The sequence below is a fragment of the Hyaena hyaena genome, unplaced genomic scaffold (genome assembly GCF_003009895.1).
Source record: "Hyaena hyaena isolate Hyena2069 unplaced genomic scaffold, ASM300989v1 scaffold_217, whole genome shotgun sequence".
In the NCBI taxonomy this organism is placed as follows: domain Eukaryota; kingdom Metazoa; phylum Chordata; class Mammalia; order Carnivora; family Hyaenidae; genus Hyaena; species Hyaena hyaena.
In genome coordinates, this window is record NW_024080849.1 from 731701 (window position 1) to 792489 (window position 60789).

At 47.3% G+C, this 60789-nt stretch overlaps 1 protein-coding gene across 5 annotated transcripts; it reads left to right on the forward strand.

The window, feature by feature from the left end:
• Nucleotides 1-4075: 4075 nt before the first annotated feature.
• VTCN1 (V-set domain containing T cell activation inhibitor 1) lies at nucleotides 4076-57139 on the forward strand. 5 transcript variants are annotated; one of them, XM_039242771.1, is made up of 6 exons: nucleotides 4076-4166; nucleotides 37134-37198; nucleotides 48310-48657; nucleotides 51479-51757; nucleotides 54402-54571; nucleotides 56975-57139. In XM_039242771.1, exons 1-5 carry the CDS (start codon nucleotides 4135-4137, stop codon nucleotides 54524-54526), a joined length of 849 nt encoding a protein of 282 aa, XP_039098702.1. In that variant the 5' UTR covers nucleotides 4076-4134; the 3' UTR covers nucleotides 54527-54571; nucleotides 56975-57139. The 5 variants fall into 5 exon arrangements, with proteins under 5 accessions (XP_039098702.1, XP_039098703.1, XP_039098705.1 ...); XM_039242772.1 differs by having other exon boundaries at nucleotides 56978-57139; XM_039242774.1 differs by having other exon boundaries at nucleotides 48423-48657.
• Nucleotides 57140-60789: the final 3650 nt, after the last annotated feature.

Genomic DNA, 60789 nt, shown 5'->3' on the forward strand with positions numbered 1-60789 from the left:
TTTTCAAAAACATTCATGAGAAGACCTCTTGGTTCGAGAGACATTAAGTTATTCTCGGTCTCTGTGTCTCTCTCCCCAGGACTGACCAGGAGAAAACAGATGTGGTCTTTGTTCCACACATGTGCTTTCCTTTTGCGCTAATTCTGAATCGTCCCTCTCTCTCAGATGCAATGTGTTCTCCCTCTCCTGCTCCGAATAGCTTTGATCCAGCTCACAAGACATCTTTTCCGGAAAGTGTTTGATGGATCGCACCCCAAGCTGATCCCTGCCCAGCCATCCATCAAATATTACCACGTCCTTTTTAGGCGTCTGGCCCAGTGCGAGGACCTGGTGACACAAAGATGAATGAGGCATAGTTTTCATCCTCTAGCTGCTCACAGGCTGCTGATGAGATAGCTGCATAAACAGGAAGTAGCACTATCATTGTGTGCTGTGAAAGAAAAACGTAGTTTTTTCAAGACGCCCAATGATCCTTTACCCTACGCATACCTTCTACGGGTGTGAAATCCGAAATGAATAAGATGCCTCTTCTCTTTTTAAGGGGCGTCTCGTGCAGGTGTCAGACAAGTCAGCAGTCGCAATCCAGGACCACAGAAGCAAGCGTGAGGTTCACATGGGAGCCCAGATTGAAGCGTTCAGGGAAAGTTTCCCATAGAATTTATCTCAAACAAGAAAAAGCAGGGGTGGATGCCAGGGAGACAAAGCCGCATGTACAAAGGCAGACTGGCTTGGGGGAGGTGGCATTTTGGAGGAGCCCAAAGCCACTCAGCATGCCTGGTATGAAGAGAAGGGGGGAGGGGGGAGCCAAGTAGCCAAGTCTGGAGGCCAGACCACAGGCATTGGGGAACCGTTGATCATCTCAACCTGCGAGGTGGTTTGGTTGCATTTTAGAAAGATCACTGTAGCAGAGGGCAGTAGGTCAGCACATATACGGGCAGTCTGGGGGCAGGACGGTGAGACAAGAGACTGTTTAAAATTCTCTTCAAATGGGAAATTATGAAGGATTGAATTTAGGTAATACTACTAAAGAGAGTAGAGAGAAGGGGGTGAACTGGGAGGCAGAAAGGAAGCATGTTATGGGCTGAATTGTGTCCTCCCCTGAAACAATTCATGTGTGAAGTCCCTGGGACCTCAGAATGTGACCATGTTTAGAGAGATCTTTTTTTTTTTTTTTTTTTTTTTTTTTTTTAGAGAGTGTGATCCCACATGTGCAAACAGGGAGGGGCAGAGAGGGAGAGAAGGAGAGAATCTTAAGAAGCTCGATAGGGTTCGATCATTGGAACCATGAGATCATGACTTGAGCCAAAATCAAGAGTCAGACACTCAACCGACCGAGGCACCCAGGCGTCCCGAGAAGGTCTTTAAAGATATGATTGAGTTAAAGGCCATTAGGATGATCTCTAATCCTATATGATTGTTGTGCTTATAAGACTGGGATGGAGACACACAGAAGCCAGACCACGCGAAGACACCGGGAGAAGCCAGCCATCTACAGACCAAGGCGAGAAGCCTCAGAAGAAACCAATCCTGCTGATAGAGCATCGTGGACTTCCAACGTCCAGGATAAGGTGAAAATAAATCCTTGTTGTTTAAGCCACCTTGTTGTAGTACTTTGCTACGGCATCCTGAGCAAACACCAAAAGGAAGAATCAGGAGATCTGGGGGCAACATGGATGGAGGGGCTGAAGGAAGAGAGTAGAGGGTGACTTCCAGGTTTCTTAATTGGCCCTCTGGCATGTGGCGCCGCCACTTTCCAAGAGGTAGAACTCAGGAGCCGTGGGGGTGGAGAGAGGAGATGGTGCGTTCCATCTTGGACATGTTCACAGTCGCTGTGAACAGAGAGCCCCATCGCTCATGGGAGAAGTGAAGAAGGATGGCCTGGGCGCGGGACAGAGCAAGAGGCGTTTCTCAGGGAAGAAAATGTCTAGAGAGGCTTTTAAACCCACGATCAATGTCTCAAAGCCTCCGTGTCTCTCTCTCTCTCTCCCTCTCTCTCTCACGCACGCGCACATACACACAAGCTTAGGTCGTTCTACCATTTTGCAATCTTGGTCTGTCGCTCGGCAATGATTTTTCCATTGTTTTATGTGCGTCGCTCTTCGGCTTTAGAGTCAGAACAAGAGCAATGTCTGTCTACTTCTCCGAAGGCCGCAGAGCGCTCTTAGCTCTGGGTCCCCCCTGCCCTCCTGGCGGGTGCCCTGCCCTCACCCCCCCAGCCAAGCCCCCAACGGAAGCTGCCCATTGGTCGCTCGCTGTCTCCCTCCGCGGGTCGGCCTGGGTTTTCCTCCAAGGCCTTCGTCGCGCCTCCGGTAGCGATCACCTGAGCGAAGGACACAGGCTCAGTGGCCCTGCTCCAGCGTGTTTGAGGTGAGAGCGCTCTTTTTTACACTTTTTGAGGAGTTGGGCAGAGACCCTGTAGGTCTGGAAACCAGCGCCCCCACTTAGCCCCGCCTCCCAGGCCCGGAAGGAACCCAGTCAGCAGCGACGCGTCCTTGGTTTAGGTAGTCTGGGGGCGGGCAGGCGTGGACCCCCTCTCACGGACTCCCCACTCCAGTCCAGCGACAGGTGCCTTCCAGAAAGGCACTTTGCCCAGAGGTGCGTGACTTATTAAGAACCCGGGACATGGGGGGACCTGGCTGGCTCAGTCCGAAGAGCACGCGTCTCCTCGTCTCCGGGTGGTGAGTTCAAACCCCACGTTGGGTGTAGAGATTACTAAAAATAAATAAACTTAAAAAAGAAAAGGAAAAGAACCCAGGACTTGGCTCTGGATGACTTTGAAGCTCTCTCCACTGTTGAGTGACGCCCGCCGTTGTCTTTCCCCCGCCCCCGGTCTCCCTCCCTTTCGGGGCTTACTCCCGCACACCACCAAGGCTGGAATCCGCTGCTGAAATCCCGGGGCGCTTTACCCTGGAATACGCGCCGCCGTGGGCCAGGCAGTAGCCGGCGAACCAGTTTGCCAGTCAGTGGATGTTTACTCTTCAGGGCGCTCCTCCGGGGCGTGGCCCGCACAATAGGAAGAGAGCAAGGGAAAGAGCTTTGTGCCTTAAGAACTCGCCGTCTCCTTGGAAATCTGAGTGCTGGATACAATGTCAAGGATCGGATTTTCTTTCTTTCTTCTTTTTTTTTTTTTTTTAAATGTTTTATTTATTTCTGAGAAAGAGAGACAGACAGAGCATGAGCAGGGGAGAGGCAGAGAGAGAGGGAGACACAGAATCAGAAGCAGGCTCCAGGCTCTGAACTGTCAGCACAGAGCCCGACGCGGGGCTGGAACCCACGAACCGCGAGATCATGACCTGAGCCGAAGTCGGACGCTTAACCGACTGAGCCACCCTGGGCCCCCCACCCCCGGCGCCCCAGGGATCGGATTTTTGACCCAGTAGCCAATAGCTTCGCTGCAATGCCAGTCAGTGTCTTCTGGGAGTCTGGAGACCATTGGGAGGTGGACCGGCCGGCCCTTGAACCTGAAGAGGTCTGCCCGCCCAGCTGGGCCGTCCTCCGGGGATCAGGGGAGCTCAGTCCTCAGCAACAAGCCGGGTGCCCTTGTCCTCCCTGCTCACGGCCTTGCTGGGGTCACCCCCTCCCCCCCCCGCATGACTCTCCGTCCAGAGACCCCAGCAGTGGTGGCCAGCCTCTGCCGGAGCATCGGCTGCCCCCAGGGATAAAGACTCCAGCCTCCCAGCTTCCTTGGCCGAGCCCGCTGCTTGGGGCTGTTCAGAGCCCTTTCTCATTTGGAGGTTAAATCTCCCTCTGCCCCCCCACCCCCCCTTCCTGCATCAGGAGGAACAGACCTGTGCTGAGCACAAGCCCTGCAGCAGGGGGCCTGGGAAGCTTTGCCCTGTCACGCTCTCTCCCCCCAGGTCAAGGCTGGGAGAGGCGCCCTGTGTGCCTGGCCTCCCTGGTTGGCGGTTGGCGGGAAGCAGGCAGCCTCAGTGCCTGCGGGGCCTCCTGCCCAGCGGCCGGTTTCCTCATACCTGAGCCGTCCAGGGCCGCACGCACCCCTCCCGGCCCAGCTCGCTATTTAAGGCCAGCGCGCTGGCGCTGGCTGTGAGTCACGGCCAGGGAGGACAGCGGCAGCTCCAGGCACCCCAGCACCCAGCACCCAGCGCGCCGCGGGAAGGGGTGCATGCCCTCGCCATGGCTTCCCCGGGGCAGGTCATCTTCTGGAGGTAGTGTGCCCTTCTCTCCCTCCCGGTGAAGGGACCGGGGCTGAGGTGTTCGGGGAGTGCTGAGGACAAGTGGGCTGTCCCCTAGGACTCCACCCAGACCCTTATCTGATCCAGCGCACGGCTGGCAAGAGGCCTTGCCCAGGCCAGAGCCTCACTGGGCTTGCCTTCAAATCACCCCCCAGCCACTCAGGGCATCTCTTTTTGGGGTGAGTCTGGCTTTCTGCCCTGGAGGGCTGGCCCCTGTCCGGAACGCTCTGGGTCAAAGCTTGTGTGCGTCAGGCTGAGAGCCCCACGGAGACATCAAGGCTCTGGGGCTCCCTGAAGATGGATGGGATGCAGGGGATGGGGGGTGGGGGGCGGGGGGGGGGCGTGCGCTATATGCACTATAAAGTCCCCAGGATGAAGCAGGCGAGTTCTCTGAGCCTTCTTTGTGGGCTCTGACCCTTCCCAGTACTGCTGAGTAAATCATACCAACACCCTCCTCCACCCCCAGCTCCAGGATGGGGTCCCTAGCTGTCCTGGGGGCTCCCTGGAGACGAGACCCCAGTGCTGCTGCTGAGAAAGCAGGCCTTTGCTAAGGCCTGGATCTGGTCTGCCCATCCCAGGGGATGGGGCAGAGTAGGGAACGATAGAGAAAGAAAGAGAGAGCAGCGGAGGGGCACCTGGGTGGCTCAGTCAGTTAAGCCTCCGACTTGAGCTCAGGTCATGAAGTCAGTTAAGTGTCCAACTCCAGTTCAGGTCATGATCTCATGGCTCATGAGTTCGAGTCCCGAGTCGGGCTTTCTGCTGACAGCTCAGAGCCCGGAGCCTGCTTCGGATTCTGTGGCTCCCTCTCTCTCTGACCCTCCTGCACTCATACTCTGTCTCTGTCGTCTTACTCTCCCACTCAAAAATAAACATTAAAAAAAATTTTTTAAATGAAAGAAAGAGCAAGGGAGGCACTAGAGGAACGTATAAAATGCAGCAGGCACGTAGAGCAGACAGGAAGGAGGGCCCCGGGCTGAGAGGAGGAGCAGGGTTCACAAAGAAAGAAGAAAGTCCACTCCTTGCATTTTGCTCCTCTCACTTAGCTACCTCTAGGTGCCTCTTTTTCCCTCAGGACGTCACTTCCCTTTCTGGAAAGAGAGAGATGGAAAGTGAAGGAAGCTTTTTCCTGAAAGGGCTGGTGGTTCAATGTCCCTCACAACTCAGGGTGGTGTTTGGTACGTGAGGGCTCTAGGGGCTGATGGAGAGGCCGGTCCTCTAATTTCTAGGTGTCTTTTCTAGAGAAAGGAAAAGGAGGGAAGGGGGGAGGAAAGGAAAGCTCCGATTAACAAGGATGTTTATGAAGAGGCTGCGAGAACGTTACTTCCCAGCGGCAGCCTAGAAAATTCTTTCCTTTAGGGGCGCTTGGGTGGCTCAGTCGGTGGCGCAGTTGAGCGTCTGACTTTGGCTCAGGTCTTGATCTCACGGTTCGTGGGTTCGAACCCCAAGTGGGGCTCTGTGCTGACAGCTTGAGCCTGGAGCCTGCTTCACATTCTGTCTCCCACTCTCTCTGCCCTTCCCTTGCTTGTGCTGTCTCTCTCAAAATGAAACAAGCATTTAAAAAATTTTTTTTAAGAAAATTCTTCCCTTTTAAGAAAAATGACAGCTCCTTCACTTGGGTCCCTTTGGAATAGCCAGTCCTGCAGGGGGGCGTTGAGGGCGAGCTGTGTGTGGTCAGCAAGGCTGACACCTCCCTGTGCCCCCCAAGGACACCCTGCTCCCAGGGGAAGGAGCAGGTAGTGGAGAGCTTCCCTTCAGGCTTTCTGTCCTACAGGAATGTCCCAGGAAGCACCCACGTCAGAAGAGCTGGTGTTTTGCCAGCACCTTCTATCCCCACGCCCCAGGCTAGGAGCCTTACAGAATCTCCTTTAATCCTCAGCAGAGCCTGTGAGAGTTCATTATCACCTCAGAGAAGTTAAGCCTGGCGGTCAAGGCCACACGGCCTGCAGGGGGTGGGGCGGCATTTAAATCCTCTCTCCCTAACTCTGAAACCCCAGCCGTCCCCTCTGGGCCACGATGGCTCCCCTCCCTGCCTTGCCTGCCCCAGCTCTCCCCCGCCCCCGCCCCCATCCCTCCATTCTGGTTCGTAGATGCGAAAAGCTCCGCTTGCAACAAGTAGGTCTGTTGTTCCAAGGATGGATGTGTGGGCTTTCTAATAATGCATTACAACCAGCCTGACTGGTTTTGCTGGCGGATTAGCAGGAGGTGGGTGTTCAGAACGCGCATTCCCCCACCCTTTAGAGACCCAATGGGATCAACAGAGGCTCCTCTTGCCTGCCCCAGCATGCCTCATTAGCTATTCATACTCTGCAGTTGCAAAGGCCACAAGTCACAAGGGCAGATCTTTTGTGCAAAGAGGCCACCAGGAAGAGGGTCGGTGGGCAGGCTCAGGGGGAAGCAGGATCTGGAGAATTCATCCCAGGGAAGCCTGGGAGCCCACCTGGGGGAAGCCAGTATCCACGCGTGGCCCCAACAAACCCTCTCTCTTTGCCGTAATTTTCTTCATTCATACTAATTCCTTTCATTGCAGTGATCATGACCGGGGTTGATGTGGGGGAGCCTAAGAGAGGGCCTGCTGCCCTCCACAGACCCAGTGGATTTGTCTCTTAAGTAATTACCAGAGAGCTTAATACCTTCAAATCTCGTGCTCAGAAATGCATGCCACTCAGGGATGGAATGCCAACGGCAGTTTCTGCTGAGCCTGACCTCCTTGGTATATTTAAGTGCTGTGTGATCAGAATTTTCCTCCCCTCTTCCCATTGTAGCTGTAAGTGGGAACAGCATTTGCCCACGGAACATTTGTGCAGTACCCACTAGGAGTTCAAGGATAGAAAGGTCATGACCCCTGCTCAAAGGGGTTATGTTATGGTCAACAACGTTAATGCAATACCGTCTATGTGCATCGGACTAAGCACTGGGGCAAAGGCGGCTAAAGCACTGATGAGATTATAGCCTAATGGAGAAGGAAGATTCTGAAACAGATAATTCCAGTATGCTGTTGTTAAGTTATGAGATAATAAGGCAGAATGCAAGAGCAGCATTTCCCTAACCTGAGGCTTTGGGGAAGGTTTCCTGAGCCAGGTGATGGCCGGGCCAAGTCTTGAAGGATGAGTTAGTGAGATCCAGGTGAAGAAGGGGAGGATGGACATTCTGTGCAGAGGAAAGAATAGAATAGAATAGAATAGAATAGAATAGAATAGAATAGACTAGACTAGACTAGACTAGAACACAACACAACACAACGCATGAACCAGCTACTCTCCTCTCATCATTAGAGTGTGAAGCATGAGGCAGGGGTGCTGGGATGAAGTGGGAGAGGCAGAAACAGGTCATGATGGACCTTATCTGTCAGGCTCAAAGTTTGTTGTTGGGACGAGGAGCCAATGAAGGCTCTCAAGCAGGGGAATCACAGTGGTTTTCATCTTGCGCGGGTTAGTCCAGAGGTAGCGTGGAGGATGGATATGAGGCCAGTGGGCCCGGAGGCCAGGAGAAACCACTGCTGTCAGCAGAATAAGGAGTAGTGAAGACCTGAAGTGGAATGATGGCTGGGATCTAGAGGGGAAAATCCATTCCAGAAACAGTTAGAACTTAAAATCGGTTAATATATGAAAAATGAATAGAGGGGCAGATAGATGGAGCAGGAATAGATGAGGCGAAGGGCGGAGCCTGGAATGAGCCCCATGTTTCTGGATTGGACAGAGTGCGTTGGAGAAGAGCCAGGAGAGTTGAGAGTTGGTTCAGTCTGGTACGGGTTGAATTTGAGGGTCCCCTGGGACTTCCCGTTGGAGATGTGCAGCAGGCAGCAGAAGGCAGGAGACGGGAGAAGTCAGGGCTGGAGACAGCAGTTAGAGAGCAGTTGAGGGGAGGGAATGGTTGCCTGGGTTTCATCTAAAGAGAACACACAGAAAGAGAGGGCAAGGAGCCAGCTGAAGAAATGAGCTAAAGAAAACTAACTTTTACAGGTGGGCAAAGGAAGATGGGTTAAAGAAAGAGCTGGGAGTAAATGGTGGAAGAAGCAGGAAGAGACCAGCGTAGATAAGTCTCAGGAATGTCACCAGAGCAAAGTTGCCTAGTGGTTCCTGGGCTGAAAGGGTGTCATTCAGGCTCAGTAAGGTCTGGGGCTGACTGAGAGATCCAGTCCAGATAAGAATATGGCCTACGCAGCATTTCAGCAGAACTCACATGGCTTTGCCCAGAACATGAAGAGGGCAGACTTCCAAGTAGACCCGGCACCAAGATGAGGCCAAGTAGGGCAGGGACCCTCTGAGTCTAGCCTGAAGAAGGTCTCATGGGCATGCTGACTGTGCACTGTCAGCAGAGAACATCAGAGCGCTGTAACATCTGGTAGCTCTCCTTCCAGAAAGCAGACACACAACTGTAGAAGTGAGGCCCAGTTGGCACAGATTTCAAATTGTTATTCCACTTCCCTGCCCTCCATCTTTCTGTCCCTCCCTTCTTTCTTTCCTTCCTTTCTTTACCCTAGATTCTTCATCTGTCTATTCTGACTCTTCTACATGAAGTGAGCTGTTTGGAGCCTTTAAGACCAGGGGAAATCACCAGCAACAATGACATTGATGAAGATATGTCCAAGGAGGGAAGGTACTTGGTGGAGAAGGAGCAGGAATCTTTTTACCAGAAGAAGGCACATCAAACAGAAAATAAGGGAAACTAGAACAAAAGCAGCTCACGGGGCTTTCAAGCTTGGTTTCCCACTGCCCCTGAGTGTTCAAGCTGGTGTCTGGCTCCAACCTGCCGGACCCTAGTGGCCAGAGAAAACAGTGCTTGGCACCACAATGACAGTTTGCCTGATGAGAAAATCATCACGGTCTGGCTTGGAGATGTGCCCAACTTTCAAACACTCTGAGTCTATAAAATCTAAGGCTTCAGGGCCTTCAGGACCCACCCCCGTGCACAGGACAGGAAGTTAGAAAATGAGATAAACTGCACATCGGAAGAAAGACTTAAACAGGTGGCACCTGTGTGGCTGCCCCTCTCCAAGGGGCATTATCTTCTGAGCCTGGCACTCTTTCCTCACTTCCACCTGCTTCAATGCTGCCCCTCTCTTTCCATTCAGCTCACGAGGCATTTCCACTTTGAAGTCTTCCTGGATCTTTCTAGTTGCCGTTAACTGCCCCCTTTATGTTTGTGGTTGTCCATGTTGGTGAATTTCTGTTCCTGGCACCCATCTGTTTCCCTCAGTAGGGTTTTAGCCCTGGGGGTCTGGCCTCCATCTTGCTCACTGTTGTGTGGAGGCAGTGTGACTCCGTGGCTACACAGTTGGGCTCTGGGATCAGACTGCCTGGATTCAAATCCTCCTGCTGCCTTGAACACTTACACTCTGTGAGCCTCAAGTCCCCTTCCCCTCGCTCTAAAAGGGGGTGGCAATAGTACCTAGCTCCTAGGGCCGTGTGAATGACATGTGATGATTATGTGCCTGGCGCATCCGAAGAACTCTATAAATGTTAGCTATTGCTACAGCCGTGGGTTGCCTGGTACATGACTGGCTCACCATGAGAACTTGTTAACCTCACCTCCGTGCCCCCACTGGCTCTCCCAGGCCTTAAACAGGTGTTCCGGTGGGACTACACTTGGGTAAATTGCCACTGAGGCCTCTTAAAAACAGTGAACTCTAACAACAGTCTGGGAACAGTTTTCTAGATTCTTGTTTTGAAAAACAGACTCCAGTCCGCCTCACCTTTCTCGTCTGTGAGTCTGACACATAATCCTTTTCTCAACCTGAGGATGACTAGGGTTTAGAATACACGTCTGGCTTTCCCCGTATCAAGCATGAAAGCAGACCAGGTGAGTCTGGGAGATCCTTGTGCACACAAGCTCAGCATCTAGAAAGATCTTCCTGATGGGGCGTTGCTGACGTCAGGAGCCACAACCTTCAGGGAGCAGTTGGAGCTGTGGCGATCTGACCAAGCACTCAGTAATGGTTAATTGGCTAACCCACCCCACAGTCTTAATTATCTCCATTTCACAGATGCCAGTGTTGAGGCAGGACGACTTGATCAGTGGCTCCCAGCCAGCCAATGGCAAGAGCCAACTGGTTTCTCCCGAGACCTCTGTCCTGACTGTTATTAGAAAAGTGTCTTTCTACTCAGCTCTGCCTCATCTCCTGCCACTCAAAAAGGCCCAGCTCCCCACTGGCAAAACTCACCTCCTCCGGGGTGACTTCCAGTGTTCTTAACCGCCAAGGAAGGAGCTTCCTTCAAACGGGGCTGTAGCCTGTGGATATTTGGCCCCTGGTTTTCGTGGTTTCAAGTAGCCGCTCTAGATGAGTGAGCTCAGGAGGAAGCAACTGAAACTCAGCGAGAATTACATACTCTCAGAGCTTGAACATGCAGACGGTACACCCCCTCGTTCTATTGCTCAGACAATAAGCTGTGCCACTTGCCCAAGGGTCGTGCAGTTTTTCAAAGATGGGTACAACGGAGCTCTTTCAAGAATCCTATATTGCCCAGTGTCCCTAGCTGAAAATGGTGTGGGACCCCAGCCAACCAAGGCTGACCAAACAGCAAGGTCCCTAGATCCGAGCAGCCAAATCTTCCTCCATATTTACCTTTGACATATGAAGAAGTAGAGATAATGTTGGTACCAGAACTCATCTGACCTGCGTTCCTGTTCCACCTCTCCACTGACTCTCCACTGAAGTGACCTCAAGTATGTTACTTAGCCTCTCTGTGTCTTCAGTTCCTCCTTAGTACATTGGGATTCATAGCAGAACCTACCTCAGAGAGTTGTGATCAAGACCAAATGAGTTGGTGCATGTGACAGTTTCCGAGCGGCACCTTGCTGGGGTCAACGCTTTGTGTATAAGGGACTCTCGGTCACTCAGCCCCTCCCATTGTTTCCACAGAATAACAAAGTGATTTGGAGGGAGGGAGGGGAATGGCGAGCCCAACAGTGGCAGCTGGGCTTAAGGGATCTCAGTGTCTGAACTGTTCTAGGATTTCAGTCAACTGGAAATACTTTCTTTTCTAGTCCCTGTTCTGTGAGATCTGGGGAAAATCTATGGCTGCCTGAGTGGCAACAAACTCCATATGCTCAGAGTTCAGTCTCCTAATAGCGTGGCCTGGGCCTGTTAGAAATGCAAATTATCACATACAACCCTCCTTACCAATCCCCCAGACTTACTGAATCACTACCCAGGGGTGGGGCCCAGATATGTGGTTTTTTAAAATTTTCTTTAATGTTTGTTTATTTTTGAGAGAGAAGTGGGGGAGGGGCAGAGAGAGGGAGACACAGAACCCAAAGCAGCTCCAGGCTCTGAGCTGTCACCACAGAGCCCAGCACGGGGCTTGAACTCAGGAACCGCGAGGTCATGCCCTGAGCCACAGTCGGGCGCTTAACTGACTAAACCACCCAGGCGCCCCCACAATGGGTTTTAATAAGCCGTCCAGCTGATGCCCACGTGAGCTCAAGGTCCAGAAGCTCTGTATGAGCGTCCTCTCTGGACCCTTGATTCCTCAGGGAAAGCACAAGGATTTAATCTGGACAGAGATAACTTTCACCTGGCATCATTTATCATTCCACATTTCTCCTTAAGAAGTGTCCTAAAGAGGGACAGATGGGCCTTGATGAAAACAAAGGGGAAAACATGAAGTTTCTGCAGGTAAGAAGCCCATGTTATATTTCTCTTTATATTAGCTTTCCGCAATCCCAAACCATCTGCCCGGAACGGTCCAGATTTACTAGCCCATCACTTCCAAATGTATTCCTACTACTCCCAGCACAGCAGTAATGGGAGAAGGGGCAGACAGCTTCCCCTCTTTCTTTTTTCCGCAGCTTTAGAATGAGAAATTTCATACACTAAAAACCACGAAAGATTGGAGAAAGAGAGAGAGCATCTATAAAATTTAAGGTATTGAAATGTCTCTTGTGGCTTCCTATGGCCCCCTCATCGTGCTCTCTCCCACCCCCACCCCAAATGGCCATTTCTTCCCTCTCTTCTCTTCAACCCTCTTGCAAGCCGCCCCCCACCCTCCACCCTGCCTCAGTCTCAGATGATGATCGCTCTGTATCTTTCACTGAGAAAACAGGAGCCAGCAGACAGGTATCCTTCATCTTGTCACTTCCAAAACGACCTGCTATGGTCATCCGTGCCCTTTTTCTCTGCTTCCCTTCCTGGACTGAAGGATGAGTCCAGCTCCTATCACAGGGTGACCCCTGGGTACCCGGGATCCACGAGATCTGTCCCCTCTCACCTGCTCAAGAGCACCTCCACCAGCCAGCACCCTCAGCCTCCCCCATGCTCCTCGATTATTCCTGTTCTCATCAATCCATTTCTGTCTTAAAGGGGAATCCCTTTCTCACCCCACAGCCTCTCCAGCTCTCACCCCATTGTCTCTTTTCCCTTCTCAGCAAACTTGTCTGGAGTCGCTGATTAGATTTGCGGCATCATAGGGAGAGAATGATGTGGTTGCTAGCACAGACTGCAGCCAGGCTTTCTGGCCACTGCCACTTTCCAGCCATGTGGCCTTGGGCAGGTTCTTTGTCCTCCCTGTGCCTGGGCCCCTCATCTGTAAGATGAGGATGATACTAGAATCCGCATAATAAGACTGTGAGAATGACGTGAATGAAATCATATAGAGCACTTAGCAGACCCTTTCTACAAACCACAGTTCTGTCCCCACTATACCGAGGCATTGCTCCTGTCTGTGCCAAACCTGACATTGACCTCTCCGTACTTACCTAATTTTCACAGCAGCACTTGACACAGATGTCCACTACCTACTTCGTGATTTCTTCTCTTGGTTTCCATGATACTACACTCTCCTGCTTCCCCACCCCCCCCTTCCCATCCTCCTTCCCCTGTGGCACTGGTATGGTCTCCTGGGGTTTATCTCTGCTTCTCCATGCCTGGGGCTTGTCAGGGAGCAGCCACTCCCTCTGCTGCCCCCACATAACTGGAAACTACCGGGATCTTCCTCTAGGGAACCTGCATCTGGTATGAAGACTTTCATTCATCTCCTATATTTGATGATTGGCTCTACTCTGCTAAGAAGCCTTGGGGTCCAGGACCAAAATATAACGGCATGGGGACAATTATCCTTTAAAAGGGCTGGCATCAGCTTCAGGGTTGGGATAAAGTCCCATAGGGGATGGTAGGGTAAGTCGTGTACCAGCAAGTGCTATATAGGAGGATGGCCATATTGGGCCACCCTTCCCGGAAACAGCCCCAGTGCCTGTCAGAATTCCCCCATCTGCCTGCTTCTCATTCTGCTCAGCCATTATCCAGTCACATCAGAGCATCATGGGATCCAAGCAACATGCTTGATTCAAGCCCCTAACAATCTCTGTATTTAAGTACCTAAGACCGTGGTTCCCAAAGTGAGTCCAAAAGGCACTGACACCGCAACAAAACTGTCCCCAGGAGAGTTCTGCAGTCAAGTGAGTTCACAAGTGCTGAATATTATTAGGTTGGACCATATGAAATTGCCAATGTTCAATTGCTGTTGACCTACAGAAATGGCAATTTCAAACAGTTCAACCTCATATGTATTCCTCTGGGCCATTCACTTAGGCATATTAGCATCTTAAAGTCGTAAAGGTGGAGAAATCTGTTTGATTGTGATGGACCCAATGTTATGAAAATATTTATTGGGGTGCCTGAGGGGCTCAGTCGGTTAAGCATCCGACTTCTGCTCAGGTCATGATCTCACGGTTCGTGGTTCGAACCCCGCATTGGGCTCTGTGCTGACAGCTCAGAGCCTAGAGCCTGCTTCGGATTCTGTGTGTGTGTGTGTCTCTCTCTGTCCCTTTCCCACTCACACTCTGTCTCTGTCTCTCTCAAAAATAAATAAACATCTTTTAAATAAAATAAAATAATACTAATTAATAGACATCAGGACACACTTTGGGAAACTAGGGGCCAGGGTAATTAAGAAAGACCGGCAGTCATGAATAGGAAAAAGCGCAAGAATGTTGGAATGTGCCAGCAGCATCCAGGGTTGAGCAAACTCACAGGAGGAAAAGAGCAGATGGGGATTTTCCGTCCTGGGAATTCCCACCCATTTTTGATAGCCAAAGTCATATTTTTCAGACTTTCCCCTTCGACAGTAGTTCTTCCTTGATTAACCATCTTCCAAGTAGGCTTTTTTTGGTAACTGACTTCTGGCCTTCTCTCCCTCCTGAAGGTTAGGGAGGATTCATGAGGTGACATCAATGGCTCACGCCATATTCCTCAAATGACAGATACTAAATAAGGATGGGCATTATGTTGACTGCCCTCTCATTATCATAATTATTAATTAGTTCATCTTTTCCGGGTATTATCATCATCCCAGCTCATAGGTGTCGTCGAATCTGCTTACACCTGTGAGGTGAGTGAAGTTCGTCAGGATTCAGGGAGGAGACTCAGCCCTGACTGCTGGTGCCTCTGGGAGCATCTCACACATGCTCTGTAAAGACCGTGGGCACAGAGCCAGATGTGAGTTTGTTGCCCTCCAGGCACCAGAGCCAAATGTCCATGACAGAGAATGAAACTGTCAGACGGGATGGATTCAGGTAGAGTAGGGTGAGACTAGAGCTTGGCCGGGACTAGATCCCCGGGGTTTCCACTGCCCCCATCCCATCCCGCTGTCTGGAACTCTTCCCACGAGAGAGCCCCTAACAGGCGTCTCTGTCATCCATATGCTACCTAACAGCTGTCCCTGTGACTGACCCTCTGTGGAGGCACTAGGCGTTTTGACATCGGTCAGCCCCTCTGGTTGCCTAGCAGGTGTTAGGCGTGGGTAGGCATTATCTAAGACTCTGGGGGAAGTGGAGGATGTGAGTTGAAAGGTAGGGTGTTAATCACCCTAGGACAGCACAGTATTAATCAGAATTGTGGTCTGTGGCTTCTGGGGACTCATGACATTGAATGGCACCCTGACAGTTTTATGTCCTGCAGTGGAAGAGAACTGTCTAGAGTAAGCATCCTTACATGGGAAATTCCTAGCCCTTCAGGGGCATGGCTACAAACATTCCATTGCCGGGAAGGGTAACAACAAGCCTTTTTGATTTCTCATGATGTGAGTGAAAACAAAGCCTTTGACTTTGGCACGCTGAAAGAGCAAACACGGATAAGCCTTGAACAGGCAGATACTCATATCTCTTTTGTCTTCTCCCCATAAAAGTCAAATAGTTTTACTAGTATTGGGAGAGCTCTGAGAGCTGCCAGAAGGGGCATGAACATTGCTACTTCTCTCCCACTTCATGATAGATGGGAAGAGGGTGGGATTTGGAACCCAGGGGGCCTGACTTGACTTCCCTTTCCACATGTATATTGGGTCATCTTACACCAATCACTTAATTTCTCCTGTTAAGTAATGACAATAAATGGACCTCCTAAAATGGCCCTGTGATCAAAGGTGATAAGGCACGTTGGGTGATCAAGACAGAGGCGTTGAGAAGCTGTCTCACCCATTTGAAGAAGATAACTTTTAAAAAACACAAGACCCATACACCGTGGACACTAAAACAGGCAGAAGGACAGGGACGCCTGGGTGGCTCAGTCAGTTAAGCCCGCGACTTCAGCTCAGATCATGATCTCACGGTTCTTGAGTTCAAGCCCCACATTGGGCTCTGCACTGACAGCACAGAGCCTGCTTGGGGTTCTTTCTCTCCTCTCTTTCTGCCCCTCTCCCACTTGCACTCTCTTTCTCACATAAATAATTAAGCTTTTAAAAAAACAGGATTAAAAGCAATGGTCCTACATGTCCTATTGTCCATTTCCCTTTGGGTCCAGCTTTCAAGGAGTCTCGGCATATCAGGGATGTAGCCCCACATTTTGATCTCTCAGACAAGAACTTATGTCAATTCTAGCGTTGGCCCTCTGGGATCACCTTACAGAGCCATAACTTTGTAGTCGTGGCCTCCAATGTTGGGTTCTTCCTGTGTATCAACACATTTCCACAAGTTCCACATACGTTCTTGATTAATTTAACAAATAGTTATTGATCATCTACTTTGTACTTGGCACCAGAGACCCTAGGATTATAGGCGTGTACCAGGAGACGGAGAAGTGAACACGCAGTTACAAGAGACTAAGCTAAGTGCCTCTGAAGACCACTTTCAGAATGCTTTGGACTCAACTTCTTATCCAGTGTTGCTCATAGTGATCATGGTGCGTGGTTAGAGAGACCTTTTGAAGGAGGTGGCTCCTGAGTGGGAATCAGTGAAGCTAGAAGTGGAAAAACATTCCAGGCAAAGCACCAGGCTTATGAGGTAGTGCAAGATGGGAAGACAAGGGGGAAGGTAGAGCAGGGACCCAAGTGGCATCTGGAGAGAGCAGCAAGATCTGGGTTTCACCTCAACAACTGAAGACGTTGGGTTTTGTCCTCCCACTTCGCAGCTGAGTAAAGTAAGGCTGAGAGTGCTCAGACAAAGTGAAGGGGGATGCTTGGGGAAAGATGAGAAGATGGGCGAAACCAGCGGACAAGACCAAGTCACTTTTGAGAATGGTTTTCAAATGCATGTGGAGAGACGAGGAGGTCAGGAAGCCGTTGGTTAATGGCAGGACTCTGTGAGGCCCATTACCTATACTTTCTGCAAGGGATCATAAATGTCCCTGCTTATCCATTGTCACAACTGTTGAATATAATATATACAAAGGGAATTGAAAATCGAGTCTAGATCTATCTGCCTGCAAAGTCTACATACTTTCCTGGTTCAGGAAGAATTGTATTTTATTTTAATACTAAGATTAGGTGGTTGGAGGAGGTGGGGAGGTTGGGGTGGCTGGCTGGTGGCAAGGTGGACATTATGAGGCCAATCCCTTGAGGTCCAAGGGCTGGATGGCTACACTGTGTCAAGAGCTCTGGAGCCCAGCTCACCGGGAGCCTCTGTGCCAAAACCCTAAATGCCACTGCCTTTCTTTAAAAGCCCTTAGAAATAAAACTCTGTCAGCAAAGAGGGACATCGGAATGAGAAGGAGGTGTTTTGATATTGCAAACCTATCAGCTTCTTGGCTCTTTTGAGGCACCGGGAAGGACTTTTTTCCTTAAAGAGGTGCCCCCAAACCTCTTAGCAGTGCTTAAACTGTAAGAGAAGACTAAAATTTTGAAAGCGTTGGGGTGCCTAGCTGGCTCAGTCAGTGGAGCATGGGACTCTTGATCTTAGGGTTGTGGGTTCGAGCCTCACATTGGATGTAGAGATGACTTAAAAATAAAATCTTTAAAAGGAGAAACAAAAAAACAAAACAAAACAAAAAAAACTTTGAATGCTTTTGACCATGAGCAAAACTGAAGGGGAAAAAAAGTCTGGCTGTTTTCTTATATTTCCGGGTTCACATTTTCTCATAGGCAAATTCCTAGATTCACAAAATACTCAACTTTTATAGATTTAAGTAATTATATGTTCCCTAATGCTGACCCCAACATATTCCATTTATTCTAATAAAGGCATTATCTGAATGTAGATTCCAATTTTCAGAGGCAGAAAATATGGGGCTTGCAGAGAATCTGTTTAATATGCATAAAGGAGCCTGCTGGCTTCCCAGTTAAGGCGAGTACAATTGTAGAGAAGTGAGTTGCAAGATGGTGGGCTGTCATTGGCATCCCCCAAAAGGTGGCAAGCTGTGAAGGAAGTGTTTATCATTTTTCTGAAAATTCTGGGGGCTCCTGGTGCTGCCCAGCTGGGCTTCCTGCAGCTGAGGCTGTTCTTGAGCCATCACGTAGGGCAGCCGTGGGCAGCCCGTGGTGTTATGAAACACATGTCTGCTCACTTAAAGGAAGGCAGGCCAGTTCTGCGTAGCTTCTAGCACATGGTCTCTGGGTGGGTCCTGGCTCTGCCTCTGAAGGTGCAAACAGCTGCTGACCCAGGAAACTGTTGGAACTGCTTCCAGGGAGCATCACTGTGAAAGATGCCCATTCGCCCGCCATCTAAGGGACAGGTCAGACCTAAAGGAATTAGTGTTTCCTCTTGTAAAATGTGTTTCCCTTATTCTTTTTACAAATGTAATGTGGCATTCGTGTGGGGACTTTGGAAAATGCAGAAAAGCACAAAAGAAAAAAAGTATCAAGATCCGTATTGTCCCTAACAGGGATAACCATCGTTGTGTCTTTCCAGTCTTTTCTTCTCAATATTTATATCTAATAATGATATCCTACAGTGCATATTACTTTAGAAGCTACTTTCTACTTACTGGTATTGTGAATATTTTTCATACAGATAAATATTCTTGGGTGATGTGATTCTTTACTACTGCACAGCACTGCCTCTATAATGAACCTAGTTCTCTCACTCAGTTCTCTGTTCTTGGACATGTAGGTGCTTTCAGTGATTTACCCACGATTACTACGCTAATTTTAACCAAGCCTATAGTTACTATCCTTGGAAATCCATTCCCATTGGTTTAATTTTTTTTAATGGTTATTTATTTTTGAGAGAGAGAGCATGCAAGCAGGAAAGGAGCAGAGAGGGAGACACAGAACCTAAAGCAGGTTTCAGTCTCTGAGCTGTCAGTGTAGAGCCCAGTGTGGGGCTCAAACTCACGAACTGTGAGATCATGACCTGAGCTGAAGTTAGACACTTAACCAACTGAGCCACCCAGGAGCCCCTAACCAACCATAGAGTTAATATCCTTGGAAATGCATCTAAAGAACCTGTTGGTTCTTTAGAATGAGTTCTTAGAAAGAATTACAGGATGGAAACTCACAATGTACATCGTATGCCTTCTGCTGCATGTGAAGAAACTATCCCCCTTCTCCTCACCCTAAAGGTGGCACCAACTCACACTCCTACCAGCCATCTACATTCCCCAAAATAATAGTGTCTGCATGGGCCTTTTCCAGGACCAGCACAAACCCCTTGCCAACATTTTGAAAAGAAAATGGCAAATTTTTAACAAATATTTATTTATTTTTGAGATAGAGAGAGACAGAGCCCAGCCGGGGAGGAGCAGAGAAAAGAGGGAGACACAGAATCCGAAGCAGGCTCCAGACTCTGAACTGTCAGCACAGAGCCTGACGCGGGACTTGAACTCACAAACTGCAAGATCATGACCAGAGCCGAAGTCGGAAGCCTAACCGACTGAGCCACCCAGGTGCCCCGAAAATGGCAAATTTTATATCTAATGTTCCCACATTTCCCTATTGTTGAGGCTTTCTTTTTCGTGTCTTAGCCTCCTTCTTAATTTCCCATCCAACCCTACTCTCAGTAAAGTAACTAACATACTCACTCACACTCAGATATGCCAGTCAGTGACTAATGAGATAAAATATTATCCTATACATTTTAATCAGTAACAAAACTGAAGGAGTAAATTTCTTACAGCGTTTCACTTTATTATCAGGTAAAACTGGGAGGGACTGTGGAGTGGAGAAAGCCCAAGAGGTAGTAAAACAGAGGGTCACTTGTCCCCCTCACTCCAGGACCTTCCCTCTGCCAGTCTCTTATCTGGACTGACAGAGAAAACAATGGAATATTCACAGCCTATTCCTTCTCTACCCAAGCCTTCAGGAAAATCTTGGTGTTTTATGCTACATCTTTCTACCCTCCATCTCATAATTATGAATTCAATGGAGTAGGCATTGAATTCTTTTTTTTTTTTTAATTTTTACTGTTTTTTTATTTATTTCTGAGAGATAGAGACAGCATGAGCAGGGGAGGGTCAGGGAGAGAGGGAGACAGAATCTGAAGCAGCTCCAGGCTCTCAGCTGTCAGCACAGAGCCTGACACAGGGCTCGAACCCACATACCGCGAGATCTTGACCTGAGCCGAAGTCGGACGTTTAACCAACTGAGCCACCCAGGCACCTGGTAGGCATTGAATTCTGATAGCAGGCAAATCTGATGAAGGTGGAAGAGAGGAGAGAGGGTTTGTTGGTGAGAATAGATTTAAAGCTACAAGGGAGAAGAGACCAGGCACTAGACTTCAGAGAGAGTTTGGGGGAACTTTCAAGAAGGAAAAGTTTGGGGAAGCCAATAAGAAGGACAGAAGTTGCAAAAGAGGGTTTGTTTTAAAGAAGTCTTGCTGTACATTGTCCGTGTATGCCTTTTGATGTTTTCCTATATGTCCAGTGTGAGTTTCAGTGAAATGTCTCCGTTGGGTTGGTAATTCTTTGTGACATTGTCAAAAACTGGACCACAAGAGATTTGGGCTTTATATAGGTTTAGAATAAGATCCTGTCCCTTGAGCTAGATGATACATATAATAATTAAGAGCTGGTTTCTAAATGCATATTTATATTTAGCTGCTAATTTTAATTACTCATAGAAAATCTTTCCAGAAAGGTTATTTAAGGAGAGACAACCCCGAAATAAAAATACGGACTGCCATTCCATTGGGCTGCCTCGTGGACACATTTTGATTCAGTAGAAGGAGACGTTCCAAAAATCAGATCAGTTCAGTTCGTTATTTATCAAAAGCCTAGGATGAGTCAGTCACGCACTACATCTGACACTCAGGGGAATAAATGTGACTGATACATTGATTCAGCATGACCAGTAAGTTATAATAAAAGCGTGATTTTATTTTTATCTCGCTCTGGACATTCAAAGTGCATTCAGTAGGGAAATACATGACAAACCTTTTTTTTTCTTTGTTTAATTCAAGTTAGTTAACATACAGTGTAGCCTTGGCTTCAAGAGTAGAACCCAGTGATTCATCGCTTTCATATAACACCCAGTGCTCATCCCAACAAGTGCCCTCCTTAATGCCCATCCCCCATATAGCCCATCCCCCCACCCAATACCCCATCAGCAACCTTCAGTTTGCTCTCTGTATTTAAGAGCCTCCTATGGTTTGCGCCCCTCTCTGTTTTTATCTTATTTTTCCTTCTCTCCCTCTATGCTATCTGTTTCGTTTCTCCAATTCCACATGCGAGTGAAATCATAGGACATCTGTCTTTCTCTGATGGACTGATTTTGCTTAGCATAATACCTTCTAGTTCCATCCATGACGAACCTTCTGAAGCCTGTTATGAAAACTTGGCCTCTCCTTCAGCTGGCTGATGTCTCCTCAGCCCCGGGTTCACGGAAGGTGCACTTCTCACATGAGTCTCAGTGCTCGGGCGCCCTCTCCAACGTACTCCTTGTGGTGAGGACTCATAGCTCTTGGATATCAAGCCCACTGGACAAACTCATGTATTCCTTGCCTCATAAAAGGGTAATGACCCCCAAATGCAGCTCTGTGTTCCATCTCCCCCCACGTGAACCCCTGTCTTTGTCTTGCTTGCTGACCTGTTCTAGACCATATTAAATCCCTCAAGTATGATTTCCGTTCCAGTGGGTGGGGTCACCACCGCACCTCAACTTTGTGCTTTGGGCACTGGGGAAGGGAAGGAGCCATGTCCCCAGAAATAACCTCACGCATCTTCTCTCCCTACTCTGAGCCCTTTTTATATCCTTCATCTGATTCGGGAGGCTGAGAATTATGGAAGTGGTTGTCAAAGATCCCCTTTTAAAAACCGGCATAGTGCTGTGGTATCTTGCTTTGGTTTGCAGCATCTATTCTATCTTAGAGCCTCAGCTGAAACTTTAAACTTAACATCCGATTACACACTCACACAAAGATACAGTGAGAAGTGTAGGGGGGACCAAAGGAGACACACATGTATAGACAGATCATTTTAATTTGACGTAACGGGCATCATGATAGAAACATGTATCAGGGCCAATGGGGACACAGAGACAGCTTCTGATACATATTGCCACTGTTTTCCCTCCGGCACGGTCCAGATGAAGGCCATACACAAAAGAAGGAGGAGGCCGTATGGCTTACAGGTGAGCTCAGGGAACGTGGGGTCTTCCTGGAAAGAACAAAGGCTAGTGATTTGTGCCCTCGTTACTCCAGTGCCTGGAGCAATGATAAGATTACACGTTTGGGGTAATAGTGTATAACTGGTTAAAGTGGAGAAGGGTCCTTTTTTAAGAGTTTGAGAGGAGGCCCAGAAATCTTGGCAGCCACATCTAAAAATAGTAATTCCTCTCTGACTCGGCCTGGAGGTGCTGTAGAAACAGGACCGGTTTGGGGGTCCAGCGCCCTCAGACGTGTCTCCCTGCTGCTCTGGCTGCCTGGTATCAGTGCCCATATGGAAGACATCTGCACAAACACAGCCCCAGATGTTGAGGGGGGCCTGTCCACTAAAGCTGCCTTCTCCTTCTTTGCATTTTATCTCCCATCCAATTCTCTCTTTTCCTTTGCAATAAACAGCTCATTGCACTTTCCCAGCCCCCAACCCCAACCCAAGACACGGCTTTACGAAATTGTATGGAACACACTTGAACACGTCTAAGAATGGGCTTGTTCTGCCCATGGTGCGAAGGCAGGGGAACGAGGGAGCTGTGACCTGTTAGGGTCTCAACTGAAATTTATGCTGCTGAGCCCAGGGCCCTAGAGATGTCCTCTACAGCTGCCCAAACAGGTACAATCCACTCTCCACACAGCGAGAACCCTCCTCTGGCTACAAGTCCACAGGCCTGTTGTAGTTTTAGTGATTTAACCCATGGCACGTCCAAGCCATTGGAATAGCCCAGAAAGCCAAGCAGTTAGGAATGGGGACTACCTCTTTCAGACCTCTCACGTGTGTCAAATCACATTTCCCAATTGGGGAAAGATGGCTCCTGTAAGCAGAGACCATTTGAGAGCAATGAAGCAGCATTTCATGCTCAGAGTATGCCCCCCGTTACACTGTGACTCCTATGGCAGACCTTGGCAGCCTCCTCTGGGAGAACGTGGTTCACAGTCTCTGGGTAGTAGGGAAACCGGCCGGACAGAGATCATTCCAGCATCCCTAGTCACTCCTGCCTCTTGTCTCCTGGCCCCTCCCCCTCTGTGGTGCCACACCCCCATGGTCATCCTGGGTTTCTCAGCTCTGGTGGCCGCTGGAATGGTCGCATTTGACTGCAATGCGACACATCGTTTCTGTCCTCGGTTTGGGTACGGTAGACCTAGAAAAGGGGAAGAAATTAAGACACCATGGTAACTATGAACCTAACAAAGCTAGCTTCTTATCGTAACTTCTGAAATCTAAGTCAAGATTGACATGGCTGGTGCAGCTTTATGGGCAGTGGCATCTGGGTGTCCCTTCCAAAAAAAATTTTTTTTTTAATTAAAAAAAGAAAGGGGCACTGGAATTGTCCTCTGTTATCTAGGTTAGTGAGAAACAAAGTACATCCATTTCCAGACCAAGGGAAAAGCGGGGAGACATTGCTCCCAGGCCTGGTAGGATTCTCAGTCCCCAACAGAATCTAAGTGCCTCCCCAGGAGACCTTCCTATTCTAGCTCCACCTTCCACCCCTTTGGCCTGGAAAACAGCACACCTTGTCCCCACAGTCACCGTGGATCTTCACGTGGACCTTAGAGGAAAGGGATACGGCTTTTTTAGGGCATTTGCTACCTGCCGGGCACTGTCCTACAGGTGTTATATATATCATGAAGAAAGGCACCAAATGAAAGAAGATAAGTCTGTCCTTGACCTTTAGATATTTCTCCCTCCCATTCAGAGCTTTAAAAAGAGGGCAGAGGTGTCCCCAATGCCTCACCAACCACCAAGTAATTCACAGTACAAAAACGACTACACCTTAAAACAAACAAAAAAAGTACACACAAGTATTAACATTAGAATCACTTCCTTCCAGTGTTCCTGATTGTAAAGTCCACTGAAACTCAACTTTGATCTCTGGTCCCTTTGTGAGGGTTGGTCGGGCTGGGAGGGACAGGTTGCCATTCCCGCTGGGCTAAGGCCATAAGGCCACGCTTCGTTGGCCTAATGAATAGCCCAGTGTTGCCTGGGTTTTCAGTGATGCCCAATGAAAATTGCCTTGGCCCATCTCTTGAAGTTCTGATAGCTTGGACCCCTGGGCAGCGAAGCTTTGTCCTTCGCTTGTTTCTCTAACTTGTTCAATATTGCCTGAAGCAAATTCTCTGGATGCCCATTAAGGCTGAATCTACCCTGCCGTGAAGGTGCAAATCCTACTTTTAAGTTTTTGAAGCCATCATCGAATAGTCTGTCCGTTGGGCAGGAAGTGCTCGTGTTGGGCGCCATATTCCCCCCCATGCCGTATCTGTGTCTGGGCTGCCTGCTGGGAGCTCAAACTATACTTCCTATCTCGCAGTTCCTTTTCTCTTAGCACTTTGAAGATACAATCCCATCAGCTTTCTGGCGTCCCTTGTTATTTTGGGAAGCAAGCTATTAGTTTGTCATTCCTTTCTCGGTAATTTGTTTTTTCTCTTTTACCGCTTTTAAGATCTTTCTAGTCTTTGTTCACCAGTTGCGCCGTGAAGTGTCTTGTAGTTTTCTTTTTACTTAACCGACTTGAGATTCACTGAGCTTCCTGAAATCTGAAAATTGGGCTCTTTCCTACATACTAAAAAATACTCGGCCTTTTTGTCTTCGACGAGTGCTGCCTCTCTCACTCTCTACCTCTGATTATTTGTATATTGCATTTCTCATTTTGATCTTGGTGCGTCTTACCCTCTTTTTTATGTTTTCGAAATCTCTTTTGTTTCTCTATACTTCATCACGTGTCAGTTTTCTTCTGCTTAACTGTCTCTTCCAGTTGTATCCAGTTGTAACTTAACCTGCACCAGAGTTTTTGATTTTAATTACTGATTTATTTTTTATTTCTAGATGTTCTGTTTAGTTGTTTTTTATGTCTTTATCTGGTAAGCTTTCGTAGTCTCTTGCTCCTTCCTCGGGCTTTCCATTATCCTCCTTCATTCATTTGAACACATTATTTTATATTCTGTATTCGATGGTTTCTGTATCTGATGTATTTTCTTTCCTAATCTGCTGCTCGTTTATACCAATTCTTGTTCATGGTACCTTTTTCCTTGTGATTTTCTTTTTATTATGAGTTTATATTTTGGGGGAAATTTTATCTGCTGAAATTCTTTGAGGCTTGGATTGAGAGCACGTGTCTTCAGAGAACGTTTGCTTCTGCAAAATTAGGCATTGGGACTTTAGCAGCTAGGAATCCTTTACACTTGATTCTTAGTTTAGGATTCTCTGGAGCCAGAGGCTTTGTGAAATCAGGCCTCAAACCGGCACAACTGGCTGGGATATACTCGATGGGCTATACTCGATCTCAGGACAGTGTTTCTTTCTCTTCACCCAAAACCAAACCCAAAGAGCTCGTCGCCCTTCAGAAGAGTTGTGGGGGGGAGTCCTGGGTTATGTGAATCACCAATAGAGTCCCCAGCTTGTGCGACCCCTTAGCTTTGTCTCTGTATCGAGCATGGCTCTTAAGCTTCAAGCTTTCGGCCACTAGAACACATAGACGGCCACTGTGTTCAGGTCCGTGTTCATGTGTTTCCTTCATCTCCAGCCTTTGCAAATCTCTCATGCTCTCTTGCCAGCAAAGCCAAGTGTTCGAAGACGTGTGTGTGGTTTTTTTTTGTTTTATTCAGCACATAAAGCATTTTAAAAGTAAGAGTGTTATTTTTTTTGAAGGCTATTTATAGTTACTATTGCTGCATATTTAAATTTGCATTCTCTGAAAAGCTCCTTTTTGGCTTAGAGGGGCATGTCTATTTCATAAATCATTTGTGGAGAGAAATGACTAGAAGGACCCAAGTTGGATAAGTGATCAAGCACAGCTATTACGAGTTAATTCCATCTCCAGGTTTCCTTCCTGACCCTGGCCACCTAGGTCTTCTACTTTTTTGAGCCCTCCAAAGCATTGTGTTTTATTCATGGCACCAGCAAGATTTCATACACTGTGATTTTTTTAAAGATTATTTTCCTTTAGAGAGGAATATAAATGATCATTTCTTCCCGAAAAGGCTCCTCAAAAGTTAAGACTGTGTTAGTTTCCCTTAGTAACACAGCATGGATATTTCGCTTATCCATTAATTCAACAACTTTTAAGTACTATGTGCTAGATACTCTGAGGGAAGCATTCTCTAAGGTGAAGCATTTATTCAACAAACATTTATTAAATTCCTACCACGTTCTAAGACCTGGAAAAACAGCATGAACAAAACACAGAGGCAAGAAACAGCCTGGCATCTCTAGGGGCCCAAAGTCACTTAGAATAGATGAAACATGAAGGCAGGGGGCCAGAAATGAGGCAAGAAATGGGATAAAATATCCACACGGTTTTTCCCCCTAATTTTTAAAATATTTATTTATTTTTGAGAGAGAGAGAGGAGAGAGAGCATGAGTGGGGAAGGAACACAAAGGGAGGGAGACAGAGGTTCCCATGCAGGCTCTGCCTGCCTGTCAGCACAGAGCCCGACATGGGGCTTGAACTCATGAACTGTGAGATCATGACCCGAGCCGAGGTCGGATGCTTAACTGACTGAGCTACCCAGGCACCCCCAGAGTGTCCATAAGTTTATGTAACCTCTTCTTGGGCTCGTATTTGGTTTCAATTTTTTTTAAACTTACAGAATTCATACACATTCTTTGCATTTTATGCTGAAATCCATATTTTATATTTAGATTTAAAGCTTAAGCTGTTACTAAAATACGGCATTTGAATATGTAGAAGTCTAAACCAGAAGATAAATCAGAAATTTTGTGCTTCATAGTAGTCCTGCAGCCCACCAAACCCCCGGGGCCAGGCATGGGCTGGGATGGGAAGTTGGGGAGGGGGGGAGACACAGCAGAACCTTCTAGCATATAGTATCAGACTAGCAGGAATGCAGGAAGCATGAATCTACAGGAGAGAGTTGAGACCAGTGCCCTAGAAGTCAGACTGGGCCAGAGGGAAAAGACCACGTGGCAGAGTCAGAAATCACAAGGAGGCCCTGGGTTCAAGCCCAGCTCCCGGGGAAGAGGCAGGGTGTGGATTGCAGGCTGGAAGGCCGGGGAACCTTCTTGGTGTCTGGTACAGATGAACAAGTCCACAGGGCTGTTTAACTTGAGGAGGACCGTGGATCCTAGGACAGGGTGCATGTCCCCTACCGTCCCTGTGTGAGCAGCCGTGGCCTGTGTCATACATTAGAGAGGGCAGCCCCAGGGTCTGCGGCTGAGGAGTGCGGCTCCATCTCTCAAGGGCTGGGCCCCGCAGCCTCACTTCCACAAGTCCGTCAGTCTGTCCTCTCAGGCTCCATACAGCCACCCCTTCAGCACGGTGTCCGCACGTGCACCATGAGCACGTGGGTCCTAGCGGGGGAAGACCTGCAGTAGAGCCCTGGGTGGGACTCATGCAGACTGAAGCACATGTCCCTATGGGTTCCCGGGATACGGAGGTCTGTGTTTCACCGGGGAGATTCCCTGGTGTTACCGAGGTAAAGAGTGAATGACAGAAGCCTCGGGCATACAAATATGACATTGTGTCCCATTTCAGAACACGGAGGTGTCAGACCACCTAAGACAGGTAGATGCGCTTGGGGAGAGAAAAGCTGATGGATAGACCTGTTCCCAGCTTTATTAATGAGTAAACAATGACCTGACCCCAAGGCGAAGCTTTCTGAGAGGAGGCCGCCCCAGCTGTCTCTGAATCTCTTTCCCTGACAGCGTGCGTCTCCTCAGGGTGAGAAAGGAATGAAAAGTCACAACAGTTAGGGTGGCTGTAGAGTGTTGCAAAGGTGATCGAGATTCTAGATCGCTCGCTCTGTGGGCCATCCGTCCACCCAAGGGCAAGATCATGGTGATGGATGGAGAGAAAGGGTGGGGATGTCTCTGCCCCAGAGGGAGGCTGCCCCGTCCTACCCCATCAAACTCGTTAGATCCCGCACCTGCCTCCCAGCCCCCAGCCTGCAGCCCAGTGCCGGGCCATCCTCCTTTCACTTGGGCCCTGCCTTCTGAGGCTCCCCTTCCTGCACCACCCCCTTAAATCCACTAAAGGAAAGAGAGAGGAGAGTTGGCTCTGGGCTGGGCCTTCGGGGGAGGTGTCAGAGACAAGGCTTTGAATGGGGCCTGCCTTTCCTGCTTTTCGTAGCTAGTGGGGGAGGGGGGTGCGGGGGGAGGGTAGAGGAATGCTACAGACGGAGGACAACAGAGGACAGTCCTTGATAAGGACTCAGGGCTCCAGGGGAGAAGGGTCACATTGATAAGATGGGGCGTTTCGGGATGGTCTTAAATTCTAGGCTCGATTTGAACTTTGACCTATAAGCAATGACAAATCACTTAAATTAGGGGATGCAGGGGCACCTGAGTGGCTCAGTCAGTTGGGCATCCGGCTCGTGATTTCAGCCTAGGTCATGATCCCAGGGTCGTGGGATCAAGCCCCACATTGGGTTCCGCGCTGAGCAGGGAGCCTGCTTCAGATTCTCTCTCTCTCCCTCTGCCCCTCCCAACTTGTGCTCTCTCTCTAAACAAGAGATAAAAGTAATAAAATAATAATAATTGGGAGATACTGGGAAGGGATAAGAATAAGAATTTAACATTTATAATTTAAAAACAAAAACTGATACTATACAAAGCCAGGTCTGTTGCTTTGAGCCTTACGGCAACCCTGTGGAGGCGGTAGTGTTTAATGTGGACACAGGTAGAGGAAGACTTGCAGCATTGCTCAATCATACAAGCCCCCTGCTCCCATCAAGGCTTCATTAGGAGAAGAACTCCAGGCTCTCCATGGAGCTGGTGAGGGGAGAGGTAGAGAACACCTTCTCTTGGTGTCATCCATTCCAGAAACGACCGGGCTGTCACTGAGCAGTACTCCCGCCCTCATCTGGACTGGGCCGGAACAGCAGGGGTGAGGAGAGCGGGTGATGTAGGACAAGGTGGGAAGGAGGCCTTCCATCATAGGAGAGCAGCCTGAAACACAACAGCCAGTCATGGGAAGGATGTGCTTATTAGCGGCCAAACCTCACTCCAGGTGCCATGAGTGCCCCTGGAAATCTCGCCCAAACTTTGGTTGAGAAGACTTAAAATTCCGACCACACAGACTGCTCAGGGGTGTGCCCAGCCTTTCTAACAGAGCAGATGCTTCATGGGGGGTCCATAAATGGTGAGGTGTGTTTGTTAATAAACACAATGGGATCAGCTCTACTGCTGAAGAAATCTTCTGGAAACGTTATTTCCTCTGCGACGAGAATAAGGAGGAATGGGAAACACAGGTATGATTAGGAAAAAGACCAGCTATCAACCTGATATTGACTTTTGTCACTGGAAAACTCTGCACAAGGCTGAGGAAATGCTAACGTGTGCTTTGTGGGCGATCAGGGCACAGTTATAACTAGAGTGGGCTTAAGAATACAATAGGATGGGGCACCTGGGTGGCTCAGTCAGTTAAGTGTCTGGCTCTGGCTCAGGTCATGATCTCACAGTTCGTGGGCTCTGTGGTGACAGCTCAGAGCCTGGAGCCTGCTTCAGATTCTGTGTCTTCCTCTCTCTGCCCCTCCCCACCCCTCTCAAAAATAAATAATAAACATAAAAAGTTTTTTTAAAGAATATAATAGAATGGCTCTGCCACGGGGCACCTGGGTGGCTTAGTCGGTTAAGCGTCCGACTTTCGCTTGGGTCATGATCTCACGGTTCATGGGTTCGAGCCCCGCGTCGGGCTCTGTGCTGACTGCCAGCTCAGAGCCTGGAGCCTGTTTCGGAGTCTGTGACTCCCTCTCTCTCTGACCCTCCCTTGCTCACGCTGTCTCTCTCTCCTAGAAATAAATAAAACATTAAAAAAAAAAAAAAGAATGGCTCTGCCACAAACTCAAATATTGTTTAGGGAAAGGTATTTGTCTGTTAATGTTCTGTGTTTTTCCACCTGATACTCCCCCTTCTGGGTTTCCTTCCAGCATCTCAAAGATACCCCCTGAGAAAGGTGGGCTTCTTGAGCCTGTGGGACGTCAGGTCTGATGGCCTCCATGGGTAACAACTGCAGAAAACATGAGCCCGGAAGCTGATGGGAACCCCAGGGGTTAGAAAAATTGGATTTATATAATAGACCATACAATAATGAAGGCCATGCATGATGGAGCATTACACCCAAGTGTAATCCTGCTCTGATTTAACAATCTAGGGGTGAGCCCATGATGAGTTGCTTAACACAGGCCTCAGTTTCCCCCTCTGAAAAGAAAGATAATAGCACTGATCTCATATGGTTGTTGTGGCATTAAATGAGATACGTGAGGCCTGGCACTCCATAAATATCAGCCATCACTGTTATGTTATTAATAAAGATCTTAGGAGGCATATTCTGAATACATAACTTTGGCACGGGCAGGGCCAGAGCAAACCCCAGGGAATATCAAACTACAGAACTGTCTGGCTATTTGAAAGGGACTTTCAAAACGATTCCAAGCCCTATCCGGTGCCCCAAAACTTTCTTCCCCACTTCTGTCCCCAAGTAGTCACTCAACCCCTGCTTGTAGGCACATGTCCAGGGCCAGAGCGCTCTGTGGGAAAGGCTCTCTGTATTCTGGATCTAAATCTAGCCTCCTCGAATGTTCACCTATTGGCTTCATTTCTTCCAGAGGGAGTGAGGATAGGCCCTATCAAATTCTGAAAGGATCATCACTACATTTAGACATTTCCAAATTATACAGTCCCAGTGCCTTCAATTACCCTTCAAGACGAATGTCTTCGAGTCACATTGCCATGCTGGTCCCTCATCTCCTAGATCCGTGGTCCTCAACCAGAGCGCCATGTCTTGAGACATTTTAGGCTGTCCCAGCAAGGGCAGGGGTACAGCTGCAGTCCCAAAGGTAAAGGCCAGGGACACTGCTTCCAGTGCCCAGGACGGTTCCGGTGGCAAGGAATCGTCTGGCCCAAATAATCAATATGGCTGAGCATGAGAAACCGTGTCCTAAACAAACATGTTAACCAGTGTTCTTTTCTTTTCTTTTATGTTTTGTTTATTTATTTTGAAGAGAGAGAGAGAGAGACAGAGCACGTGCAGGGGAGGGACAGAGAGAGGGAGACCCAGAATCTGAAACAGCTCCAGGCTCTGAGCTGTCAGCACAGAGCCCGCCGTGGGGCTCGAACCCACGAACCATGAGATCATGATCTGAAGTCAGATGCTTAACCGACTGAGCCACCCAGGTGCCCCAGTCAGTGTTCTTCTTAAAGTGTGGGCCAAAAATGAGCATAGAAGAGTGTCTGCCATTTTACTGTCATTCTTTTTCTGTGAAATTAGTCTAAGACTCTGGTAGTTTGTGGCTAGTGGTTAGCTCAAGCCCCCTTTCATGTGTTGTTGCTAGCCCAAAAATGGCACTCAGGGGGCCCACATGCTCACCCAGAAGTCACTCATCAGCGGTGACACTCTCTCCTGCTGAGCTCAGAGGCAGCCTTACCATCGTCTCCTACCCAATAGCCTAGGCTACCACTATCAATCATGCAGAAGAAGTTGGCATCCAAGACGCAATCTACTTGCTGGTCATAAGTCGCTGGTCTTGTGGCATTGGGGCCCAGCTATGATGTCACCCTGGGTCCTGTGCTTTGGAGGGCCCCCATAATACTGCACCACTATCCTTAGTGGCAGCTTGAAGGAACTCAGCCTGACACTTGGAAGCATCCACGTGTCTTACATGCAATTTTCTACAGTGTCTCTCCCAAAGAGAAGGCCGTGCTGTCCACTGGCAGGAAAGCCATGGAGGGGGCAGGGCTACCCAGAAGATGCCCACTCTCCACCCGCCACCCCCGACACACACACAACTAAAACTCCATGGAACAGCCCCCTCTTTGCCAATTGCTTCCCAACCCTCCATTTACCAATCTTAAATGGTCATGTTCTCAGTTCCCTGGATCAATGCTGGCCTTGATTTTACCAATAGAGATAAAGCAGGGGGATGTAGAGATGGGGGTACCATGTTTGAGGAGACACCAATCTAAGCCTCGCAGAAACCTGAAACCTATACTAATTGATATCTAGAAAATAGATCATTTTACCTTGAAGTCCAACGCTCTATACCACATAGTATTTAAAAACAATTCCTTTCCATCTTTCTAGAGGGGGAAGAAAGAGGGAACTGTTTTGGATAGGCTGAAATAAATGTCTTCAATTTCAGCATTCTTTATAAACTCAGCCACTTGGTTGGTTTATGAACAAAGTAATATGTTTGATTTATTCAAATATTTACTTGATTTACTCAAATATTCTGCTCGCTATATTTAATTTACAAGTGTAATGTATTCAGATCAATCATACGTGTGCTAACTTAATCTACGTTTCCGGGTCCTTAATCATTTATCATTTATTCAAGCGGAGGGAAGCTGATGATCTGTAAGGGCTGTGTTGTCTCCCGGCTCGGTTGGTGTTGGGAAGGAGACAGAAACTAGAGAGCACAGAAACCATTAATTCTTGGAGAAAACAAAGGGCGTTCTGTGCCTTCCAGGATGCGTGCCCTGTACACTGGGTTAGCAGATCTAGAAAACCCACGTTTTCCAAAATGGAGCTGGAGGAGCTACGCAGGGGGTGGGGATGAGGGGAGCCTTTTGGCCTCGTGGCCTCCGGCCCTGTGGGAACTTGGTGGCTTGGTGTGGCTTTCAGGTTCATCTGTGTTTCAAATGTCAAACAAACGCCTGCACGTGGGGCCCCTCCCCAGACCAGGACACCCCAGTCTGCACCCCCCCCATGGCCCCACTTTCCCAGAAGACTCAGTTTGAATAAGCCGCCCGAGTTCCCCCAGACACGCCAACAACTGTTCCTGGTGGTAGACCGATTACAAAGTCACACAGGGTTTGAGCGGTGAGCCCTCCACCGTGTTTCCCCTCCCCCCACGTTCCCTCTGTGATTTTGTAGGTGTGAGGTTTTCAGGGACCCACGTATTCTGTCTTCCCAGAAGTGCCTCATGTCTATCAAGGCGGCACCAGCTGAAGCAAAGACACGTGAGGGAACTGAACAGGGCCATCCCCAGGGAGTGTGGACGGGTTTGGCAGAATCTGAGTCCCTTCCCTGGAAGGCTCAGAGTCCTGCAGCCCCTCAAAGCCCCCACCTCCCAGCCCAGAGCACCCAGCGGGTGCCTGGGTCCCGACCCGGTCCATGCAGCAGAAAGACCCCATTCCCCTGGGTTGCCGCCTCGGAGGGAGACGGTGTTGCAGCATGAGCTACATCCATTTCTCAATAAAACCGTCCTCTCTACTTCCTTTGAAATTTGCTCCTGGAAACACACTTGGATTCTCCCGACTTCTCTCAGACGTAAATACTTCCTACTCCCTAGAATTCCTGTGAGAATTTGATCGTCTCTGTACTGAAGCCCAGATCCTGCATTTCATGTTACTTCAGTGTGCACGTATGTGCATGTCTGTGCGTGTTGTACATGCGTGTGCGTGTGTGCATGTGTGTGTTACCTCAGTTAGACTGGAAGCTTCTTGAAGCCCAGCACTTCTGTGTCTACATCCTGACCATAACGCCCAGCAATGGCCTTCACACACAATACTCAGCAAGGCTTCCTAAACGAGCAGCTCCTCCAAGAGCACTGATTTTCATCTGGGCCCTTTTGTAAGGGGGATCTACTAAAAGGTGCAAGGTGCGCTGTGAATTCCAACACAGTGGTGAAAAGACGGCTTTGCAATAGAAAGTTCCTGCAGTGTCATTATTGGAAATTACTCTGGAAAAGTAAAAGCCAAAAAGCAATGTGAAAACACCTTGTGTGAATGTTTTATTACACTTCTTAAGAAATTAATAAGCAGCAGACAGGAATTATTTAATCTGGAGGCTCTGATAGTTTCTGCCTCTCTTTCCAAGGCACCAGAGGTTCCAAACAGCAGTTCACAACAAACCTCCAGGTGATCCCTGCTGAGGGAAATGGCTGACAGACAACAGGGTTCTGATAGGGAAACGTGTGGGTCTGCGGGTGACAGAGATGGGCTGAGCCGCTGCGACTAATATACACGACCTCCACGGTCCCCTCCCTGCCAGCGAGTGTCCAAGTGTCTGTTCTGTGTCTTTGCTTTTCCTCAGAGAGGGTAGAGGACAGCATATGTGATAGCTTGTGGCAGGTGTATCTACGATGCCTCCCCCCTTGGAAAGGCCACATGGGCCACATCAAAGGGTGAAGTGTTATCGTGAGGGAAATGGGAAGGCACTCGAAGTTTAAAAAAACATTGTTTTAATGTTTATTTATTATTGAGAGACAGTGTGAGCAGAGGAGGGGCAGAGAGAGGGGGAGACACAGAATCCGAAGCAGCTCCAGGCTCTGAGCTCTCAGCACAGAGCCCAACGTGGGGCTCGAACTCACATACCGTGAGATCATAACCTGAGCCGAAGTTGGAAGCTTAATGGACTGAGCCACCCCGGCGCCCCAAGGCAGGCACTCAGAGTCTTAAGAAGAGGCCGTTAGGACTCTATTACAGTTTGGTGATCATTCTTACAAAGAGCTCAGTAGCTGAACCAAGGGCTAATCCCCACACCAGCTTTCATCAGCACCACCAAAGAAACATATTCCAACTTAAAAAAACATGTGTCTGTTATATAACCACAGCCGAAAAATAAGAATGGGCACAGCTAATACTTATTGAGGCTTCCCATGTGCCCCGCACTATTCTACATGGTTTTTAAAATCACTCAGCTCATTGTGTTAACCCTGTGTTAACTCACTTAATTATTTTTTAATGATTTCTTTTAATGATTGTTTATTTTTGAGAGAGAGTGTGTGTGTGTGAGTGGGCAAGGGGCAGCTTCCAGTGGTTTGCGGGCAATCTTTGATGTTCCTTGGCTTGCAGGTCGCTGCTTTCGTCTTAAAGTGCTGTTTTCCCTAAGTGTGTATGCATGTCTGTGCCTCAATGTCCCCTGTTCATAAGGACACCGGTCATACTGGACTGGGAGCCCACGCTGCTCTGGTATGACCTCATCTAACGAATGCCATTTGCCATGACTCTATTTCCAAGTAAATTCACATTCAGAAGCACTCGGGGTTTGGGCTTCAATATAGAAATCTGGAGAGGCGGACACACTTCAGCCCGTAACATCCCTCCAGCAGGCAAAGCAGGGAGGACTCCTATTCCCGTTTTAAAGAAAAAGAAACGGAGTCTCAGAGAGATGAAGTTATTTCCTCAAGGTAAGTGAAACCCTGAGTCACAAAGGCAAGTCTGCTCCCTGGCTCAGTAGTCCCAGAGGGCCAGGCAGAGCCCCTCGCTGGGGGCGTGGGGCTGTCTGCACATCCCCGCTGCCATCTGAACCGAGGCTGTAGAGAGAGGGAAGTGGTCAAGTGGGGTCTCCTCTTAGGTCAACGGCAGACACCCTATTATTAAAAGCATCGCTTTGCTTTACTTGGTCTCTGGCCCCACACCTTGCCTCACGAGGGCCTGGCCTCCGGGGAAACTACTCGCACTGTTTCTTGGATGCCTGTTGCTTCTCTCGGTGGGCCCATCCCTGAGTCAAGGGGAGAGCTGGGTACAATGAGCCCATTCAGGGCAGAAAGCCAACCGCCCCTTGCCGCCCTTTTCTCTCTGTGGCATCATTCTTTGCCTCCCTGTGCCTTTCTTTTGTCCTGCAATTGAGCAACATCGGCGTGGGTGTGGGGAGTGTGTGCACTGCCAGCAGTGAGAGAGCGCGGCCCAGGACGCCAGCCTGATGACCGATGCACAAGGGCAGGCGGTGACGGGCGAGCTTCCTGGGACCGCTGGGCCGACAGGCCAGCTCCGACCTGGGCCTTCTGCTCTGCCGGAGTCACTCTGGACAGCTACGGCGGGTGGCCCTCCAGGAGCGCGGGTGGCGGAGAGGATGGCGGGCCCGTGCGTGAGCCCCCTCCCCTCGGGACGCAGTGTGGGAAGCAGAGAGGGCAGATTCCAGACACAGATTCCAATCCCAGCTCTGCCACATGCTGACAGCACGAATTTAGGGAAGATGCTTAATCTCCCCGTGTCATTTCTTCATCTGTAAATTTGTTTGCCTCATAACGTTACTGAATAGATAAATGATATAATCCATAGATGATGCCTGGAACAATGTGTCTGCCAAGTAATTCCAGCGCTGGGCACATGTAAACAATCCTGCCTTATTCCCCCGCCCCGAATGTCATTTGTTACTCTGTTCACTGAAAACTGGCAGGATACATTTCTTTTTTTTTTTTTTAATGTTTATTTATTTTTGAGAGACCGAGCATGAGTGGGGGAGGGACAGAGAGAAGGGAGACACAGAATCCAAAGCAGGCTCCAGGCTCTGAGCTGTCAGCACAGAGCCCAACGCAGGGCTTGAACCCACGAACCACGAGATCATGACCCGAGCTAAAGTCAGCCGCTTAACCGACTGAGCCACCCAGGCGCCCCTGCCAGGATACATTCCAAGAAGTTAACAATGTTATGTTTGGATGATGGAATTGTGGGTTATTTTATTGTCCTTTCTTTTTTTTTTTAAAGCACATTTGTATTTTTCTAAGGTTTCTGTAATAAATATGTATTACTTTTCTAATAAGAGAAAACAAACTCCCACTGAGGACCTACAGGGTGCAGTGCACTAGGGACGTGTGGGTACAAGTGAAGACATGACCATTGTCCTTAGTGGAGTTTAAGATCTTGGGGGCGGGGGGCGCCTGGATGGCTCAGTCTGAAAACTGTCTGACTTCGGCTGAGGTCATGATCTCACGGTTCGTGGGTTCGAGCCCCTCGTCCGACTCTGTGCTGACAGCTCAGAGCCCAGAGCCTGCTTCAGATTTTGTGTCTCCCTCTCCCTCTCTCTGCCTCTCCCCTGCTTGCATTCTGTCTCTATCCCTTAAAAAATGAATAAACATTTAAAAACTTTTAAAATTTTTGTTTAAAGTCTATGGAAGGAGACAAGGCAGATAGATCAATGCTGGGCATCAATGCTCAATGTGGGCTGAGTATGGAACCAGTACGCCCCACCCCCCCAGGTCGTACCTCACACTACAGAGATGCCCTCAGTTTTGCCCCAACGATCTTTGTCTGTAGTTTTCCCTGCTGTGGAAATAGGACAGGAAGATGATATGCAAAGTCAGATAAAAGGGTCACTCCTTTCATGACTCCCGGCATCCCCAGGGAGACAGGGATGGAATTGTTGGGACCCTTTCCAAAGGCACTTGTTTCTAGGAAGGGGCTTTGAGTGAAGAAGACAGCTGAGATGCTTTCTGTGGCACCTCTGACAAATGACAGACATGAACCCAGGTCGCAAAGCAGCATGTGAAGTGAACTGAAGAGTAACTTCCTATTTCTCTATCTCTCCATAGCGTTATTAGCATCATCATTGTTTTGGCTGGAGCCATTGCACTTATCATCGGTTTTGGTATTTCAGGTATGTGATTTCTTGCATTACCGCGATCCATTCTCCCCTCACCATTAGCTCCCAGATCACTCAGCGTGATCGAATGGAAAGAGCGCAGGGCTTGGACCCAGAAAACGTCAGAGTAGAGCACTGGCTCCTCTACTCATTGACTTCGCTTTCTCCAAATTAGTCATTTAGCTCCCTGGGCCTCAGTTTCCTCATTTGTAGGGTGGGGAAATGGCACCAGGTAGTTGAGGGAGCCAAACAGGATGTTTATCAGAGTGTGTGCTATCAGTCAGGGCTGAAGGTAATGATCAAAAATTAGGTATTTTGAGGGACCCATGGGTGGCTCAGTGGGTGAAGTGTCCAACTCTGGCTCACGTCATGATCTCACGGTCTGTGAGTTCAAGCCCCGTGTCGGGTTCTATGCTGACAGCTCAGAGCCTGGAGCCTGCTTCCGATTCTGTGTCTCCCTCTCTCTCTGTTCCTCCCCACTCTCACTCTTTCTCTCTCTTTCTCAAAAAAAAACAAACATTAAAAAAAATTTAAGGGAAAAAATAGGTATTTGGGGTTGCCTGGTTGGCTCAGTCAGTAGAGCATGAGACTCTTGATACTGGGGTTGTAAGTCTGAGCCCCACATTGAGTGTAGAGATTACTTTAAAAAAACTAAAATCTTAAAAAAAAAAAAAAGGTATTTGTCTTTGATCCATTTTTCATTGGATTGTAGGAATCCATTTTTCTTTTGGATTTGTAGGAATACTTTATACATTTTGGATGTAATTTGGTTATATGTGTTGCAAAATCTCTTTTACTCTATGGCTTGCATTTCCCCCTCTCTTAAGGATGTTTTTCAATGTGAGTAAATGCTCTTCATTTTAACCTAGTCCATTTTCTCCATCTTTTCCTTTATACTGGAGCATTTTGTAACCTGTTTGGTTAAGAAGTCTTTGCCTTTCCCAAGGTCATGAAGATTTTTTTCCTAGGTTATCTTATAGAAGCTTTCTTGTTTTGCCTTTTACGTTTATATCTATTACCTACGCAGAATTAATTTTGTGGGTGGTGCAAGACGGTGGTCAAGATTCACCTGTCCCATGTGGCTCTCCAGGAAAACACTGTCCCCCACGTCTCACCACGTGCCATTTTTATCATAAGTCAACTATCTAAATGTGTTTGGATCTGTTTCTGGATTGCTAGCCTGTTTCATTCTAATATCCTTTTATAATTCATTTTCTTTTTATGTTCTCTCTCTACCTATTCCTGATCTTGGACATTTTATCTGTCCATCAGTCTGTGTGTGTCTCTTTCTCTTTCTCTCATCTTAAAGCAGTTGACAGGGTATTATTAACTCAACAGTAGTTTTGAAAGAACCAGGTTCAGGTCTCATTTTTACATTCTCTGATTGTTTTCCTATCTAATTAGTTTTGGCTTTTATCATTAATTTCCCTCTTTCTGCTTTGTTTTGCTGTCTTTTCATTCTTTTTTCTAATATCTTAAAATAAGCACTTCACAACAGAGAATGTCCAAGAAAGCCACAGGGGCACCTGTGTGGCTCAGTCAGTTAAGCATCTGACTCTTGATGTCGGCTCAGGCCATGATCCCAGGCCTGTGTCAGGCTTCCCCCTGACAATGCCAAGTCTGCTTGGGATTCCTCTCTCTCTCTCTCTCCCTGCCCCTCCCCCACTTGCTCTCTCTCAAAATAAATAAATAAACATTAAGAAAAAAAGAAAGCCAATGTACAGGTTTTAGGAGATACTTTCGTTCAGCTTTCCAAAATGATTTGCCAATTTCCTCTTTACCAGAAGTGTATGAGATCCGGTGCTCCGTGTTCCCCACCCACTCTGCATATTGTGGGACCCTATTGTGGTTTTAATTTCTGTTTCCTGGTGACTGAAGAGACTGAGTGCATGTTCATAGAAGAAACATAATACTGAGTGACAGAGGCAGACACAAAACAGTACGTTCTATACAATTCCATGTATATATAGTTCAAGAACAGGCAAATGGATCTCTAATTAGAATGGAGAATAGTAGTTATTACCCCAGGAAGGGAGAGGGGGTAGCCTTCAGGAGGAAGTGTGAGGGGACTTCTGGGGGACAGTCAAGTTCTAGCTCTTGGTATGGGTAGTGGTTACGTGGGAAATGAAAATGTGGTAATTCTCCAAACTGCACAGTTACGATGTGGACATATTTATGTATATGTGTTGTATTTTAATAGACTCATATGGGGCACCTGGGTGGCTCCGTCAGTTAAGCATCTGGCTTTGGCTCAGGTCATGATCTTGCAGTTCATGGGTTCAAGCCCTGCGTTGGGCTCTGTGCTTACAGCTCACAGCCTGAAACCTGATTCGGAATCTGTGTTTCCCCTCCTCTCGCTGTGCCTCTCCCTCGCTTGTACTTGGTCTCTCTTTCAAAAATAAGCATTAAAATTTTTAAAAAATATATTCATATATATACACACATATTACAAATATGTATTATAAAATATGTGTGTATGTATATTTGGAAATAAAATACTGAGTGATAAAGTGAGTATTTTGAACTTTTAAAGATATCAATGAATACATTTTGGTACCTCCTTCACTAATGCTTAATTACTCTTCCTTAGTTATAATTTGCCCTATTCTGGATCTTATATACCTCCTTGAATTAAAACCCTGGGCACCTGGGTGGCTCAGTCGGTTGAGTGTCCAACTCTTGATTTGGGCTCAGGTCATGATCCCAGGGTCATGGGATCCAGCCCTTCATCAAGCTCCACACTGAGCAAGAAGCCTGCTTGAGATTCTCTGCCTCTGTCTCTCTCTTTCCTGCTCATACATGCTCTCTCTCTCTCTAAAAATAAAATAAAATAAAAAAATAAGCTGCCTCAAAACACACACACACACCACCACCACCAACTCTAGTGTTTGTCCTGCATTCTAAATCTTAGTGATGAACCTTTTTGGGGCTTAGGGCTAAATGGCTTGGCCTCAGACCCCTTATGGAGTTATCTCTTGCTTGTCTGTGGCTTTGACCACCCTAGCATGAACTGTCACATTGTCACAGTTTCCCTGTGACAGTCAACATTTTGCCACTCACGCTTTTTCCTGTTGTATAACTATCGCGACCTTGCTGCTTAGCTCACTTCCCTAAAGAGGCTACCCAGAGTTTACTCCCTAAGTGCCTTTTTGAATAGACAAGTGGATGGATGCTTACAGAGGCGAATACACAGATAAAAGCCAGTCTGCCTACCTCAGCAATATTTCACTAATAATGTTAAAGCCCTACTTCCAATGAAGAGGTTTTCTGCCTCCTTCCTATTTCATGGGGTTAAAGCTGGTCATTTTGAATAAAATAGGCTGTTTATTCATTTAGTACTCTTTAGTTGTATTTTTCTCAATTGTCTTTACTAAAATGCCTTACCAAGAGCATCATATTATCACACTTAAGATAAATTCAATAAAATGTTAGCTGGCTTGGGGCACCTGGGTGGCTTAGTCAGTTAGGGTCCAACTCTTAATTTCGGCTCAGGTCATGATCTCATGGTTTGTGAGTTGGAGCCTCACATTGGCAGCGTGGAGCCTGCTTGGGATTCTCTTTCCTCTTCTCTCTCTTCATATACTATTCACAACAAATATGAGATAAGTATTTTTCCTACACCCTGATAACTACTCGTTCAAGGTCGCATACAGCTAGCAAATACGGTTGTGTTTCAAGCCCTGGCAATTTGCTTCCAGAACTCACCCTCTTCCCTACCACCCTGTGCTGATAAGGACATTCATACAGAGTTGTGGCAGGGAGGGGTTTTCTGGTGTGCCTTGAAGGCATTAATCCTGAGACTGCAGCTCAGGCATAGAGATATGCCGAGATACAGAAAAAAAATTCCATTTCTTCTAAACTCTCCTGAGGCCACGTCAATGCCAGTCCCTCACTGCTATCCTACTCCTGGGAAGTAGTCAGTATGGACCCCGGAACTCATCTGAGGCAGATTATTTGGAAGAGAGGTTGAGTCAGCTCTGTGTAAGGGAAGAGTTGAGGGATTGACAGACACGTTCTCATCTCAGGTCTGATGCTGACTGTATGTCCTTGGGGACATAACTTAACTTTCCAGAAATAGTTTCCTGGCTGGTAAAAGAGCCATTGTGGGAATTAAATGAGAAAAGCCTTTGTGAAGTACCTGGCACCAGTGCAATAAATGGCAGTCATTGTCGGGGCGCCTGGGTGGCTCAGTCGGTTGGGCGTCCGACTTCGGCTCAGGTCATGATCTCACGGTTTGTGGGTTCGAGCCCCATGTTGGGCTCTGTGCTGACACCTAGCTCGGAGCCTGGAGCCTGCTTCAGATTCTGTGTCTCCCTCTGTCTCTGACCCTCCCCTGCTCATGCTATCTCTATCTCTCTCTCAGAAATAAATAAAACACTAAAAAAATTTTTAAAAACCATATCTTGTTAAAAAAAATGGCGGTCATTGTCATTTAGACTGATAGCGTCAGTGCTGTTCAGAATAATTTTGTTATTATTAATGCATTGATATAGCACTTCCTAAAACTTCCACAGTTTCCTGGCCACACCAGAGCTGGATGCCCCTCTAAAGTTAGGCCAGGGCAGGAAGCCACAGGACACGGTCTCATAATAAATCCTCCATCTTTGAACACTAGATAAGCCAACCAGGTATGTGCCCGTGGCACTGAAACAGGAGACTGAACAAATTGCAAAGTATTTGAGAGACATACAGATCTAGATCTAGATAGATATATAGATATTTTTCATTGTAGTCATCTGTGAAACAGTTGCTGGCCTTTCTTACTTTTGTTTTATGGTTTTTAGTCATTTTTATTTTTACATAAGGCGAGGATATCATTTTAGGGGATAGGCTCTCTATGTATCTCAACCCGGTCATGGATATCAGCGAAGTGTGGCAGAAAGAGCACAGGCTTAGCTCCAGACCACATTGTGCTGCATCCTAGCTCCACTGCGTGCTGGACACAGGGCTTGGCCAGCCATTTAATCCCACAGAGCTTCTTTTTCCTCAGTCAGAAAATGGGTATAATGGTAATGCTTCTCTCTCCTGGTTCTTACCAGGCTTAAAAGGAGTCATTGTAACTGAAGCACTTAGAAAGCGCTCCTTTCCTCCCAGGGCTCTGCAATCTTTCCCAATGAGTCTCGTTAGTAATGGTGACAGCATTAAGATTTAACACGTGGCAAAAAAAAAAAAAGATTTAACATGTGGCAAGCCAGGTACCATGTTAAGCTCTTTGCCTGTGCTGTATCATTTAGACCTTTTAGGGACTGTCTGATGGAGCTACTATCATGAACACCTTCATTTTAAGAGCACCTAGGTGGCTCAGTCGGTTAAGCGTACAACCTTGGCTCAGGTCATGAACTCACGGTTCATGAGTTTGAGCCTGCGTCAGACTCTGTGCTGACAGCTCAGAGCCTGGAGCCTGTTTCGAATTCTGTGTCTCCCTCTCTCCCTGACCCTCCCCTGTTTATCCTCTGTCTCTGTCTCTCAAAAATAAATAAGGAAAAAAAAAATTTTTAGAGGTGAAAAAAAGTTATGAAATAAAGAAGTTAGAAAACTTGCCCAAGGTCGCATAGCCAGTAAGTGGCAGGGCTGAGACTTGAATCCAGACAGCCTGACACACCATATTTCTACATGGCTTCCCACGTTGTCCCTTCATCTAGCATGGCCCAGCATCCTTCCTAAGCTCTTCTCACAGAAGCAGCCGTTACCCCCAATCCTGCTCTCCTCTCTGGCAAGAGTGGCACTCACGATGGTGCCGGCTCAAGCGGCATTATATCCCCTAAGCCCCGTGCTGTGGTGCCCATCCAGGCGGCTGGATTCTGGCCGATGCTGAGTGACCGTTCCTGAAGGCGTCTCGTATGCTGTCTGTGCTCCTGGAATGCACAGAACTTGTCTCACTGAGTCGATTTCAAAAGAAAGTTCATTTTCCAGGTTTTATCCAGTGGCATTGGACACTCCAGGTTCATAATTTCTGTAAAGGAGTCTTGCCTTGTGTGACCTGTGACCTCGCTTTCCAAGAGATTTTCTGCTCCTCCAGGACAGGGCAATTGAATTAGCGCCCACCTTGTGTGGGAGATTCTGGCCCCTCCTCTTCTCCCATGCAGACCAGTGCTATCTGAGTAACTTGCCCTCAAGGGCTAGCAGTTGCCTTTTCAGTGAGTGGTGTGCGGGCTCCCAACTTTAAAGTTCAAATCTTAGAGGCCAGTAACAGTCTTAAAATCCATGCCTGTTTCAATTAACAGAAATCTCTATCAATGGACAACTGCCTCAACCCCATCTCCCACAGCCCTTTTACCCTTCAGCTCCCCGACTCACACAAGAGCCACCACAGGTTAAGGGGCCTGAAGAATCCTACCAGGCCAGACTGGCTTTCCTAGAATATAGCTCTTTGAGCCAGTATTTGTTTGCAAGTTTCTATTGCTTTCTTTTTTCTTTTTTTTGAGAAGCAATATTTATATGCTGTTGCTTGCAAATTAAATTTCATTTAATCATTTTTAATCACCATTTATTCACCTAACAGGCATTTATTGATTGCTTTCTGGGTACAAAGCCATGGTTAGGTCCTCGTGATTTTTTTAAGTTCTCCTTGGTTTTTATCCCTCCTCTTGATGTGATAAGGGAGGGGAGGATTTAATAGACATTATACTCATTCCATCTGCCTCATCTTTAATGCAACCCTAAATGGGCTAGAGCCTGCAGCAGGTCCCTGGGGCACTCCGCACTTGCCTACTTTCAATCACTAAGTTCTCTAAGAGATATTTCAGCGAGTTCTCTACCTTTGGGCTCAAGGCCAACATATTAAAATTAATTCTAGTACAATTATCCGACTAAGATATGTCATTACCATTTCATTCTCTCTATAAACTGTGTTAATCATGTATTTTTTCTGAAAAGTAATTTTTCAATTCAACTGTAATGGCACTTTATAAACTACAATCAAGTCTATCCTTGCTCTAATATAGTTCCATTCGTTCCGTGATTACATTGAGAATCTCTGTATTTGCATTGCCTTCCTTTTCACTGGCTCACATTCCCCCAAAACTTAGATGCGGTAATCCTGCCGAATGGTCCTCATTCCTACAACTGTTTTGGATAGAACCATTATCTCACAAAGTGCCTTGATTTCCACTCATTTCCGTGCTTTCATTCATTTATTCATTCAGCCAACAAATACTATTTTTCTTTGTAGAAATATAGTATTAGGCACTTGTCTTACTTTGCTCAGGCCGCCATAACAAAATATCATAGACTGGGTAGGTTAAAAGACAGAAATGTATTTTCTCACAGTTCTGGAGCCTGGAAAGTCCTCATGTTTCAGGTGGCCTCGTCTCTAAGGCTACCATCAGTGGTCCTCTGGCCTGTTGAAACACAGATGATGGCCCTCATCCTTTGAAATGAAGGAGGCACACCCGATGATCTCTGAATCACCTTTAGATTTGTCTTCCCTTTTCTGGAAGAATAGCACAAATTTAAGGGTAAATGGCTCTATGGTCTTGTCCTGTCAGGATCTGACAGACTTCCCTCATTTTGTCTCATTTTTTCTACCCCCTTTAGCGTTTCTGTGCCCTGCTGGTGGTGTTGCTGATGGTATAGTCCCCATTTCTATTCTTGGCTTTTGCTGAGGTGACTTATTAAACCTTTCTCATTTTTTGCAATATGGATAGGCTGAGAATTTTCCAAATCTTCAAGTTATGGGTTCTTTTTAACTTACCAATTCCTTCTTTAGTTCAATCTCTCTCCTTTCTCAAATTTCACTCTGAGCAGTCAGGAGCAACCAGGGTACTCCGTCAAACCTTTGCTTAGAAATCTCAGCTAGGGATACCCAGCTGGTTCAGTCAGTAGAGCATCTGACTCTTGATCTCAAGGTCCTGAGTTTGAGCCCCACATTGGGTGTAGAGATCACTTTAAAAATATATAATTAATTTTTAAAAACCCTCCTCAGCTAAATATCCAATTCCATCACTTGTAAATTCACAATTCCATCACTTATAAATTTAAATTTCTGCAAAACACTAGAACATAGTTCAACCAAGTTCTTTGCCACTTTATAACAGGATGACCTTTCCTCCAGTTTCCAATAACATGTTCCTCATTTCCATCTGAGACCTTATCAGAATTACCCTTGATACCCGTATTTCTAGGATGCACCTTAAAACTCTTCTGGCCCCTACCCATTATCCTGTTTCAAAGCCTCTTCCACGTGTTTAGTACTCTGTTACACCAGCACCCCCACTTTCTAAGTACCAAAATTTGTATTAGGGTTGTCCAGAGAAACAGAACCAACTAAATTTTTTGTGCGTGTGTGTGTGTGTATAAAGGGGGGGGGGCAGAGAGATTTAGGAAGAACTGGCTCACATAATTGTGGAGGCTGAGAAATCCCAGGGTCTGCTTCATCAAGCTGGAGGCCCAGAGGGTTTAGTTCCAATCTGAGCCCAAAGGCTTGAGAACCTGGAGAGCTAATGGCGGAGTCCCAGTCCAAAACCTGGCAAGCTCAAGATCCAAGAAGACAGTGTTTCAGTTCTAGCCCAAAGGCAGGAAAAGACTAATATCCCAGCTGAGAGTAGTCAGGCAGTAGGAGTCCCCTCTTACTGAGGCTTTTTGTTCTATTCAGGCCTTCCACTGATTAGAAGAGGCCCCCACCCCCCCGATTAGGGAGGGTGACCTGCTTTACTCAATCTACTGAATCAAATGTTAATCTTAACCAGAAACATCCTCACAGACACCCCAGAATGTCTGACTGAATGCCTGGGCACCCTATGGCCCAGTCAAGTTGACAGAGAAAATCATAGCATTTTATAGGACTTACAAATATCATGAAGACGGTCTCTGTCCTTGAAAAGCTTACAGATGTGTGCCAGGGACAGACTAGACACAAGGTAGAGGGAGACAGCTGCTATAATAAAGGCAAGGGAAAGTATTATGGGAGAGTAGCGCGTCTATTCATTTTGTCTTGGCAGATCAAAAGAGGGCTTCACGCGAGGGCCTCCATCTGAACAGCCATGCATAGAAGTAGAATTTAGATAACTGGTGATAAAGGACAGGAGGGAACTATAAATTGTAGGGGCGAGATGAACAGGGGTGTGAAGATGCATAGTATAATTGTATAACCAGTACTACCCTGGAATGTTTGGATATTAGTCTGTCAAGTAAAAATAACTGAAAAGCAAATTAAATCTTTAAAGCAATGTTGAAGAAAATGCCAAGGCAGGGAGTGGGGTGTGTGGCATTCATATAATGCAGCAAAACTCCATACAGTCATCTTTCATAATTTCTCTCCCAAATTTCCCACGTGAATGGCCACCATGCATGGTGGCTGCTGCCTAGTCTCGCGTCTCCCACACCCTAAAGCCTCCCAACATACCCCCAGCCAGGTTTTGTTTCCTGTGCACAGGTTTTGTTTTCCCTGCCTCTTTTTTACCTAGAACTTTTCTTCTATTGGTAACTCTGTTCCTTCTAATATAAATCTATTGAGCTGAGCTTCTCCAGGTCGGTCCCCCATCCATTACCTTCACCTACTTTCCAAAAAGCCTAAGAGCCAATTAGTTCCAATTCCCAATGGGCCGGGAGGGGTGAAATACCAAGGATATCCTTATGTTCATAATGTTTACCTCTTAAATCTGAAAAATAGCACGTATGCTTTGTGTGTTTTTTTCCAGTGAAAGCAGAAAATCAATAAATCACTTGATATGCACAAATAGTAGAGACTCTGAAAGGATGGGGTAGGAAATGAGAGTAGAAAGGCAGCAATAAAAACTAATATCTATGGGGCACTTACTATGTGCCATACAGCATTTGGCTTTGAAGGCCATGCTAGCTAGTCTGAACTTTATTTACCCCACAGCCTTTGGGAGCCATGTGAGGTTAGTGAGTATAAAATTGACGTGTCCAGATGGTATTTCAAGGTCTACCTGTGAGGTTAATGCATGTAAAATAGATTGGATGGGGCCAAAGAGGAGAAGCACCAATAGGGAAGTCAAGAAGTGTGGTTGAGAAGTGCTCAGGACTCATCAAGTTGGACTCTTTGGGTTCTACAAAAGAGAGGCATGTGCAGACTGTTTGAATATAAAGTGTTTGTTGAAGAGATACTCAGAGATTGGGACAGGAACTAGACTTGACAACCCTCAGGATCTAAGACAAGTCTAGGGATGAAGGATTGTCTTCATCTTTCTCTCTCATGTTCTCTCCCCCACACTTGGGATCTGCTCCACTCTCCTCTTGGGCTCAAATACCCCTCCCCGTCCTTCACTTCCCACTCAACACCGCAAGGAGTCTTTCAAGAAGATTCGGTTAATTAAATCGCCCCCACAGGCATGCCCAGTCAGCAGCCTCCAGTGTTGGAAGAACAGTTGGCCGGTCCTTCACAGTTTGCCCAGGTTGTCCACTGGGTGAGCGGGGGAGAGGCAGTGGACATAGCTGGCATCATAATTAATACTTCTACTGGTGGCATGTTTGGAGAGGGTGACATCTATCAAAAGCCAAAAGTCAATTAAATTAAGTACCATTCTTCATTACGCCATAGCTCTCACTGTAACCTTGCCCAAGTCACTTCTCTCCTCTTTGCTTTGGTTTCTTTATCATTCAAATGGAGATCAAAATAATGGCATGTTAGAATTTAGCGTTCTTCACATCACTAGCCACATTCAGTTGATGTGAGGTCTCGCTTCTGTGCCACTTCTGGTTAACCAAGAGTAATAACAATACCTGATGTGCGTCACTGCTGTCTGCAAATCAAGTTCACATCCATTTGATTTGATCCTCATAAGAACCCTTTCGGGTGGGAAAGACAGCTATCATTCCCTCCATTTTTCTGACATCCAGAGAGGTTACATGACTTAGTCGAGGTCACACAGCTATTAAATGACAAAGCCAGGACTTGCATTCTCATTTCAGACTCCAAGATCAGTATATTCTCTACTTGCTGCCTCTCAAGTTTGGGCTGCTGGTTCCCAAAGAGCAGATCTGCTGTAGATATCAACATGACTGTGCCCTTGTTCTTTCCATTCTTATGTCTTCATTTTTTATGCCTCTCCTGTTCTTCTACATTTCTAATTTATTCCAGAAGTGTTTGGCCTTCAGTAATGAGGGTTTGGTTGTAGGCATTCCAAGACTTCCGTCGGCATTGACCCTTGCTTCCTGAATTGCAGGGAGACACTCCATTACAGTCACTACTCTCACCTCAGCTGGGAACATCGGGGAGGATGGAATCCTGAGCTGCACTTTTGAACCTGACATCAAACTTTCTGATATCGTGATACAGTGGCTGAAGGAAGGTGTTACAGGCTTGGTACATGAGTTCAAAGAAGGCAAAGACGACCCATCAGACCAAGACGAGATGTTCAGAGGCCGGACGGCAGTGTTTGCAGATCAAGTGATAGGTGGCAATGCCTCTCTGAGGCTGAAAAACGTGCAACTCACAGACGCTGGAACCTATAAATGTTACATCATCACCTCCAAAGGCAAGGGGAATGCCAACCTTGCGTATAAAACTGGAGGTGAGTCGCTTTTGCAGAGGGGGAAAGAAAGTGCCCAAAGGTAGGCACCCAAATGTATCTGGGGCTAAAGACCATGGATGGCTGATGAAATACGTTGTGCCCAAGAGTGACCAAAATATGTTGTGCCCAAGAGTGACCAAGAAGACAAGAATGTCTGAATTCTGCCAGCAGCCATCTTCACTGTCCAAGACCCACACCAACTCTGAAAATAGCCCCTTATCACATTAGGTCTTAAAATCTTCTGTTCTGGACTCTGGTCTTTCCCAGATTTTCAGGTATATTCCCTGACATATTTTGCCAAAATAAATGTGATCTCTTTTATGGTAGACTTTGTTATTGCTAGTAAGAGAAACCTGTGATCTGGCCTGAGACTTTTCTATGAGAAGTAGGCCCTAGCCCAGGTCTGAAATCAGTACCTCCAGGGACTCACGGTAGTGGAACCCATTTTAGGAGGGGTTCAAAGGGAACTAGCCAAAACCACTATTGTTCTATAAACTCACTAATCCTCCCCCAGTGAAACCCACCCTTCCTTATCAACTCAGGTTGGTGAATTTATGTACCAGGAACTCAGATAGGTACTGTGAGGGGTAAAAAGATGATTAAGAAAACTAATGATTGCCTCCCCTCTTGAAGAGCTCATAGTATAGAGCTTATAGAGTTGAGGGCTAGAGCAGAGATAAGAAAAATGGGTAAATAACTCTAATAATTGGTAAAGTGTATCAAATGCTTTAAGAGAAACACACAGTGATTTGAGGATTCAGAGGGAGAAGGAGATCACATCCAAATGCATAGGGAGGGAATGGAGAATTTGGCATCTGAGAAGGGCCTCGTGAGCTAGGCAGCAAGTATCCTGAGGTCTCCTGGCCTGCACAGGCCTTCCTTGGACATTTCATAACACATGTTTATATTCGTTTGAAGCACAGATCTAGAGCCAGACCTGGACAAGTACAGGGACCTGGGCAAGGCGACCTGACTGGGCCTTAGTTTCTTCATCTTAAAATGACCCAAATTCCTAGGGTCATGTCAAAGGGACACTGGAACCAATGGAAAGGGCCTCCAATGGCCAAGCTGGACCAGTCTGAGCAACCAAAGAAACAAAAGCTAGAACCAAATAAACCAAAAATCTGAACTCAAAGTATAAAATTAACACCTGAGTCCATACTTCTATAAATATGAGGGAGAAAACACAAATCTTTGCAGATGTATTCCAAATAAAGTATTGAGCTCCCCCGACTCCTGGAGGTAGTACTTAACACTTCCTCCCCCATGACCACACACAGGATGTGTTTTTCTTCGAGAAGTCCAGCTTCCAGAGAAATAAGCCTCAGCCAGGTGATCAAAGTTAATCTCATCAGTGATAAGTCACATCGACCGCATGGCTTCTGATGGGGCATGATGGGAAGGGTACTTTCCCTCCCATAGTCTTCCTCTCCAAAACCCGTAACACCAATCTAACCATGAGAAAAACATCGGATAGATTCCAAAAGAGGGGCATCCCACAGAACACCTGATCAATACCAATCAAAACTGCCAAGAGCAGGAAAAACGTGGGAAAATTGAGAAATTCTCACAGACCAGAGGAATCTAAGAGGACAGGACGACCAAATGCCACATGGGATGCCAGGACAGAAAAAAGACATTAGTGGGAAAACTGGTGAAATGCAAACAAAGTCTGGAGATAAGCTCATAGGTATGTACCAGCAATGGCTTCTCAGGTTTGACAAATCAGCTTTGGTTAGTTAAGATGTTAACATTAGGGAAAACCGGGTGAGGTATATATATATAAGAACTCTGTGCTACCGTTTCTATAAATCTAAAATTATGCCAAAATGAAAAGCTTATTTTTAAAATGGTGATGATCATAGATATCCCTGGAACTGGGGTGAGGAGCAAATGAAATACTATCTGGAATTTGGCATGTGGCACAGAGAAACCCTCCATGAATGGTGGTTCACTATCATGTACACTCAGTTCCTTACATCATCTCCCAGGAGCTCATTCCCCACCTGAGGTGAGGGGATGAGTCTCATCTCCACTGCTAGATGGCAGACTCTTTAAGAGCAAGGCAGGGGCTCTCAGTTCCAGCACAGTCCCAGGCAAAGGAAAGTGCTAAATAACTTAATAAATTGTATCTTGGCATAAGCATTTTATCGTCGAAAGTCCAGGCCTTACCATTTCCCCACAAGTATCTCTTTGCCTGAATACTAGAGGAAGCTAGTCTTAATTTCAAAGTTCATTTACCTCCCCAAGAAGGAGAATTATCCTAGAAGAAAGCAAATGTCTGCCTCTATCCCTGGATACCAGGGCTAGAGAGTCTCCACCCAAGCAAACTCCAAACCCCATGATGGGAAGGCCCATGTATGGAATTTCTGTGGGTGACAGGTGAATGCTGTTTGTTTTTTCCTTCTCCTTCTCCCTCCCCACCCTAACTTGATCCTCCAGGCAGAAAAATACATAAAAATCTAAGAGGCTTCACAGGTGCCTGAGAAAATGTTCCATTTCCTTGAGGGATAAATTATTTGGGGATCTACGTTACCCTTTATCTTTAAGGGATAAACTGGAACTTGCCTTAGTTGGAGAGATTTATCTGTTCTAACAATTATACCTAAAACTTTGGTCCCTGGAGTTTGTGATCTTGGCCAAAGAGTTGCGCAAATCTTTATTTGCAACTGCTATACAATGGGCCATACACAGACAGCCCACTGGGGAAGCACTGAGTCACTTCAGTGGTGGAAATGACTGTGTTTTTAAGACCCAGCACTTCAAAGGCTATATTGTTTGATTGGTATGACCTTGACATCTGCCCCTTTGAACCCTGCAGCCTTCAGCATCCCAGAGGTGAACGTGGACTATAACGCCAGCTCAGAGAGCTTACGGTGTGAGGCTCCCCGATGGTTCCCCCAGCCTACAGTGGTCTGGGCATCCCAGGTTGACCAGGGAGCCAACTTCTCAGAAGTCTCCAATACCAGCTTTGAGCTGAACTCTGAGAATGTGACCATGAAGGTTGTGTCTGTACTCTACAATGTCACGATCAACAACACGTACTCCTGTATGATTGAGAACAACATTGCCAAAGCCACGGGGGATATCAAAGTGACAGGTGGGTTTCCCCCATGCTTTCTGTACACATTTTGTATGGGTTTATTGGGGTGAGAATCAAATCTGAATTAAAATCTAATTTATTTTTTTTTTAATCTTATTTTTGAGGTTGGGGGGGGAAGGGGCAAAGAAAGAGGGAGACACAGAATCTGAAGTAGGCTCCAGGCTCTGAGCTGTCAGCATGGAGCCCGACGCGGGGCTCAAACTCACAGAGGGTGAGATCTTGACCTGAGCTGAAGTCGGACGCTTAACTGACTGAGCCACCCAGGCTTCCCAAAATCTAATTTCTTTAACCGATATATTATGTATCAGGGAACAGAAAGCCCTAGAGTCTTCTTCATGGAGACCTTGGCCACAATTATGGCTGGGATTGCACTGTATAAGAAAAAGACTAACACAAGACAATATTTAGGGCATATAGGTCAGAAATCACAATGAGGCTTCATCTTGTATGCCTTCTCATTGACTGGGGGTGGCTCCCTGGAAAGCAGTATTTAGGATTCTGTGGCCCTGTCTAACTCAGCAGGTCTGCTTTGGTGAAGCAATGAGGAAAATGACAATTATTTGACATCTTTGACGTATTCAGCTAGTGATCTACATCCCAAGCCCCCCAAATCTCACTTGGTTCTAGCCTGCTTTGGAGAAGACTTTTTTAGGATCTGACTTAGTCTTCTTATTCAGCCCATCTGGGACTGGCTCATGGTCCCACTACTATTCTCCCAGAATTAATCTGAAAGCTCTGGAATTAAGTGGCCTCCTAGGCTGAGACGACTGAGACTCAGAGAAACCCAACACATTAGTTGCCCTGCTTTCATGCGCAAAAAAACCCTAGGGTTGAGCTGGTGTCTAGAAAATGCACAGACTGAATAGGAGAAGCTACACACAAGTAGTTTGGCCCCTTCATTTTCCTTTTCTCTCTAGCTAACCCTCAGGAAGTCTGCATTCTACTCCACTCCTCTAGGCCATCAGTTTTTTCCCAAAACAGAATCTGCCCTTGCGGTGGGAAGCCTGTCCCAGGCCGGTGCTGCCCGTCACTGGGAAAGCCTGGGCTACAGCCCGTCTGCCTGCAGATGGAGCTGCATCTTTTATTACCAGGCTTACCAGTAATAAAGGTGACATTCTGGTCTCCCAGGAGCCTCACTCTTTTATTCCTATTCTTCAACTGATGCAGAACTCAGCTGGGGGAGAGGGTGTTTGCTTGGTTGGTTTTTAATTTTTTATTTTATTTAATTTTATTTTTTTTCTTTTTTACTGTATGTAACCATACAGTTTTCTTTTTTTTTTTTTTTTAATGTTTTATTTATTTCTGAGAGAGAGAGAGACCGCATAAGCAGGGGAGGGTCAGAGAGAGAAGGAGATACAGAATCTAAAGACAGCTTCCAGGCTCTGAGCTAGCTGTCAGCACAGAGCCCAACACGGGGCTTAAACCCACAAACCGTGAGATCATGACCTGAGCCAAAGTCAGTTGCTTAACCGACGGAGCCACCCAGGCTCCCCAGCTTGTTTTTTGTTTTTGTTTTTTTTTTATACTGGACTCCTCTGAACCCCAACAGCAGGTGCTCAAAAATATTTACTAAATGATTCAATTTTTTTTTAATGTTTTATTTATTTCTAGAGAGAGAGAGAGAGACAGCGTGAGCAGGGGAGGGTCAGAGAGAGAGGGAGTCACAGACTGAAAAAGGCTCCAGGCTCTGAGCTGGCAGTCAGCACAGAGCCCGACGCGGGGCTCGAACACACGAACCGCGAGATCATGACCTAAGCGAAAGTCCGACGCTTAACCGACTAAGCCACCCAGGCGCCCCCTGAATGATTCAATTTTTAACTGACATATTCAGGAGCAACCATAAATCTGGTCGTGGAGCTCAAGAGGAGGGTCCGGAAACGATCATCAGCTTAGTGCAAGTAAAGCTTATTGAGTTTGAGTGGGGTCACTGTTACTGTAGTTACAGGTGGTACTTCCTGGGTGCTTACTTACTACGTGCCCAAGTGCTTTACCTGTACTAACTCACTAATCCTCAGAAGAGCTCTGTGGAGCAGTATTATTTTAGCCTGATCTTGTAGGGGAAGAAACTGAGGTGTGTATAGATAGTAACTTGCCTATGTTTGCACAGCTCGTAAGTGTCAAGGCCGAAATGAACCAAATGGGACTGGATTGTCTAGGAAGGAAACAGTAAAAGAAGAGTAACCTCATTTCTTCACATCTACCTTCCTCTACTTCACAATGGGGACGGTACTTCCTTGTCGCTGTGTAGTGGTGTGAGGAAGCAAGTGACACCGCGCCTGTGGAGGTCCCGGCCCACAGGAACAAATGTGTCTGAAACCAAAGACCGGCCATGACTGTCCACCCTATTCATTATTTGGTGAGCAGGGACAATCTCTTTGTTGGCATCGTTTTCCATTTGGCTGAGTGCTCACTGGAGTGGACAACAGAAGGGGACTTCCTTTGAAGAAAGAGAAAGCTCTGATTTTACACCAGTTCTAGAGAGGTAGAGAATAGGGTACGAAATTGCCCCCCAGTAGCGGTATAAGTTGTATTAGAAACAACGTGTTGAGTTTCTCGGGTACTTTTCTTTGCCACCCCGCCATGTCAGGAAGACACCCAGCTTTTCCTCTGTGACCCTGAACTTTTTTCTCTCCCTTTGTAGACTCGGAAATTAAAAGGCGAAGTCACCTGCAGCTGCTGAACTCGAAGGCCTCTCTGTGTGTCTCTTCTTTCTTTGCCATCATCTGGGGACTCCTGCCTCTCTCCCCTCACCTGATGCTCAGATAAGGGGCCTTGGCCACACAGAAACATGCAAAGTCACTGGTACGACAGGTGAGAAGAATCGCGGATGGGGTGGGGGGCGGTTCCGTGTGTGCTGGTGTTCCTCACACGAGTCACGGGCCTCAGCCTCGGGGAGAAACATTTGAATGTGCCAGGCCAGAGGGCACTATTCCCACTGGTAATTGTGAAAGGGAACATTTGTGAACAAGGAGCGTAGATCTCATTGAGAACGCGCTTAGCAAAAACAGCGATGCAATTCACATATTCGTGCAAATTCAAACATCTTTTCATTTACTGAGTCATCCATCCACAAGGCAAAAAGAGAAAGACAAAGAGATGTTTAGCCCTGAGACTTCCTCTGGATTTTGCTGTTATTTTACGAAGCACTGGGACACGAACATAATCGCTCCCCAAGGGACCTCCTCCTAAGCCCCCCAGTGAAGCCAGAAAGTCAACAAGTGACTCAGCAACTAGCCTCCCCCGCCAAGGCTCCTTTCTGTCACTTCAGTCCTCGGGCTCCAATGATTGGTAGGATGTTTCTTTCTGAATCGCCTACTGTGTGTGGAATTTGCACAGAGCTGAGCTCACGAGGCTCCAGTCAGCACGACCACAATCGGGGGCATCCCCACCATGCTCCCGGGCTCACTGCCTTAGAGCTATTTTTGTCCCCTTGTGTCTTTCATGTCCATTTGCTACCAAGCCCTATAGCATTGTCCCCATGTTGTCCCTCAGACTGTCCCTAATCCAGCCTTCATTGTTTCACACACCAGACTAGGTCTGAAACCTTACACTTGCTCCTTCCTCTCCCTGTTTCCGGTGACAGGAAGTCAGACATCAAAATACAATCCTTCCAATGCTATTTTCATCACAGCTTTCCTTTGCTCTGGAACCTAAAGTAACTCTCGGGGCACTATTATGTGTCACAGTTGAAGGTCTCCGTCATGGGGTCACAGCTCTCTAACAGTTTCTCTCCCCAAACTTCCTGCTCCTCTCGGCCGCCCACTCCTCTCTCTGGCTCTGCCCCTCTCTTACTACCCCTTTCTGGAAGCCCCCTCTGCTCTGTGGCGACTCAGATCCATGCTTCCTTCACCCATTTTGGTTGAGCACCTCCCAGCTTCTGGCCCACTTTCCCGACGGTCCCTTGATTCCACAGCCCCTCGGCATGCGTGAATCATTTATGATATCTTACACTCTCTAAGGCACATGCGTTCCTTGCCTAGATTGTTAAGTAGGGCAGACGAAGAGGCTCTGCTCATCTGCTTCTCATCCCTTCTCCTGCTCCAAACGCACCAGCGCAGTGCACAGAACGGATTCTCTGTAAGGAAACCAGCCAGTTCCCACCTCCACTGCTGTCAGCAGAGGGAGATTTCCCCGAGGAAATGCTCTCTCGAGGATCTCATGAGTAGAAGGAGGAACACTTTCTTTTCTCCTCGACTCCCCACAACACTGTAAATACATTTTTAATACCCTGCGACTAGATCATCTGACCTATAAAGTATCGCTTATTCATCTTGATCTTGTATTCCCTCCAAGCAGTAATTTGCAGGCTTTTTTTTTTTTTTTTAAAGCCATGACATACACTAAGGGATAATGTTCACGTGCAGCATGCACACATTATATACTGTTAACTGATGAGCTCTTTCTCCCTAGAACTACAGAGGGATAACCTTGAGCTCTTTTTTTAAAATAACCCAATAGATGGTTACTTATGACACACATTATATGTGACTGTTGGGGAAGGTCACGGAAAAGACGTGACTGTCAGTTGACCCATGAGCTAGACTCCTCGCCTCCTCGTCTGTCCGTGGAACGGGGTTCCCGCTGGCCTTTTCCGCTCCCAGAGCTGCTCCAAGAACACGGCCTTGAGATAATGACGTGGTGCTGAGAACACCTCGCAGGGTATCTGAGCCGCCTCAGGCCCCTAGATAAGGATTTGCAGGGATCCACTCATCCTGTCGTCGCCCATGACAGGCCTCACGTGTAAGTGCCCCTGGCTCATTGATACTGCCACCTACCACCCTGTCATAACCTGCCTCTTTCTCTGCTCTCTCCCTGCCCTACTAGTTAGGGGGGAGGTGAGGCAGTTTTAGATTACACCCAGGAAGCTCCTGGGAGAGCTGCCAACCAACGCGGATCACATTTGGGTCGCACACTTTTCCTGGTTGGAAACTCAAGCAGAAGTCTTTCTGCTTCTACCTGGGGTAGAAGACCATAGTTCGCCTCTCAGGTCCTGTTTGCTCTGAGGATGATCCCCACCCTTAAGAAGAGACTCAAGCCATCTCCTTGCCCCCAGCAACCCAAGGTACCATATGGGCTCAGCAGAATGCCACCAAAACACCCAAAAACGAGCCCATTTCTGAACAAGAGACACCCTTATACAGGGGCAGAGATCGTCGCTTCTCAACAAATGTGTGCTGAACAGTTGTAATGATAGCCTGTTTCTGTTATTTTCAGAAGCCTGGGAATCTGCAGAACGATTTCACCACAAGATATGACCTAGTTTTATATTTCTGGGGGGAAATGAAGTTTGGAGTGAACACATAAGATCAAGAAGCAAAAAAAGCCAAAAGCAACCCACGGAAGACTCCAGAACATACAAGATAAATCTATCTTCAAAGCATAATTCACCTGAACTGGATAGGTGTGAAGACTGAGTAAAAGGCACGCAGAGACAGGCGCATCTCCGTATCTCAGGGACCTCCCCTGACCTCTGGGCATCCAGGGAGTGAGAGGAAGGGGTGCTGGCATCTCCCTGGTCTTGGTATCTTCATATTGCTGTCACATTGCCCTAAATTCCCAGAAAGTCCTGACTGCGATCGAGCCACATCTTATAATCCACAAATTAAACTGCAGCAGATATAGTATGAAGCTGCTGATTGACTGCCACCTCGCAATCCAGAGACGGCTGCATTCTAGTGATGGGTCAGATAATTCACTTTTCTTTCATATGGCTGCTTCCAAGAGCGCCATGGAATCTCCCTCCGTGTGACAAATGCTAAAAAAATGGGGGAAAGGACATACATGTAACACAAAAATTATAACACAGATTTTCTAAATTATCTGAGCCTCTGTTTTTAAAACAAACAAATGCCGTTACATTTCCCAGATGCTGTTTACCCTTGACCAGTCCAGGAGAGGACCTGTCACCATCACTGACTGTGACACTATATTGTCACACGGCGTCAGGCTTCTGCTTTCTGTGTTGCATGGACAGTGACGACCTCAACTTTCCACGGTATCTAGAGCTTGCTCAGCTGCTCAGCCGGGTGGTTTTTCACACCCTTCTCCCTACACGGGGGGCATCCAGAAACGTCTGGAGACAACTGAAGTTGTCACAAACTTGGGGGAGAGGGGAGGGCACCACCGTCATGGACAGAGCCCGGGGAGGCTGCTCAACAGCCTACAGTATACAGGACACACACTCACGACAGAGAATTATCTGGCCCAAAATGTCAGTCGTGCTGGTACAAGAAACCCTGACGCAGAGTAGACAAGGATCCAGAAAAGAAGGGAACAAACAACGCTGTGTGCTTCCTACAGACAGGCACTGTCCTCGGCCTCGTGGGTGGCTGCATCAGCACAGAGAGCCGGGGCTCAGTATCAGGCGGCCCAGAGCTCCTGACAGGTCCCTTTCCCTTCGCTCTCACGTACAAGTCAGGCCCTGGGAGAGCTGCCCACGCTCCATCTCAAGGTCTCTCACTCCAAATTCCGAGCTCAGGACCTCGCCTGGCCACATGTCACATTAAGGCAACGAACACACGTACCTTCCTGGAATCACACGGAGACTTTGGAAAGCAGGGGCGATGAACCTTTAAAGTGAGACCCTGAGGAGTTCGGCTTTGATGGAAAAGAATGTGTTGTTCATAAACTCCCTGCCCATACTTTTCACGTGTTGACCGCTGGCCCCCTGGCACTGTGGACGCACAGTGACTGTATTACACTTTGTTACAGAAAACTTGATTTTGAGTTCTGACCATTCAAGAGAGTGATTAAATACACCATTTCCTATGCTGTTGTCTGCCTGGTTTGTCAAACAAAGTGAGCGTAAGGGAAGATGGATGGAAAGCCATGGATCAAGTTCTAAAGATTAGAACCTAGCACCTAACAGGCCTTCAATAAATGTTTGTTGAATGAAAAGATAAATGAATAGGATGTGAGCATGGGCCAACTGGCTGGGCCTGGCTGCGTAAGGAAACCCCACGGGCTTTACCAACCATGAATCTATCAGAGAAAGTTCTCAGTGGCTTGATGCAGATAAATTTGGGAGAATACATAAAGGTGGACAAATCCACTGCTCTAGTGTCAAAAACTCTGAGTTTTACTCTTCAGGAAGTATCCAATTCTAAATCTTAGAGGTGGAGGACCTCAAAATCATCTTGCCTAGACCCTTCACTTTTCAGATGAAGACCCGGAGGCCCAGGGAGAAGTGTAGGTAGCGGGCTAATCCTCAGGTTACAGGACTTGCCAAAAATGGCACTGATAGGGGCACTGATTAGGGGGTTAAAATGGGTAGAAAATTTAATTGCCAAAGGGCAAATTCTCAGGGGACGTTCATAACACTTCCTTGTTGTTCTTCTAGCTTGGTCCCAATAGGCCTTCTGCAAGAGGGGACCAACGCTGACAGAGCAAACTGTGAAAGCGTAAATACTCCCAACCCAGGGTTGTTCTTTGGCCTTGCCCTTGAGCCCATGGCAGATGCATCAGACAACAGGTATATCACCACCGCTAAAGCCCAAAGACCGGAATATGGCACATACCACAGACATCTGGGGAAGTTCAAATTTAGATGCCAAAGGTTAAAACATTTTGCAAATATTAACACATTTGACTGACCAAGTCAAACTTCAAGTGGAAGTATTGGCTCCCAGCTCTACCCAGGCTCTTTGAAGATTTAAGTGCATAGTGGCCTCCGTGCGGGCATTAATTGGGGGGAAGGGGGTGCACGGTCTACTACTGCATCATAAAACTTCTGCTCGATGGCATATGTGGTCTGCTCTGGTTCTACTGATGAAACATAACTCCCAGTCTCCCTCTGGCTGCTGAAGTCTCTGGTTGCTCTAATTCAGACTGTCCCACTCTGTGCCTGAACTCCGGGCTCCTCCCAGCTTTGTCTTATTTTCTCTTTCGCATCGGTCATCTCCAGGAGTTTCAGGGTGAAAGCCATGAGTGAGAATCAACAGTCACAAAAATAGAGGCTTAGCTATGCCCTCTCCTGTCTGTCTTTAAATTCTGCTTACCCTCGAGCAAAAATTCTTTCCCCATGAAGCTGTTTCTGAGCTTCACACGACACGATTGTACCCTCGTCTTTATACATGCAGTTTAGCACAAGATCACACACTGTTCTGTCTATTGGTTTTCGCTGCAGTGTACTTGGACTTCCTTGAAGATGATGCAAAATAAGGATGGGGGTCCAGGCAGCCCTTGGAAGTCTGCTATTAAAGGAGGGCCAAGCAGATAAGCCCAGGAAGCATTGCTTCCTGACGGTGTTTGCTGGGACAAAGCAGTTAACGTGCAGCCTAGAAAGGGGGTCTGCAGTAATCACTGCAGGAGCCCCTGGGTCTACAGGAAGGTATGGCTCCCTCCAGATAATGATAGGTCTGTGTCTTCTCAAAGTCATAGCCTGACCTTCAGCTTTATCTTATCTCTCAGCTCAAATCTGTCTGGCCTAAGGCGCATCCTTAGCATTTTCACGTATAAGGTCCCTTACCCCAAACTCTAAACAATGTATCAAATAAGAACTGCGTGAACATATTTGTCCCATAGCACTTCTTTAGAATAAGCCAAAAGGGAGGCTCGGTGCATCTAGCCTGTGAGCAGCTCATAGCAGAGTGAGAGCATTTCCCTTCTCTGCACCTTCTATATTTGCAGTTACCAAACGGCGTTTGTAGCTGCTCACGTGTCATTCTAAGGAGAGCAGGTTAGGTTTTGACAGATAAAATTCCAGGACCTTCGGAGAGCTGACAGGACTTTGATGGGTTGGTTCAGGTAGCCAGGTGTGACTGAAGGGGCAGGCCCAGGCCTCACGCCCAGGGTAGGGGAGACTGCAGGTATGACTGGGTCACAGCACACAGACAGCACTTTCTATTGAGAGGCAGGGGGGCCCAGGAGAAGCCATGTCCCAGCTGCAGAATGAGGGTCTCTGAGAAAAATGACCATTGTCTTCAGTTCCATCTCCCTTCCTTTGTATCCATTTCCCCCCACAGGACCCAATCACCCCTTCTCTAGGCCCTGAGTGCTCTTTGCATTTCCAGCATTCTTTCCATTAACTG

What these genes read in the sequence shown, in the direction of transcription:
- VTCN1 (XM_039242771.1), top strand. Translation starts at nt 4,135, where the DNA reads ATGGCTTCCCCGGGGCAGGTCATCTTCTGGAG. An exon ending in CATCGGTTTTGGTATTTCAG is followed by an intron (nt 37,199 to 48,309) that starts GTATGTGATTTC and finishes CCTGAATTGCAG; the next exon opens with GGAGACACTCCATTACAGTC. An exon ending in CCTTGCGTATAAAACTGGAG is followed by an intron (nt 48,658 to 51,478) that starts GTGAGTCGCTTT and finishes TGAACCCTGCAG; the next exon opens with CCTTCAGCATCCCAGAGGTG.